The sequence below is a fragment of the Hordeum vulgare genome, chromosome 4H (genome assembly GCF_904849725.1).
Source record: "Hordeum vulgare subsp. vulgare chromosome 4H, MorexV3_pseudomolecules_assembly, whole genome shotgun sequence".
In the NCBI taxonomy this organism is placed as follows: Eukaryota; Viridiplantae; Streptophyta; class Magnoliopsida; order Poales; family Poaceae; genus Hordeum; species Hordeum vulgare.
In genome coordinates this window covers 296,038,337-296,110,425 of record NC_058521.1, presented here as the reverse complement: position 1 = coordinate 296,110,425, position 72,089 = coordinate 296,038,337, and the positions used below count along the sequence as shown (strand labels likewise).

The following is a 72,089-nucleotide window of genomic DNA, read 5'->3' as shown; positions in this document are numbered from 1 at the left end:
CCATATACCATCAGGCGACGGACGCCGAGTGCGATGGCCATACGCAGTCCATAAAGGAGAGCTTCATACTCTGCCTCATTGTTGAAGGAATCAAAGTGTATCTGCAGCACATATTTGAGTTTGTCACCCTTTGGCGATACGATCACAACGCCAGCGCCGGAGCCATTCAACATCTTGGACCCATCGAAGAACATTGTCCAATGAGCCGAGTAGATGTGGGTCGGTTGCTGTTGTTCTACCCATTCTGCTATGAAGTCAGCCAGAGCTTGAGACTTAATAGCTTTCTTGGCCTCGAACTTGATATCGCAGTACAACATCTCCATTGCCCACTTCGCCACTCGGCCTGATGCGTCTCGATTGTGGAGGATTTCCGACAACGGAGCATCAGAAACGACAGACACCGAGTGGTCTTGGAAGTAATGTGCCACCTTCTTCGCAATCATGTAAATCCCATAGATGAGTTTTTGATAGTGGGGATACCTCTGCTTGGAAGGAGTCAAGACTTCGGAGACGTAATACACTGGCTGCTGAACTTTGTATGCTTTGCCTTCTTCTTCTCGTTCGACTGTAAGAACAGTACTGACGACTTGATTTGTAGCCGCGATATACAGAAGAAGGGGCTCTTTACTGAGCGGAGCAGTAAGAACCGGCTGGGTGGAAAATAGGACTTTGAGGTCGTCGAATGCGACTTGAGCTTCGTCTGTCCACTCGAAAATATCTGATTTCTTCATGAGTCGGTATAGAGGAAGTGCTTTCTTGCCGAGTCGACTGATGAACCTGCTCAAAGACGCTAGGCAACCTGTGAGCCGTTGAACATCGTGTATTCTGACCAGCCTCTCCATTCGGACGATGGTCCCGATCTTTTCGGGGTTGACATCGATCCCTCGTTCGGAAATGAAGAAACCGAGTAACTTTCCGCTGGGAACGCCGAATGAACATTTGGCGGGGTTGAGCTTGATATCGTACCTACGAAGGTTGGCGAATGTTTCTGCCAAGTCAGTCAGCAGGTCAGAACCTTTGCGTGACTTGACTACGATATCATCCATATACGCCTCCACATTCCGACCGATCTGGTCGAGGAGACATTTTTGGATCATGCGCATAAAGGTAGCTCGTGCATTCTTCAAATCGAATGGCATAGTGATGTAGCAGAAACACCCGAATGGGGTGATGAAGGCTGTTTTTAATTCATCGGGGCCATACAGACGGATCTGATGATAGCCCGAGTAGGGATCAAGAAATGACAAACGCTCGCAACCCGCAGTCGAATCAACGATTTGATCGATGCGGGGGAGCGGAAAATGATCTTTCGGGCAGACCTTATTGAGGTGCTTGAAGTCGATGCACATTCGGAGCGACTTATCCTTCTTGGGCACCATGACAACATTGGCGAGCCACTCGGAGTGGTGAACCTCGCGAATGAAGTTGGCTGCCAACAGCTTGGCCACCTCTTCTCCGATTGCCTTCCTCTTATGCGCGGCGGACCGACGTAGGCATTCTCGGACAGGCCGAGCGGTGGGATCCACATGCAGTCGGTGCTCAGCCAACTCCCTGGGTACACCTGGCATGTCAGAGGGTTTCCATGCGAAGATGTCCCAGTTCTCACGGAGGAATTGGGTGAGCTCGGCTTCCTATTTAGGATCGAGGGTGGTGGAGATGTTCGTCGGGGCAGCAGTGGCGTCCGTCGGGTGGATGCTGACCTTCTTCATCTCTCCCGCCGACTGGAATGCAGACTCCGAAGCTGGCTTCTTCGAACGCATCAAGTCAGCGGGGTCGACTGTTTTCTTGTACTCGTCGAGCTCGAGGACGGCCATCTGTTGGTCGGCGATTCTTGATCCCTGCTGCAGACACTCTTCGGCCCGCTGTCGATTGCCTGTGATGGTGATCACACCCTTTGTGCCTGGCATCTTCAGCTTCAGGTATACGTAACATGGACGGGCCATGAAACGTGCATACGCTGGGCGGCCCAGAATTGCGTGGTAAGCGCTCTAGAAGTCGACCACTTCGAACGTCAGCTTTTCCTTGCGGAAGTTCTTGTCGGAGCCGAAAACGACGTCCAACGCGATCTGGCCGAGTGACTTGGCCTTTCGTCCAGGGACGACTCCATGGAACTGCATGCTGCTCTCGCTGAGTTTGGACATCGGAATGCCCATCCCCTTGAGAGTGTCGGCATACATGATGTTCAAGCCACTGCCGCCGTCCATGAGGACTTTGCGTAGTCGGACTCCTTCCACCACCGGGTCGACGACCAGAGCCTGTCTTCCTGGGGTGGATACGTGTGCTGGATGATCTGACTGGTCAAAGGTGATCGCAGTCTGGGACCATTTGAGGAACTTGGGGCTGGTAGGGGTGGCCATGCTCACCTCCCTGTTCACCAGCTTCAGTCGACTCTTGCTCTCGACGTCAGCGAAAATCATCAGTGTTGCATGGACTTGGGGGAACGGACCCTCCTTATCCTCCTCGTCCTGTTCATTGTTCTTCTCACTCGCTTGCCCTTCGCTGAACCCTTGGGTCAGGAGACGGCACTGTCGAGTGGTATGCTTCGCATATATGGGGTTGCCCTCTTCATCCATCTTCGTATGAACCGGACATGGCTGGTCCAGGATGGGGTTATTGAACTGCTTCTTCTTGGGGGTGAACTGAGCCTTCCCTTTGCCCTTGAACTTGGCATTGGTTACGGCTGCAGCTTCTGCCTGCGGAGTAGACGGAGCTTTCTACTTCTGCTTCCGAGTGTTGCCCCCATCTCCATCGGCGACTTTTTTGTGCTTGCCGCTTCGGATGCGGTCCTCTTCTTCACCATTTGCATAGCGTGTTGCTATCTCCATCATCTTGCTCGTGGAGATGTCGCATGTTTAGCCAAACTTCAGGTACAGATCCCTGTACCGCACGCCTGCCTTGAAGGTGCAGACTGCTTGATGCTCCGTGACGTTCTCCACCGTGTGGTAGAGAGTTGTCCAACGCTGAATGAAATCTCGCAGGGGCTCATTCTGCTTCTGGACGCAGTGCTCGAGCTCCACGAGGCCAGTAGGGCGCTTGCACGTCCCTTCGAAGGTCCTCATGAACACTCGGGCCAGATCTGCCCAGCTGTAGATGCTTGAGGGGGCCAACTGGTTCAGCCACGCTCGCGCCGAGCCGTCGAGCATCAGAGGGAGGTGCTTCATGGCGACATGGTCGTCTGCTCCTCCGATCTGGACTGCCACTCGGTAATCATCCAGCCACGTTTCTGGCTTGGACTCTCCTGTAAACTTGCTAATTCCCGTCGCCAATCGGAAGTTGGGAGGGATGTCGGCCGAACGTATGGCTCGACTGAAACACTCGGGACCAGAAACGATGGTCCTGCTTCCACTCGGACGTTCAATATCGTAACCATCGCGGTGGGCTCGGCCCCTGTCGACCCTCTGCTGGGCGATATGCCCTCTCGCGTCGGGCCTTGGGTCGTAACTGCCGCCGATTGAACGCCAATCATCATGATGTCGGGGCCGTAGGGCCCACCCCGCGGAGGGGTGCGTGAACGGCGACGATCTTCGGGATTTATGGAACGACTGCCTCCTCTGTGTCGCTGATGAGAGACATGGCTATGAACTGACCGTGCGTATTCGCATGAACAGAACTATTGTAGATCCTGTTGTGCGACTGGGAGACCGCCGAATTTTGCTGCTGCGCCGTGTGCAACAGGGCGCGGATTTGCTCGATCCCCCTGCCAGCCTCTGAATCAGTCGGCTGAAGGGAATCACCTATCTTGGCAGCCGCGGCCAAGTTGAGGAGGGGTGTGCGGAACAACTCCACGTTGCTCCGCCGAGTGTGCCGACTGGCAGAACGGCGAGGCGGACGACGCGCGCCGGACGTTTCACCGATCTCATGCTCGTTCCGGCCAGCTTGACAGGGATCTTCATGGGAATTGGGCATATGTACTTCTGCTATAGGCCCGCGACCCGCGTACTCGGAAGGAAACTCAGTCGGAACCTAGCCCGAGCGCTGGGACGGCGGGGCAACCACAACTGACTCTAGAACCGCCACTTGTGAAGACGCGTTCTGGCGCGCCTGGGCGTGTTGCACCCAACGCTGGAGCCGTGGACGGCGGGACCGCTTGTTGCGGCGCGTGACGACGGTGTAGGTCGACACCGGAGCCGGCTGCTGGAGAAGAAGAATGCCGCGGGCGCCGGCACGGAAGTGCGTAGCCCCGCGGCGGGGGAGCTCCTCGACGTCGAGAGGGGCGTCCCGAAGCCATGCCGAATCGTTGACGATGAAGGAGAGAGTGCCGAAGAGGATCTCGCGACCCATGCTCGAATCTCCACCGGACGACATGACGAAGTGATGTAGTCGCAAACTCGCCGGAAGTCGCTTAGACGCCTACCCCACAGTGGGCGCCAACTGTCGTGGGTATAAGCCTAACAGTAGATGTGTAGGGTACGAAAGGGATGGGCAGAGCCTTAGCTACGGCGAGGTTGTATGAGTTCAGGCCCCTCTACGGTGGAGGTAATAGCCCTACGTCTTAGTGCTCAGGGAGCTTGTTGTTGAGTGGAATATCGAATACAGTGAATTGCTAACCCCTGCACCAGAGGGGGAGGGTGGCTTATATAGAGTGCGCTGCCCTCCACAACGGTTCGGTGCACAAGGGTGGAGTAGTGGCGAATAAATGTCTACGTTACAGGTAACGTACGTCTTAAATGCTAATTAAGGCATATGGAAACGTATGACCGTTTCCCTCCAGGGGGGTTACGATGCACAGAGTGGAATTGAGTCGGTTAGTTTGATAAACTCCGAATGCTAATCTCCGACTGGATGGTCGAGGATCTGTTACCGAATGGATGAATGGAACTCCTTAGTTCAGTCGGAACTGACTAAGGGCCTTGTCCCTTGTGAGGCGTAGTCCTTGGGTTGGACCTTTAGGGCAGGACTATGACCCTACCCTAGGACTATAACCCCATTATTCACTTTAAATAGGGCACCGTCTAAATCCGTTGAGACGACACCGTATGAACTATGGTTTGGCAAGAAACCTAAGTTGTCGTTTCTTAAAGTTTGGGGCTGCGATGCTTATGTGAAGAAACTTCAACCAGAAAAGCTCGAACCCAAAGCGGAGAAATGCGTATTCATAGGATACCCTAAGGAAACTATTGGGTATACCTTCTATCTTAGATCCGAAGGTAAAACCTTTGTTGCCAAGAACGGATCCTACTACGAAGAGACTTTCTCTCCCATAGGGAAGCTGAAATCAGTCCGAATCATGTTAGCAATTGCCGCCTTTTATGATTATGAAATTTGGCAAATGGACGTCAAAACAGCGTTCCTTAACGGGAACCTTAAGGAAGAGTTGTATATGATGCAACCAGAAGGTTTTGACGACCCTAAGGGTGCTAACAAAGTGTGCAAGCTCTAGCGCTCCATCTATGGGCTGGTGCAAGCATCTCGGAGTTGGAACATTCGCTTTAATGAGGTGATTAAAGCGTTTGGGTTCATACAGGTTTACGGAGAAGCCTGTCTGGTCAAGAAAGTGAGTGGGAGCTCTGTAGCTTTCCTCATACTGTATGTGGATGACATATTATTGATAGGGAATAATATAGAGATGTTGGAGAGCATAAAGTCATATTTGAACAAGAGTTTTTCAATGAAGGACCTTGGAGAAGCTGCATACATATTAGGCATCAAGATCTATAGAGATAGATCGAGGCGCCTCATAGGTCTTTCGCAAAGTACATATATTGACGAGATATTGAAGAAGTTCAATATGGAAAACTCAAAGAAAGGGTTCTTGCCAGTTTTGCAAGGTATGAGATTGAGTAAGACTCAGTCACCGACCACGGCAGCAGATACAGAGAAGATGAGTACTATCCCCTATGCTTCAGCCGTAGGGTCTCTAATGTATGCCATGTTGTGTACCAGAACTGATATAAACCTTGCCATAAGTTTGGTAGGGAGATACCAAAGTGATCCCGGTATGGAACACTGGACAGCGGTCAAGAATATCCTTAAGTACCTGAAGAGGACTAAGGAGATGTTTCTCGTTTATGGAGGTGACGAAGAGCTCGTCGTAAAGGGTTACATCGACGCTAGCTTCGACTCAGATCCGGATGACTCTAAGTCACCGGATACGTATATGTTTTGAATGGTGGGGCAGTGAGCTGGTGCAGCAGCAAGCAAAAATTCATGGCAGCATCTACATGTGAAGCGGAGTACATAGCTGGTTCAGAAGCGGCTCATGAAGGAATTTGGATGAAGGAGCTCATCACCGACCTTGGAGTGGTTCCAAGCGTGTCGGGTCCAATGACGCTTTTCTGTGATAACACTGGGGGCCATTGCCATAGCCAAGGAGCCCATGTTTCACTGGAAGACCAAGCACATCAAACGCCGCTACAACTCCATCCAGGACCATGTCCAGAGTGCAATAATAGAGATTTGTAAAGTACATATGGATCTGAATGTCGCAGACCCGTTGACTAAACCTCTTCCACGAGCAAAACATGATCAACACCATAATGCTATGGGTGTTCGATACATCAAAATGTAACTAGATTATTGACTCTAGTGCAAGTGGGAGACTGTTGGAAATATGCCATAGAGGCAATAATAAAATGGTTATTGTCACATTTCCTTGTTCATGATAATCGTCTATTGTTCATGCTATAATTGTATTAACAGGAAACGGTAATACATGTGTGAATAAATAGATCACAATGTGTCCCTAGCAAGCCTCTAGTTGGCTAGCTCGTTAGTCAACAGATGACCATGGTTTCCTGGTCATGGGCATTAGATGTCATTGATAACGGGATCACATCATTGGGAGAATGATGTGATGGACAAGACCCAATCCTAAGCATAGCACTAGATCGTATTGTTCGTATCCTAAAGCTTTTCTAATGTCAAGTGTCTTTTCCTTCGACCGTGAGATGGTGCAACTCCCGGATACCGTAGGAGTGCTTTGGGTGTATCAAACGTCACAACATAACTGGGTGACTATAAAGGTGCACTACGGGTACCTCTAAAAGTGTCTGTTGGGTTGGTACGAATCGAGATCGGGATTTGTCACTCCGTGTGACGGAGAGGTATCTCTGGGCCCACTCGGTAGAACATCATCATGAGCTCAATGTGACTAAAGAGTTAGTCACACGATGACGTGCTACAGAACGAGTAAAGAGACTTACCGGTAACGAGATTGAACAAGGTATAGGTATACCGACGATCGAATCTCGGGCAAGTTCTATACCGGCAGACAAAGGGAATTGTATACGGGATTTATTGAATCCCAGACATAGTGGTTCATCCGATGAGATCATTGTGGAGCAAGTGGGAGCCACCATGGGTATCCAGACCCCGCTGATGGTTATTGGCCGGAGAGGTGTCTCGGTCATGTCTGCCTGTCTCCTGAACCCGTAGGGTCTACACACTTAAGGTTCAATGACGCTAGGGTTATAGGGAATTGTTATACGAGGTTACCGAAAGTTGTTCGGAGTCCCGGATGAGATCTCGGACGTAATGAGGAGCTCCGGAATGGTCCGGAGGTAAAGATTGATATATAGGATGGCTGGTTTTGGACACCGGAAATGTTTCGGGCGTCACCGGTAATGTACCGGGACCACCGGGACCATCGGAAATGGTTCCGGGGGTCCACCGCGAGGGGCCACCAGCCCCAAGAGATAGAATGGGCCAAAAGAGGGAGGGCAACCAGCCCAAAGTGGGCTGGTGCGCCTCCCACAAGGAGGCCCAGGGCGCACGAGGTGGAGAGGGGGGGAAACCCTAGGCGCTGGTGGGCCTAAGGCCCACCTGGGGTGTGCCACCCCCTCCCCCTGCCCTGGCCGCCGCACCTCCCATCTGGGGGGCTGCCGCACCACCTAGGGTGGGAACCCTAGGGGTGGAACCCCCCTCCCCTTCTCCTATATATACCGGGGGTTTTGGGGCTGTTTTGCACACAGTTTTCCCTCTCCCTCGGCACAGCCCTGCCCCCCTTCTTCCTCCTCTCCCACGGTGCTGGGCGAAGCCCTGCCGGGAGACCTCGTCTCTCCATCGACACCACACCGTCGTGCTACCGGAGATCTTCCCCAACCTCTCCCTCCTCCTTGCTGGATCAAGGTGCGGGAGACGTCACCTGGCTGCACGTGTGTTGAACGTGGAGGTGCCGTGGTTCGGCACTAGATCGGAATCACATCGCGATCTGAATCGCCGCGAGTACGACTCCATCAACCGCATTCTAGCAACGCTTCCGCTTAGCGATCTTCAAAGGTATGAAGATGCACTCACCCCTCTCTCGTTTCTGGTCTCTCCATAGGAAGATCTGAATATGCATAGGAATTTTTTTGAATTTATGCTACGTTACCCAAGAGTGATGGCATGGCAATTCACCTCACGCAAACACTACACATTAAATGAAGCTCGATATGCAACGAGTTGCATATCGATGAAACTCCACATTTAATTATTTAATTCTCTCGCGATTATTTACGCGGCAATATTAAATTGTTGTTAACATGGCAAGGGGTGAAACGATGATCCTACATGTCCTCCTAGTCGGTTAACATGCGGAACATAGAACGGAGCTACGACATGAGAAACATGCAACACAAGATATATATGCCATGTATGCATCATGCATGCGAGTTCATCAACACCACGGCAAGAGGAGAAAGAAACATGTGTCGCCACGGCGAGCGAGAGGGAACCATGGCGGCAAAACGGAAACGATGCCACGGCAACGTTCCTATCCCGATAACTCGTTGAGATATCGTGCCAACGTATAGGAAGCGTGTGCGGGAACGCTAAATAAAGATGGGGTGATCCCGCTACCGGGTTCCCATGTGTCGGGGGCACAACAAAAGAAGAACACGTGCAACGGACAACAACTATAGGCGCAAACATGCGGTTACATCTCATACAACACATGCACACGGTCACGACAACGTCCCATCGGTATACCTTCGAAGCGTGCATATCGGAGCGGTTCGGTTCGTAGCGGACGTCATGGAAGTCGTGGTCGTCATGGTACTCGGGTCTCGTCGACGGTAGTCGTTCGCTCGGCGTCGGTACACGGTCTTCACATCAATAGTCGAACACGGGTCTTCGGCGTCGTCGAGGAAGTAGTAGTACACGACGATCTTGTCGGTGACCCACGACGGCGGGGATGGTGCGCGCGGCGACGGCAGGCGACAGCACAAACAAACAACTAACTAGCAGCAGCTACCACTAGCAACTAACAATAGCAACACACACGACAGCTACTAATAGCAACTGACAACCTAGCCTATCAACTACAGCTAGCAGCAAAGCAAGCTAGCAGCCGGCTACAGCAAGAGCAACAACAATACGCAGCACAAGCTACATCTAGCCTCGGCTAGCAGCAAGCAGAGCAGGCAGCGATCAAGCAACAGCTAGCTAGCTGGCATCAAGGCATGACACGGCATGGTGACAGGCAGCGGCTAACAGCAAGCGCAGGCAAGCACACAAGGGCAACGGCACAAGCAGCACGAACAGCAACATGAAAAGGCAAAACGGGGGCAGGCGAGCTCGAGGCAGCGCGGCACCGGCGAGCGGACAACGGCCAGCGAGGTTGAGGGTGGCCGCGGCACGGGACGACCATGGCGGGGCAGCACCGGCACACGCGAGCATCCCGACAACTCTCTGCAGCAGCAACATCACAATAGGCGCAGGGCGGCGCGGGGGCCACGGCGGTGAGCTCGGCCTGTTGTAGGCGAGCTCAATGGCGACGGGAGGCGCGGGGGATGACCACGCAGAGGAGGAGGCTGGCGGGGTGAGCAGCGCGCTAGAGACCTGCACGCGGACAACTGCAGGGCACGGGAAACTGCACGCGGCGACCAGGATGCCTCGGCACGGGGCGGCTCGGCCTGGGGCAAGCCGGCGGCACGCGGGGAGAGCGGCACCGGCGGGCAGCTGCGGCAGAGCCAACGGCGGTGCGCGGGGGTGGAAGAGGCGGCGCGCGGTGGGGGGGAAGCTGCTGGCGGCGTGGGCAGGGGCTGGCGAACCGTGGCCATGGGGATCGGGGAGGCCATGGCGGGGCGAGGGGAAACAAAGGGAGGAGGTGCACGGGGGGGGACGAGGGGATCGGCTGGAGGGCACTAGGGCAGGAGAGGGGAGGCCTTGGGCCTTGGCCGGCTGGGCCTTGGGTCTTGGGTCCTCCTTTCTCTTTTGGTTTTTTCCCCTTTTAAAAAAAACAGGAAACTTAAACAAAAAGAAAAAGGTTTAAACACAATAAAAAATAAAGGCTTTTGACTTCTTGAAACAAAAATTATGCCCCAACTATAAAATAGATTGGGCACTTTTTAAACGAATAAAAATAAAACCTTTTGAAGAAATAAATAAACCCTTTTCCTACAAAAGAATAAAATCAAACCCCTTTTATTTAAAGAATAAAATAAAAGCCCTTTTAACAAATAAGAAGAGACTCTAGTTTTGAAAATAAACAAAAGAAAAAAATTAAAGAAAACCCAAGGGGTTACCCCCACAGTTAATAAAAGGATTTTTAAGAGAAGACGAATTTATTTTGAAGGGGTTAAAACTGAAATCTTTAGCAAAACCACAAAAAGGAAATAAGAGGGGAGAAAGGGTTTAGGTCCACGGTGCAACAGGGTTTTGAGGTGGCTCTTACGCACCCACTCTCATCACTCCAAAACAACGCCACTCACAAAGCACTAACACCCAACAACACGGCAACAAGCAACACCAACAAATAACACAGTTGACATGATGCCATGCATGATGCCACGATGTAAACTAGATGATGATGCCACAAAATAAAATAACCACACGACGGAAACGGAGATAAAGGGGAATCTTCTGGGGCGTCGGCATCGGGTTTTCACATGACATCACCATGATAGGTCTTCGTGTGCGTAGGAAAATTTTTGTTTTCCATGCAGCGTTCCCCAACACTATCGAACCCCTAGCGGACCAAAAAACACGACGACAAACTGATGCAATCGGGGAAATAGAAGACCCGAGATCTTACTTGTGGTGCGGAGCGTTGTTGAGATGCCTTAATATGTCGTTGCACGCGCCTGTGTTGTTCGCCCTCACTTGGGCTTCACCATACGTGAAGCTCGCAATCAGGAAGAGCGTCACATTAATAATTTGGGTTGGGGGACGCGGTAGATAAGGGGAAGAAATGAGCAAGACTGAAATCTCTACCTAATAATAAAGCAAATAGTGCTTCCGGTCGTCCGCCATAAAATTGCCCCCGAAGTTCCCCCCACCATTCCACGACAAGTTAAATAAACGATTCGCTTTTACCTTCTCAAGTTTCCGTGTGTTGTCAGTTATTAAAATAAGGTCCATGTTAAATAGTAACACGCATGCAATTAGAGCCGTGGTGTGGACCTATCCTCCTCCCACCATAGACCATAGTTCGAGTCCTATCGTCCCTCCTTTTCTGCTTCTCCTCTTTTTCTGCTTTGTTTCTCTGAATTTTGGTTTGTGCGAGATAAAATTGAGTCGCCCACGTGTCGTTTATTTGATGAGCTACACAATGTTACACACGAAAGAGCAAACTCGATGACACCAAAGTTGGAAAATCGATGGTACCGACTAGCACTAAAGGTGTGAACTTCTGAATCTCGGTGAGACCGAAATATACAACTCGGTGGCACCGAAAATGTGACTAACGGTCAGATGGCCAAACTCGGTGCCACCGATACTCAAACTCGGAAATTCTGATTTTGTGTATCTTGGCAACAGAATGTTGGTCACCCAAACTCGGTAGCACCGATGCAGTTTTGGTTGCACCGATTTGGTGGGAATGGCTAGGGTTCAGTATGAGGTTCAAACTCGGTGGGTCCGATTTGGGAATGTTGGTGACACCTAATTGGTGAATGTGGAACTTGACAAAGTGGATATGTGGGAAAAATGACTGAGTGTTTTGGTGGCTAACTTTGAGCATTTGAGCAATCAGTTCATTTTACTACCTCATCCCCTTTTAATAGTATTGGCTTTCCTATGGACTCAAAAGTGATTTCTCACAAATATAAAATGAGTCTTCTGGCTTGAAGCTTGAGCCAATATTATTCCTTTCTTGCGTCCATGGGTATCTCCACATAAACCTTAAGCCATAGCTCTCCATGGTCTAATCGTGAAATATCTAGGTAAAAGTGTTAGTCCAAGAGACAATGTATGTTGTCATGAATTATCAAAATCACCAAGGGAGCATATGTGCTTTCAATCTCCCCCTTTTTGATAATTGATGACAACATACAATCAAAGCTTCAAATAAAGATACTCATAAGGATATGACAGCTTTGAAGGAAATATGACTAGTACAAGCTCCCCCTTAATGTGTGAAATCCCTTTAAAGGATAGTTGCTTTGGAATGCATGGGCACACACAAGGTAGAAGGACAAGACAAGTCACAGGAATCTTGGCTATATGCATCAAACATATGTGAATGAAAGACTTCCATGTTTAAGACTCCTTCTTGCAAACAATATGTGCAAGAAACAAGAGGTCACCATCAACAAGGATATGATGCATATACTTACCTTGAGGATCTTGGGTGTCTTGATATAGGAGTACACTTGGGAAAACAAATGTCAGATAACACAAGAGTACCATGTTGTAAAGATGCAAAGAAATTCAAAAGTACCATGAAATTGAAGACATAGTTAAGACAGGATTTGATGAAAGAATATGTCTCCAAGGAACAAGAACTTTTTTCTCCCCTAAAAATGAGCATGTAAAGTTTCCTCTCCCCGTTAATCATGGCATGTAGATATTGGGAGTAGGTAGGGAAAATAAGTCCAAACCAATAAAGCCAATTAAAACGTTATTTATCTCTCTCCCCCTTAATGTGTAGGGTTTGATACAAATATCTCCCCTTAGTGTTGTTGCTCCCTCTTTTGTATAAGCTTCTTGATAGTATTTCTCCCGTATAAATAGGTTCACTGAATGGAAGCTTTGATGATATTTCTCCCCCTTTGGCACAATTACCAGAAAGAAGGGTCAGAGGGTAAGGGCTCATTGAGAGGGAAAAAGAGGATCATGGATACTTCTCTCTTGTGTAAGGGTTCCTAGAATTTGTCTTTTCTCCCCCTTTGATATTTTGTAGGGTTCATTGAATGTTCTCCCCTTAGGTATGAATAAGAGTTCCTTGAATGATATCCCCCTAAGTTAGGGATCCTACAGGATTCTCACTCTTATATTGCATGGGATCAGTGAGATTTTTATCCCCATAGAGAAGTTGTCTCCCCCTAAGACAATAGTCTGAAAGAAATTATCAGAGCAACAAAGTCAGAAAGATCAGAGTCACCGAGGCATAATGATTCAGTAGAACCGAGATTGATATTTAGGCCTCTTGGAAAAATCGATTGGACCGAGTTTCCCAATTGAGTGAAACCGAGTTGCAATGATAGTCAACTCTTTAACAGAAAATAGGCTCATTGAAAGAATTGTTTCAAAAGGTCAAGATTCCAAAAGAATGATAATTCCAACTAAGACAGTTAAACAAAAGTAAGAAGAATAAGAGACGATTTTTTTATTAATACACACATATAGATGAGAGTGGAATAGTTCTAAGAATGTGAAAGATCAAATGTGAACCATACGATATTCTCCATCTAGATGTGGGGGGTGACTAGGTCACCTATATTAGAGTATTTGACTTGAGGAGTCAAGCAAGTATGCTTGGTCATAGGTCATACTCATCGTTAAGCGCGAAATGGGGTTGCCATTTTTTGATTAAGAATTTTAATGTCTTCATATCGCTTGAGTTGTTGTACACCATAAATTGGTGTAGAGCTTTATCAAGGATATGAGTACATACCTTCGAATGATGTTGATGACGTGGCATGTAGGTGAACTTGTTGTGGATGCTCAATGTTGATGACGATCATATTGAGTTGGGAGCTATCCATGAAGTTTTTGTTCACTTTTCACCTACAATGGTTAGTCATGCAAGGAAGAACATAATATATCCAATTGACATGAGTGAAAATCATTATCATAGTATTGTCAAGGATATGATTTGTTGTCTTATTACTTCATCTTCGAAGAAAAGGTTGTTGATACTTGGCTATGTCAAGATTGCTTTTGATGAGAGTTAGTTTGCAATCTTGTGGAGTGTATTTCTTCCAAGTACCTACAAAGGGTTAGATGCAATACAAGGGAGCATAGTTTCCAAGACATAAGATAGTCATATCAATGGCATCAAGGAATAGTCAGTCAAGCTCATGCCCTTGCATGCATCCGAGTGAGTCTAGCTCAAGTTTGAAGAATCAATCATGTTCAACTCACTCCTCAAATGACAGAACACTTTCTCATCAAGTGGTTTGGTGAAAATATCAGCCAGTTGTTTGTCAGTACGAACATGCCTGAGATCGGTACCTCCTTTGGCAACATGATCATGGATGAAATGATGTCGCACTTGGATGTGCTTGGTTCTAGAATGTTGCACATGATTATATGCAATCTTAATAGCACTTTCATTGTCACACAACAATGGGACTTTTCTAACATGAATGCCATAATCCTTAAGCATTTGAGACATCCATAGTAATTGAGCACAACATGATCCAGTGGCAATGTATTCATCTTTAGCATTTGATAAGGATACCAAGTTTTGTTTCTTGGATGTCCAAGAGACAAGAGATCTCCCAAGAAATTGACATGTACCCGAGGTGTATTTTCTATCAACCTTGTCTCCAGCATAGTCCGAGTCGGAATAGCCAACAAGATCAAAGGAAGATCCCTTGGGATACCATATGCCAAAGTTTAGTGTATGTATAAGGTATCTCACTATCCTTTTCACAGCCAATAGATAACACTCTTTAGGTGCTGCTTGATAGCGGGCACACATGCAAACACTTAGCATGATATCAGGATGAGAGTCACATAGATATAACAATGATCCAATCATTGATCGATAAAGCTTTTGATCAACGGGTGCATCATCCTTATTGAGGTCAAGATGTCCACTAATGGGCATGGGCGTTCTCATAACTTTGAATTCTTGCATGTTGAACTTCCTAATCAAATCCTTGGTGTACTTGGTTTGAGAGATGAACGTACCTTCTCTCAATTGTTTGATTTGCAATCCAAGGAAGAACTTCAATTCACTCATCATGGACATATCGTACTTCTCTAACATCAGCTTTCCAAACTTTTCACTAAAATGGGGGTTAGTAGAGCCAAAGATAATATCATCCACATATATTTGACAAACAAATAGTTCGCCATTTACTCTTTTAGTGAATAAGGTTGCATCATTTTTGCCAATCTCAAAACCCTTTTCATTGAGAAACTTCGTTAGGCATTTGTCCAAGCTCTAGGTGCTTGTTTAAGACCACATAAATCTTTACGAAGTTTTTAAACATGATCAGGTTTCTTAGGGTCCACAAAACCAGGAGGTTGTTTAACACAAACTTCCTTTTCAATTTCTCCATTGAGAAAGGCACTTTTAATATCCATTTGGTAGAGAGTTATTCATGTTGATTGGCATAAGCTAGAAGAATACGAATGGCTTCAAGTCTAGCAACAGGAGCATAAGTCTCACCATAGTCCATACCTTAGACTTGCGTGTATCCTTGGGCTACAAGACATGCTTTGTTGCGTACAACTTGTCCGTATTCATCTTGCTTGTTCCGAAACACCCATCTTGTACCAATGATATCCTGCTCGCCTTCTGGTTTTTCAACAAGTGTCCATACTTGGTTCCTCTCAAAGTTGTGTAGATCTTCATGCATGGCATTCACCCAATATGGATCTTGGAGAGATTCTTCTACCTTCAAGCGTTCAATGCTATATATGAAAGAATAATGCTCACAAAAGTTAGCTAGTCGAGTTTTAGAGCGAGTGATTCTCCCGTTGTTTATGTCGTTGTAGATTTGTTTCAGCGGATGATCTCTGTCCACTCTTGCTCTAACTATTGACAGCTTCTTCTTGTTGGATGGAGGAGCTTCTTATTCTCCATCGTCATCTTGAGCATTGTCGTTGTCGTCATCTTCTCCTTGAGGTGGTGGTGAGGAAGGTTGAGGTGGATGATCAAGATGTTTCTCTTCCTCTTCTTCATCATGTCGTGCATCGCGTGTGGATGCTTCCATGTCATTTTGCGGTTTGCCTTGATCCGAAGTAGGAGCTTCCACTTGAGTTGATGAAGTGCTTTCCTTCACCTCCATGGGACGAATCTTGCCAATGGACAAATCTTTGATAGCTTCCGAAGGTTCCTTATCTCCTATATCAATTGGCAATTGTTTGACTTGCAAACTGTTAGTTTCATCAAACTTCACATCTACCGTCTCTTCAACTTTTCGAGTGAAGTTGTTGTAGACACGGTAAGCGTGAGAGTTTGATCTGTAACCAATAAGGAAACTTTCATAAGATTTAGGTGCAAATTTATATCGACGGTGCTTATCAAGAATATAGCACTTAGAGCCTAATACTCAAAAGTATCCAACTTGGGGTTTGTTACCGGTGAGTAGCTCGTATGCCGTTTTACCGAGAAGCTTGTGCAAGTAGAGTTGGTTTATGGCATGGAAAGCTATTTCCACGGCTTCTGCCCAAAAGTGTCTTGGAGTCTTGTGCTCGTCAAGCATCGTTCTCGCCATCTCTATGAGCGTTCGGTTCTTCCTCTCAACAACTCCATAATGTTGAGGTGTGTATGTCGCCGAGAACTCATGTAAGATACCTTCTTCATCAAGAAAAGTATCCACATTCATGTTCTTGAACTCCGTTCCGTTGTCACTCCAAACCTTCTTGATCTTCACTTCAAACTGGTTTTGAGCTTTTCAAGCAAAGTTCTTAAAGATCATTTGTACCCTTGACTTATCATTCAGAAATAACACCCACGTAAATCTGGAAAAATCATTGCTACGGCAACAAAAGTCCTTCCCCGACAACGCGAGGAATTCTTCTTGCTACTTCTCTTGTTTGTGTCGGTTTTTCCCTCGAAGAGGAAAGGGTGATGCAGCACAGGAGCAGTAAGTCTTTCCCTCAGTTTGAGAACCAAGGTATCAATCCAGTAGGAGAATCTCGTCAAGTCCAGAGTACCTGCACAAACACAAAAGAGCTTGCACCCAACGCTTTAAAGGGGTTGTCAATCCCTTCAAGATTGATTGCAAAGTGAGATCTGAAGGCGGAAAGTGCAACGAAGAAAAAGTGTAAGGCTGAAAATATGGTGTGGAGTAGACCCCGGGGCCATAGTGTTCACTAGAGGCTTCTCTCAAAATAGCAAATATCACGGTGGGTGAACAAATTACTGTCGATCAATCGATAGAACCGCGCAAAGTCATGACGATATCTAAGGCAATGATCATACATATAGGCATCACGTCCGAGACAAGTAGACCGATACTTTCTGCATCTACTACTATTACTCCACACATCGACCGCTATCCAGCATGCATCTAGTGTATTGAGTTCATGATGAACAGAGTAACGCCTTAAGCAAGATGACATGATGTAGAGGGATAATCTCAAACCAATGATGAAAACCCCATCTTTTTACCCTTGATGGCAACAACATGATGCGTGCCTCGCTACCCCTTCTGTCACTGGGTGAGGTCACTGCACGGTATGAACCCAAAACCAAGCACTTCTCCCATTGCAAGAATCATAGATCTAGTTGGCCAAACAAAACACATACCTCAAAGAGAATTACAAGGATATGAAATCATGCATAAGAGAGATCATAAGAAACTCAAATAAGATTCATAGATAATCTGATCATAAATCCACAATTCATCGGATCTCGACAAACACACCGCAAAAGAAGATTACATTGGATAGATCTCCATGAAGATCATGGAGAACTTTGTATTGAAGATCCAAGAGAGAGAGAGAAAAAGCCATCTAGTTACTAGCTATGGACCCGTAGGTCTATGGTGAACTACTCACGCATCATCGGAGAGGTCATGGTGTTGATGAAGAAGCCCTTTGTATCCGAATCCCCCCTCCGGCAGGGCACCAGAATGAGCCCCAGATGGGATCTTGCGGAGACAGAAGCTTGCGGCGGCGGAAAAGTACTTTCGATGATCTCCTGATTTTTATGGATATTTAGGGAATATATAGGCGCAAAACCTAGGGCAAAGGAGCCTTAGGGAGCCCACAATCCAGGGGGCCGCGGGCCCCCCTGGCCGCGCCATGAGGGCTTGTGGGGTCCGTGGTGGCCCCCTGCCCTGATTCTCCGGCTCCCCGATCTTTTTCTGTTCCGGAAAAAATCTTTTTGGCAGTTTCATTCCGTTTGGACTCCGTTCAAAATCCTCCTCTGAAAGGGGTCAAAAACATGGAAAAAACAGGAACTGGCTCTTGGCACTGAGTTAATAAGTTAGTCCCAAAAAATATATAAAAGTCATGCAAAACATCCAAAGTTTGACAAGATAATAGCATGAAACCATCAAAAATTATAGATATGTTGAAAACGTATCAAGCATCCCCAAGCTTAACTCGTGCTCGTCCTCGAGTAGGGAAGTGATAAAGAATGAATTTTTGATGTGGAATGCTACCTAGCATAGTTGTCCTTTTCAACTTCTTTCACGTGACATGAATGTTCAGATCCGTAAGATTCGAAACAATTATTTGCTATTGACATGAAAACAATATTACTTCAAGCAAACTAGCAAAGTAATCATGAACTTTCAAAATAACAAGGCCAATGAAAGTTATCCCTACAAAATCATATAGTCTGGCTATGCTCCATCATCCTCACACAACTAATGTAAATCATGCACAACCCCGGTATTGGCCAAGTAATTGTTTTCACACTCTTACTTTCTCAAACTTTTTATAACTATCGCGCAATACATGAGCGCGAGCCATGGATATAACACTATAGGTGGAATAGAGTGTGGTGGTGGTTGTGAGACAAAAAGGAGGAGATGGTCACATTGACTCGGCGTATCAAAGGGCTATGGAGATGCCCATCAATAGATATCAATGTGAATGAGTAGGGATTGCCATACAAGAGATGCACTAGAGCTATAAGTATGTGAAGGCTCAAAAGGAGAACTAGTGGGTGTGCATCCAACTTGCTTGCTCACGAAGACCTAGGGCAATTTTGAGGAATCCCATCATTGGAATATACAAGCCAAGTTATATAATGAAGGTTCCCACTAGTATATGGTAGTGACATAGCAAGAAGCTCTCAATCATGAAGAACATGGTGCTATTATGAAGCACAAGTGTGGAAAAAGATAGTAGCATTGTCCCTTCTCTCTTTTCTCTTTTTTTTATTTGGGCACTTGGGCCTCTTTTTTTCTCTTTTTTTCCCTTTTTTTTATTTGGGCTCTTTGGCCTCTTTTTTTTTTTCTCACATGGGGCAATGCTCTAATAATGATGATCATCACACTTTTATTTACTCACAGCTCAAAGCTCAAAGTGATGATGACTCTATAGGAAATGACTCCGGTAGTGTACCGGGATGTGCAACGATCTAGCATGGCGTATGACATTGAAAACATCTCGCTAGCTATCTTACGATCATGCAATGGCAATATGAGAGTGACGACACAAGTCATGAGACGGAACGGTGGGAGTTGCATGGCAATATATCTCGGAATGGCTATGAAAATGCCATAGTAGGTAGGTATGGTGGCTGTTTTGAGGAAGGCATATGGTGGGTTTGTGCACCAGCGAGAATTGCGCGGCACTAAAGAGGCTAGCAAAGGTGGAAGGTGAAAGTGCATCTATACCATGGACTCACATTAGTCATGAAGAACTCACATACTTGTTGCGAAAGTTTTTATTAGTAATCGAAACAAAGTGTTGAACGCATACTCCTAGGGGAAGGGTTGGTAGGTGTTAACCATCACGCGATCCCGACCTCAACACAAAGGATGACAATCAATAGATCAATTATGCTCCGACTTCCTAACATAGCGGTTCACCATACGTGCATGCTACGGGAATCACTAACTTCAACACAAGTATTTCTAGATTCACAACACCCTACTAACATAGCTCTTAATATTACCAAATCCACGTCTCAAAACTAATTGAGAGGAATCAAAACTTCTCTTTCTACTCAATGCACATGAAGATGGAGGTTTTTGTATCCTCTTTGGGTACCTATCACCTTTGGGACTACTTTTCATAGCATGAGACAACTACCAAGTCACGCACCACCGTGCTCTAAAAGATCTAAGTGAAGCACATAGAGCAAAATTATCTAGCTCAAAAGATATAAGTGAAGCACTATGAGCATTCTAGCAAAATCACGACGAGTGCATGTCTCTCTCTCTCAAAAAGGTGTGCAACAAGGATGATTGACACAAAAAAAGAGACTCCTACGATACAAGACGCTCCAAGCAAAACACATATCATGTGGTGAATAAAAATATAGCTCCAAGTAATGTTACCGATGGATTGAAGACGAAAGAGGGGATGCCTTCCCAGGGCATCCCCAAGTTTAGGCTTTTTGGTGTCCTTGAATTTGGCTTGGGATGCCTTGGGCATCCCCAAGCTTGAGATCTTTCCACTCCTTATCTCTTTGTCCATGAGAACATTACCCAAAACCTGAAAACTTCACAACACAAAACTTAAACAAAAACTCGTGATAACATTAGCACAAGAAAACAAACTACCACCTTTTTTTGGTACTGTAGCAAACTTGAATTCTATCTATATTGGTGTTGGGCTACTGTATTCTTACTTTTCCATGGCTAGTACCCCCCCCCCCCGATACTAACCATAGTTTCATCAAAACAAGCAACCAACTCAACAAAAACAGAATCTGTCAAAAACAGACCAGTTTGTAGCAATCTGTATACTTCGTATACTCCTGGTACCTCAAAAATTATGAACAATTACGAATGCCTGGGCAAAAGGCATATCAACCAGCAGCAAAAAGAATCAACCCAAAAGCTCTTTGTGAATAAAAATGAAAAAACATCTCGTGAGCGAAAAGTTTCTGTCTTTTTCGAGGAGGATCAAACAACCATCACCAAGACTAGTCATAAAGGTTTTGCTTGGCTCAAACACAAAAAGAAACAAAAAAAACACAATCACAACAGAATTATGATGGTGTTGACGCAATAAAACAGAAAGAAAAGATAAATTCATTGGGTTGCCTCCCAACAAGCGCTATTGTTTAACGCCCTTAGCTAGGCATAAAAGCGATAGAATCACGTATTGTCGTCTTTGGTGCTCAAACCATAAGTAGCGTGATCACTTATCATCTTAAGGTTTTCATCTTTCTTGCTAGATGATTCACCACTATTTTTGGGAACAAAAACAGACTTGGTGACCTTATTGTGGGCAAAGTTTGGATTATTCTGCACAGCGGCAAAAGCGGAACCCAAGTTGGTTATAACATCCTCTAGTTTGCCAATCCTAGCGGAATCATGACCTAGTTTTTCGTTAACTGTGGGTTCCTTCTCCTTTAAATTTTTCAAAACCATTCCCACCTTGGATCCGTACTGAGTGATTCGATTGTGGATCTTTTTATCCAAATTCTCAATGAGTTCTATCATAGCAACTTTATTTTCAATGACGTCCAGCCTACGCATCACATGTTCCAGAGTTAAGGTAGTTCCATTAACCATGAGTGGGGGTGAGCCTACCAAATTTATTACAGCTCCGTAAGAATCAACGGTATGGCTACCCAAGAAATTTCCACCTACGATGGTGTCAAGAATATACCTATTCCAAGGAGAAACACCCACATAAAAACTGCGAAGCAGGACGATAGTGGATTGCTTATGAGTAGATCTACCCTGAGCATTGCAAATCCTATACCAAGCGTCCTTTAAGTTTTATTCCTCAATTTGTTTGAAATTGAGAGCTTCGCTCTCGGGAGTATCGTTCGAAGTGGTGGATCTAGCCATGAGGACAGGTAGACTATCCCACACAGACGAACAGAAAGCAAGCAAGAGAAAAAGGCGAACGGAAAGGCAAATTGAAAAGGCAAATTGTGAAGTGGGGGAGAGGAAAACGAGAGGCTATTGGCAAACAAAGTAAATGCAAGAGATGAGTTTGCGACACCTACTTGATGAGTTCTTGACTTGATCCTCCCCAGCAACGGCGCCAGAAATTCTTCTGCTACGGCAACAAAAGTCCTTCCCCGGCAACGCCAGGAATTCTTCTTGCTACTTCTCTTGTTTCGCGTCGGTTTTTCCCTTGAAGAGGAAAGGGTGATGCAGCACAGGAGCATTAAGTATTTCCCTCAGTTTGAGAACCAAGGTATCAATCCAGTAGGAGAATCTCGTCAAGTCCCGAGTACCTGCGCAAACACAAAAGAGCTTGCACCCAACGCTTTAAAGGGGTTGTCAATCCCTTCAAGATTGGTTGCAAAATGAGATCTAAAGGCGGAAAGTGCAACGAAGAAAAAGTGTATGGCTGAAAATATGGTGTGGAGTAGACCCGGGGGCCATAATGTTCACTAGAGGCTTCTCTCAAAATAGCAAATATCATGGTGGGTGAACAAATTACTGTCGAGCAATTGATAGAACCGCGCAAAGTCACGACGATATCTAAGGCAATGATCATACATATAGGCATCACGTCCGAGACAAGTAGACCGATACTTTCTGCATCTACTACTATTACTCCACACATCGACCGCTATCCAGCATGCATCTAGTGTATTGAGTTCATGATGAACAGAGTAACGCCTTAAGCAAGATGACATGATGTAGAGGGATAATCTCAAACCAATGATGAAAACCCCATCTTTTTACCTTGATGGCAACAACACGATGCGTGCCTCGCTACCCCTTCTGTCACTGGGTGAGGTCACCGCACGGTATGAACCCAAAACCAAGCACTTCTCCCATTGCAAGAATCATAGATCTAGTTGGGCAAACAAAACCCACAACTCGAAGAGAATTACAAGGATATAAAATCATGCATAAGAGAGATCAGAAGAAACTCAAATAAGATTCATAGATAATCTGATCATTGCCGCTACTGCTGTCACTATTGCTAGTGGTGCTACTGTTGCTCTGTTGCTACTGTTGTTACTTTGCTGCTACTGGTTACTGTTGCTACTGCTGCTATCACCCTACTTTGCTACTGATACTTGCCTGTAGATAATAAGTCTTTCAGGTGTGGTTGAATTGACAACTCAGCTGCTAATACTTGAGAATATTCTTTCGCTTCCCCTTGAGTCGAATCAATAAATTTGGGTTGAATACTCTATCCTCGAAAACTGTTGTGATCCCCTATACTTGTGGGTTATCAAGGCTCCACCCACAGAGGGTCCACAAAGAAGAAGCCTTGTCTATCCCACCACGACTTCCGTCCACGGAGGACTAGACTTACTCACGGTAGGTCTTCACGAAGTAGGCGATCTCCTTGCCCTTACAAACATCTTGGTTCAACTCCACAACACATAGTAGGAGGCTCCCAAGCGACACCTAACCAATCTAGGAGGCACCACCCTCCAAAAGGTAATATATGTGGTAGATCAATGAACTCCTTGCTCTTGTGCTTCTAAAGATAGTCTCCTCAACACAAAACACTATCTCACATAATATGCATGGGTAGGAGAGGTTGATTTGGTGGAAAGCAGTTTGGGGAGGCTAGAGATCAAGTTTCAAATGATTGGATTGGAATATCTTGGTCTCAACACATGAGTAGGTGGTTCTCTCTCAGAAAATGGATCTGGAAATGAAGTGCGTGTTCTGAGTGCTTCTCCCATGAATGAGAGGTGGGTGAAGGGGTATATATAGGCAGCAACCAAAATCCAACCGTTAAACACAAAAGAGCAAACTCGGTGACACCGAAGTTGGAAACTCGGTGGTACCAACTAGCACTAAAGGTGTGAATTTCTGATTCTCGGTGAGACCGATATATACAACTCGGTGGCACCGAAAAGGTGACTAATGGTCAGATGGCCAAACTCGATGGCACCGATACTCAAACTCGGAAATTTCAGTTTTATGTATCTTGGCAGCAGAGTGTTGGTCACCGAAACTCGGTAGCATCGATGCAGTTTCGGTTGCACCGATTTGGTGGGAATGGCGGGGGTTCCGTCTGAGGTTCAAACTCGATGGGTCCGATGTGGAAATGTTGGTGACACCAAATTTGTGAATGTGGAACTTGACAGAGTGGACATGTGAGAAAAATGATTGAGTGTTTTGTTGGCTAACTTTGAGCATTTGAGCAATCAGTTCATTTTACTACCTCGCCCCCTTTTAATAGTATTAGCTTTCCTATGGACTCAAAAGTGATTTCTCACAAATATAAAATGAAGAGTCTTCTAGCTTGAAGCTTGAGCCAATATTATCCCTTTCTTGCATCTAGGGGTATCTCCACATAAACCTTAAGCCATAGCTCTCTATGGACTAATCCTGAAATATCTAGGTAAAAGTGTTAGTCCAAGAGACAATGTATGTTGTCATGAATTCTCAAAATCACCAAGGGAGCATATATAATTTCAATCTTTTAAATCATAACTCTAAATTAGACATATTATATATGAAAACCGTTCAGAAAAACTTATAGATTTAAAATATGATATTACCTTTCATGTTAATGATTTCTAAATTATGTTTATGATGCACCTTTGATTAATATATTTTTATATGATGTATTTTAAAAATACATTTTTATACGATGCATGGTAATGATCTTTCTTTTGCTTTGACAGATTCAAATGCTTAAAAAATCACATCTTTTAATTCAACTCTAAATTAGACATATTATATATGAAAATCATTCAGAAAATGTATAGATTAAAAATATGATATTATCCCGCATGTTAGTGATTTCAAAATTATGTTTAGGATCGCATCTTTGATTAATATATTTTTATATGATGTATTTAAAAATACGTATTATATCCATCCATTTAAATTGACTAGATAGAATAGTTTGACGCTCTCATAAAATCTATTATTGACATGATAGGGAATGTATATGCTAAAGGTTGCAACAAACACATAATCGTCCTCTTTTAGGTAGAGACTAGCAAACGTGCCCATGCAACAAACACATAATTTTTTATTACTAGGTAGAGACTAGCAAACGTGCCCGTACGTTGCAATAGGAGAAAAAAAGCAACCCTTATACACATTCGATGACATCGCTTATTCGAATATGATAAGTGGTGTTATGCAAAGACATAAAAATGAAATCATTTTTGTAGTATTAAATTGACTAGATAGAATAGTTTGACGCTCTCATAAAATCTATTATTGGCTCGATAGGAAATGTATATGCTAAAGGTTGCAACAAACACATAATCATCCTCTCCATTTCATTCAGTGCATAAAAACCAGCTCATATATGATGATGTACACTAAACTACTGATACGAGTTTTATGTAAACCAATGGCTCAATGATGGTTTTTTATATCATTTGAAATCGTGCTTATGAAGATTTTTAAGAATATCAAGGCTATATGCGACCTTGAGTATTCGTTATGCATGTCCTTACGGATCGATTGTTTTCAATGAAGAAACCAAATATGTGATCTTATGCGCATGATATTATTGAATACTAAATTGTATTTTCCTACTTGTGACCTAATATCCTATTTATTACGCATTATTGACGAGGAACGTGAGCAAAGAATTGAATTGATATAGAAACCTAGGTATATACTCCCTCCGTTCCTAAATATAAGGTGTATTAATTTTTTAAAAAGTCAAACCTTGTTTATGTTTGACCAACTTTACATCAAAATATATAATAATTTACATTACTAAATATATAAAACATAAAAATATATTTCATGACGAATCCAGTGATAATGATTTGGTACTCTAGACCTTGATATGTTTGTCTACAAACTTGATCAAAATTAGAGAAGTTTGATTTATTTTTAAATAACTAGCAAAAGAGCCCGTGCGTTGCAACAGAAGAGAAAATAACACACGCTCTTAACGCAATATATTTTCATATGGCATCATATTTGTGTTGTCGACGATGACTTTAGTGCTCACACAACGAAAACGCGTTTGAATGTACAGTCACTAGGAATAAGATAAAAAATATGTTGTTTTTCCCCACGAGGTTTTTCAAAGGTGAGCATGTGTAGTTAACGATGTTTTCCTTTCTCTCAATTTAGTTTTAATTTAATGAATGTTTATTGCAATTCGTATCGTCGTCGGAAAGAGAGAAAAAAGACTGTACACTACAGATTAAGTTTGCACCAAAAATAATATTTAAAAAATATTCAACAGCTAAAAATAACATCCTATTTAGATTCTACATATTTTTTAATCAAATTTCATATATAACATGTTAAAATTGGAGTTACGGTTTTAAAAATATGGATAATTTTGTTTTAGATAAAATTTGGATTGATTAAGTGAAAAGTTAGTTTTTTTTTATTAAAATACGGAGGACGGGTTGATTACCTGAAACATCAGGGGGTTTTCTGAACAATGCAAAAAACGATTCGTTTTCTGATTTAAATCCGGACCGTGGGTTGATTTCAGGAAATGTCGGGGGCTTTTTTTGTAAAAGTGGCACAACAAAACGTTTTCAACACATAAAAAAGGACTACGGGTTGATTAACTGAAAATGAAGGGACTTTTTCGCAAAAATGCCACGACGGATTTATTATTAGAAAAGATACACCTTATATTTAGGAACGGAGGGAGTATTTCTGACTAATAAACTGACAGGTCACACCTTAATACACTTAAAAAATGATCTCATTCTTATATCTTTACGTAACACCATTTATCGTCTTCGATTTAGCGATGTCATTGTGTACGCGGGAGGGGGGAGGCACACCTGTCAGCAAGTCGGTCTGATCGTGCCGCGTGCGACGTCCAGAGACGTTTGGTCTGTCGCGATCGGATGGAGGCTTGAGTTCGATTCAAATCAGCCAATTGGAAAATAAACGTTTTCCTGTACACGAAATCGGCGACGGCAAAACCAGCGCTACAGATTCCCGAGGAGCCCCTTGTGGGCCCTCCGCGACTTCCTCGTCACCCAGCCCTAGTTGTCACCCTCACGCCCCACATGCGAAAAACAAACCACAAAATTGAAGAAATATTACCGTACAGAAAATATAGAAATAGAAATTAACTCCCTCCCATATTCTCTTTCTCCCCGTTCGTCTCTCTTCCTCTCCTCTGCGGATTCGCGAACCAAAAATTCGATCTTCTGGCCCCATCCCGATCGGTTTCTCCCACCGCCGTTGACACGGCACCGCAGCTAAACGGTCTCCCGATTGAATTGCGCAGCGCGCCGTCTCGTGCCGTGTGGCCCCGGCGTCGCCGGCGCCAATGCCCGGCGAGAGCAGCGCTGCCGCCCCGGCCCCGCCGCCTCGACGCAACATGGGTGCGGGGCACGGCATATTGTGGTGATATCACACTTTGTTTTCTCGTAGGCGGCACCTGATTGATCTTGGTTCTCTTAGAGGCCCTTTTGCGGATTCTGATGAAATTTTTGCCATGGCCCTGGTGGTGCTAGTTCTAATCAGTTTTGTAGCCTTGAGGTATAGCCCCCGGCAATATTATTAATTCAGTATCTTCCTTGCATTTTTTGGGGTTAAATTAAGGCTGAAGTTGCGGTTGCTCTAAAATTGTTAGGTTCCACTCGCAGATTACTCTATTACATGGGAATCAAGGTATGATACAAAGGAGTTGGGGGAGGAAGGAGGAAGGAATACAGAAGGTAGGGGAAGGAGGAAGCAGCCGTGCCGTTTGCTGATCCAATCCCGGATAGTCCACTCGTTTGCCCTTCCTCACCGTAAGTAGTCGTCTCTTGCTTTAGGCCGATGCAGCAGTATTTGGGTCGCTGACATCCCTCCCTTCTTGAAACCCGGCTTGACCCCAAGCCGATTCCACTAACAACCCCCCGGATCCCATGGCACTCGATGTTTATGGACTCTCTTGGAGTAACTGTGGTAACTGTAGCCATGGCAGACTTCAAAGTTATAGTAGAAGTAGTTGTGGCTGATGGAGGTCCCCATTAAGAAGTTATTGACATAACTGGTCGACGAAATCTTGCTTGGCGAAGGCGTATATGGGGATGATAAGCCTCCCTTCTTGAAAAGGCCTTTGGTCACAGCCGGTAGTGCACCATCGATGCCATGAAGAAGCTCCATGATTAGATCGTGCCTTCAGGCGTAGTATCAGAACACCACTCACCTTCTTTGCGGTGAGCATATCACCCTCGTCAACAGATACTGAAGTACTTGAACAATAGTTCCCCACTGCAATTGTAGTTATGAGGCCCCAAATTTTTTCTACAATCTGTAGCATTTTTGTATGTCTTGTGCAAAGTTCCAATCCACCAGCCTTCAAGTTATTTGTATTTTTCCATAGCTGACTAGTGAAATATGCACCCATCACCTGCTTAACATCCCTCGAGGGCGAGTGCCAGTGAGTTCTTGCAATTATCAGTTGGCATGGCCGTCCGGTAAACAGACCGTAGCTAAACACTGATAATTCTTCAGAATCAGACCTTGCACAGTTTGCGCACATCATCAGAAGTTGCATTTGAGGGAGCCGCTTGAATGTGTTGACGACAAAGCCTGGGCATGATGCCATAGTAATAGCATGTATTCTTGCTGAACCATCAATGGTACTAGCAATGGTATGACAAGAAAAGCAAAGCAACATCAATGTATTTGCTGAATTTTTCAGAGTAAGAAGAACCTTCTCATAACAACAATTGCTCAGCCCGGCGGTAACAAAAAGATTAAGCTTCCACGCAGGCTTTGGTTGTAGCTTCAGCAAAGAGAGAAGAATAAATTGCGATCTTCTGAACTTCACAAGCAGCCCTGATTGTAACTTTACAATTTTTGTTCGACTAGGTGGACGCCACAGCTCATAAGCAGACTCCTCAATTATCGCTTGTATGGAATGACCATACTCCTCATGTTTGCGTGTGTCCGCATCAGTTCCAGGGAATGACCAGTGCTGCTCATCCAATCAAGAATCAGAATTGACCAGCTTGTGGTCAGTGGGAGTGGATTTACAATAGGAAGTCTCCTGTAGTATGTGCAGCAAGAGCTCGGATATGCTCTGAACGCCAATGTTATGGCCCAGCTGCTGAGAAGGTGGGCTGATCAGAGCATTTGTTGATGTACTGAAGTTCACCTTCTGCTGGTCACGAGTTGCAAGGAGGAAACAACAGCAAGAGGAATTTTGTTTATGATCGCCCTTTGAATTCCGATGCTCGTCAGCAATGCCAATTTTGGTGGAAACTGTTGAAGGTGTAGAGTCAAGCTCCTGCTCTGATTAAGAAACATTTGGCACCCTCAAATGGTAACTAGAAGCAAGCTCCAATAAGTCACCACTCCTGGTCTCATCTAGAGTGAATGGATTCTTCGTAGAAGACACTTTATAATTTGTAGGAACCTTAGTGGCATTCTCTCTTTTGCAGACGTCCTCTTGTTGTTCAGTCTCGCCTCCCATGAAAAATCTAGTGCATTGTCCTTGACTAGAACGCCTTCACTATAGTTATTTTCAGCAGTGGGCTTGAGCATGTCGTCGACATTAGTAGCAGCAAGATCCTCCGGATAACCGGGTACAGATCTATAAACTGGCAGCTGAACATCTGAAGTATCTTGAGCAGATGTTGCTGGCAACTGGCATCTATCGAACAATGGCCATGGATCCTTATAACTGACTCTCACTAGAAGAAACATTTTAAACACATGTCGCTGGTCGGCCTCATGTGATAAAAGACCGTGATACAGTGACTCCCTTGCAGCCTCAGGTTTGTTAACAGATACACTCAAAATGGGAATGACAAGGTCAAAAAGTCCAGCATAAGCAGGATGCAACAGCCAGAAGGGCCATAGTTGCAACCATGTATCATCTGGTAGATATTGCCAGAACTTTACTACTTGCAAACAATTGAAAGCTTCTACCCTTGAAATAAGCTGACAACAAGTAACTGGACAGGGCTCCTCGGGACATCCTACATCTGGCTCACACTTGAATGATGGCCACGGCCTAGGCCTGAACAAGTGATTGATCTCCACTTGTACATGGGGTGGCCATGGTCGCTGCTCGATCCCTAGCCATCCTGGTGGCAAGCATCTGGTTATGCTCTTTGCCACATGGTGAGCACCATAGTTCAGGGCGGACAGAGGATTCATCCAGTTGCTTGCAGGGACGGGGCATTCTGCCGAGCACCTGGTCGGCGTCAGTGCAACCATGTCAGGGACGAAGATGACGGCGTAATTGTCCAACTCGCTCGTTGCTGGTGACAAGGTGTTGAAGGAGGGCAGCGGTGAGGTGTCCAGTTCCTGCATGCTGGCCTTGGGGTCGATGTTGGTGTTGGTCACCACGGGAGGAACAACCTCCTTGTTGAGAGAGAAGGTGTCGGTGCTGATGGTGGCCGGTGCCCACGTGGGTGTGAGCTGCTCGATCTCCTTGTCGTTTATGTCGATGCCGGGCTCGGGGCGCACGGTTGTGGTGGCGTCCTGGACCTCATCGACGTGGGTGACGGCGACAACTTGGGTCGAGCATTCCGTCGAACAGGTGAGTGGCAACATATTAATGGAGGCAGGGACGCGCCAGGGATGAGCTCGAAGGTCGCCTGGGCCTTGGTGGTGGAGGAAGAGGTATCGGGGATGACCGTCACGACGGTGCCGTTGACGGTGAGGCCGCCAGCAGAGGCCATGACCGCGGAGCGCGCCGGCTGTGAGGTCGAAGCTCCTGTGCTGTGCCTGGAGAGCAGTGCGTATTGACCAGTCACGGGCGTGTCCGTGGACGTTTGGGGGCGGATTTTGCTAGGTTCGGCTGTAGATGCTCTTAGATAGTTCTCCCTGTAAGATCTTTCTTAGCGAAAGGCTGGATTTATTTTATTAATTTAATATAAAATAGGCTTACACAAAGTGTCTAGAATAAATGCCGGCGCTACACTGCCGTCTGGACTCCCACAATAAACATTACAGCCGGACTTAACCAATACACGAATGAACTCACTCTCTACAGGATTGAATGTGTCTTTGTAGCATAATCTACATGTTATACAAAACATGACTTTTCGACGACCAATTTCTACTGCACTTTATATGCATGACCTAACAAAATTATAATATTTTCAATTTTTTTATCACCAAGTTCAAATAGTTTGACTGCATGCGTTCTTGGACAAAGCTCTTTTCTTTGTCAGGGATTATGTCATATTGAGTGTATTCCTGATTACGTTTATTCTTTTGCAGCAGATGAGGATACAACTATGAGGATTTCTTCAAGGTGGTACCATTGCAGCGACCCATGGAGGCCTCTGATAGAACTTTTGCTGATGTAGTTAAGCTTTTGACATCATGGCTGCCTCGACGGTCGAAACCGGACAATGTCTCCAGGGACTTCTGGATGCCTGATCACAGTTGCCGAGTGTGTTATGACTGTGATGCACAGTTCACCATATTCAACCGCAGGCACCATTGTCGTCGTTGTGGGCGCATATTCTGTGGTAAGTGCACAGGGAATTCTGTCCCAGTTCCAAGTGGCCCTGATAAAAGCAATGATGAGGGGGACAGGATTCGTGTCTGCAACTTTTGCTTTAAGCAATGGGAGCAAGAGCAAATTGCTGCTGTCAAACAGATACTGCCGGTGCTCAGCCCTTCCCTGTCTGAGGCGAGCCTGTTCAGTACAAAGTCAACTATCACCATTAATAGTGTTAGCATACCAGCTGCATCGTACTCTACTGGAAATTATCAGCATATGGCTCGTGCTTCCAACATTGGTCCTCCCCCTCCCAAATTTTCCCAAGACAAAGTTTCCCACAGTATGCAAGACAGCCATGTGCCTGAGATAAGTATGTCCACTATTTCAAACAGAGATGACTCTACCCTAATGCAGTTTGGCTATTACACAAACAGGTATTCTGAATAAGACCTCATCTTATAACATTACCCAGTTAAATTGTAGTGTAGTATGGTTTGTTTTCCTTAAATACCCCGCTATATCATATTATGCAGTATGTTTTTCTTAATTACTATCAGTGTAGCTTCAGAAAAGGATAAAATTTGTTTACTGAAGATTTAAGATGAAATTGTATTGATTTTCTTGTGTGGCACTTGACTAATTAACAAGTTATGTTGCTTGAAAAACTCCTGCCACATCATGTGATGTCATATTCTTCTTCAGGAGTGACGACGAAGATGAAGAGTTTGGTGCTTACTGCTCTGACAGTCAGGTGCAACATAAACAGCATAATAACCAATACTTCCGCTCAGATGAGTTTGATGAGTTTGATGCATCGTACAAAACAACAATATCAAAGACCATTGGAGTAAATGTAATTCCAAAAGAGTTATCACCTTGTGCTGTTGACCATGGATTCACCAGTACATTGCCAGTCACCAAAGTGGAGGATGAACCAGAACTTGATAATAGTTCAGACTGCGGGGCTGCATCCTCCATTTATGCTCTGGAAACTGCAGATACAAATTCAGTGGATTTTGAGATGAATGATTATTTTTGGATTCCTCCGGAACCAGAAGATAAAGAAGATGAGCTAGAAACTGATTTGTTTGATGACGACGATGACGATGACGAGCCTGTATCTGATGGTGGACGGTGTTACCTTCAATCATCAAGTAGCTTCGGTAGTGGAGAATTTCGAAGTAGAGACCGCTCAACTGAAGAACACAAGAAAGTAATGAAGAATGTTGTTGACGGACATTTCAGGGCTTTGATTTCTCAGTTGTTGCAGGTGGAGAATATCACATTAGAGGAAGGTGATGACATGGGTTGGTTGGAGATTGTTACTTCGGTATCATGGGAAGCTGCAAACTTCCTCAGACCAGACACAAGCCAAGGTGGTGGCATGGATCCTGGTGGATATGTCAAAGTTAAGTGTTTAGCAAGTGGACACCGTAGTGAAAGGTAAGATATCTCTTGTTGTTTATACATTAGACTCAAAGTAGCTACAACTGAGATCCTGGTTGACACTTCATGAAGCTTTATCTATAAATATCCCCCCTCCCCCCTTTATGGGGTCTGCATTCAATAAATGGTGATCCTGTGCATCCCGTTAATAGCATTGGGCAGTGTTGACTTTGATGCTACATCGAGACATAACAGTTCGAATATTATCTGAAACATGTCCTCCATTTTCTTTCAGCACTGTTGTGAAAGGAGTAGTCTGTAAGAAGAATGTCGCACATAGGCGCATGACTTCCAGAATAGAAAAACCTCGCCTTCTTCTACTTGCTGGAGCTCTTGAGTATCATCGAGTTACGAATCAGCTGTCAAGTATTGACACATTGCTCCAGCAGGTTCACGAACCTTTTCGTGCTTCTTGTTATGCAATCTTTAGCTTGCATTGACCTTACATGTATTGTTCTATGATATACAGGAAACAGATCACCTTAAAATGGCGGTCGCGAAGATTGTAGCTCAAAAACCTAATCTACTTTTGGTCGAGAATACTGTTTCTCGCTATGCTCAAGATTTGCTTCTAGAAAAGAACATATCACTAGTTCTAAATATTAAGCAATCCCTATTGCAGCGTATAGCTCGTTGCACAGGTGCTCAGATAGTTCCTTCCATTGATCTCTTACCATCTCAGAAACTTGGTTATTGTGAGTTGTTTCATGTAGACAAACATATTGAACATTCCGTGACTTCGGGTAATAAGACTAAGAAAACGCTGAAGAACATGATGTTTTTTGAAGGATGCGCAAAGCCATTAGGTTGCACTGTAAGTGATATAACTATTTCCTGTTGTTTTTTCGTGGACAGTTGAGCTCCAAAAATGCATGTACTATTTTATTTACAGAAAGAGACATAGGGCTACTTAGGATTAGGTTGATCGTAAGTCGTAACAATAACTTGTTTGCTTATCACCATTGCTTGTGAATGTATTGCAAACCAAATAGTGTCACAACATTAACATTTTTTTCTCTAAAAAAAGATAGTCCTATTTGAGATGGTGGCTTTCAGAACATTTTATTTTAATTTTTTCAGCAAGATGCATAATATCTTCCTGAAAATATCATTTCACCCTTTGTGACCTGCAGGTTCTGTTGAAAGGCGGTAGCATGGATGAGCTAAAGAAAATTAAGCATGTGGTCCAGTATGGCATATTTGCAGCATATCACTTGGCCTTAGAAACATCTTTCCTTGCAGATGAAGGTGCCACTCTGCCAGAATTTCCCTTGAGGTCTCCACTGACTGTAACCTTACCAGATAAGCGATCTACTGTAGACAACTCTATTTCGATGGTGCCAGGTTTCACAATTAATATTTCCAACAGCCGACAGGCAACTGATAGTTTTGAGCACCTGGGCACAGACAATGTTATATCAACTGACCCAGGTGGAACAGCTGTGGTTGAACCACCAGTAGACAGTGATTGCCTTACTTCTCAAAAGGCCAACTCTCATTCATTTGGACCATCGTGTACCAGTGGTTGTAGTTTTAACAGCAGGAATGGTGATAAATTAGAGGTGACTGCAACTGCAGATTCTGTATCCATGTCTTCAATCACGACACATGATGTACCCACGGATCCTTCACATATATATTCTACTGTAGGAAAAAAGTGTGTGTATTCTGGTGATTACCATGCTGATTATTCAACCAGTTCAGATGGTAAGACAGTGAGAGCAGATTCAATCAACACAAATAATCATCAGAGCACGTCTCAAGTCAGCACAAATATTACTAATTATTCTAATCTCAAGGAGCCATTAGAGGGTTCAAATGCTTTGCCTAATGTGAGAATCGTCAATGCTAATAATTTGTTGGCAGTGCAACCAATGTCTAGTCCTGCAGTGCAAAATCAAGAAACCAGTCAAGGAAATGATATCACATCAAATAAGACAGAAATTGTGCCTTCTGACCATCAGAGCATCTTAGTCTCTTTGTCCATACGTTGTGTATGGAAAAGATCTATTTGTGAGCGTTCCCAGTTGTTACGCATCAAGTATTATGGTAACTTTGACAAGCCTCTAGGAAGATTTTTGCGTGACTACCTGTTTGATCAGGTTTTCTCCCCTTCCTTCTCGTTTCCTGTATGTGTAATTTCATTAACTTCTTCGTTTCTATTCTTCACATGTCTCACAGTAGTTACAATGATTTATACAGGGCTATCAGTGCCGATCCTGTGATAAGCCACCTGAAGCTCATGTCCATTGCTACACTCATCGCCAGGGGAGTTTAACAATATCAGTTAGAAAACTTACAGATGTTGTTTTACCAGGAGAACGGGATGGAAAAATTTGGATGTGGCACAGGTGTCTAAAGTGCCCCTGGAGTGATGGATTTCCACCAGCTACTCATAGGATTGTCATGTCTGATGCTGCTTGGGGTTTGTCACTTGGTAAATTTTTGGAGCTTAGCTTCTCAAATCATGCAGCTGCAAGTAGGGTAGCCAGTTGTGGTCATTCTCTCCATAGGGACTGCCTTCGATTCTATGGGTAAGCTGTGTTCAGATGATTGCCTTTCCAGACTGAATTAATCTCAGTTTACTTTCCTAGTCAGTAGGCACCACGGAAGACTGGCCATGAATCTCATATTAAATTATAACAGATTGGGCATCTTGGTTTCTGATAATCTGCTTCTCTATATAGGTTCGGAAAAATGGTGGCTTGCTTCCGATATGCACCTATTAATGTTCATTCCGTCCATGTACCACCTCATAAACTTTATTTTACTCACCAGCCTTTGGACTGGATACAGAAAGAAGTAAACGAGGTATGTATCGTATAGCAATAGTAGGCTTGGTTTGCATAAAAATTGTGTCTGTTTCTGCCTTTCTCAAACATATTGAAGTTATTTCTCCATTTTTAATAGTTTGCTATCATAGAACTGTTCGGTTTTCACCTCAATGGCTAACATTTGATCAAATTTGACAGGTTATTGACCGGGCAAAGGTTCTGTTTGATGAAGTATCACGTACTTTACACCTGATCTCTGAGAAAAAGGCTCACAGCAGTTCTCTCAATGTGGAATGTACCAATTACATTGCTGAACTTGAAGGCATGTTTCGGAAGGAAAAGTTAGAATTTGAGGTGCGCTGCCTTTTGATACCACATTCTTGTAACATATCCATTAAAATAGAGCATAATTGTAATTTCAACACATGAAAAAATCACACCACTAGACAGCTCCAACGTCATGGACAGATGGCTTGAACTATACCACATGCACATACAAGGTTGAGAAAATCTAGCATCTGTCGATGTACAACTCAGCAAAATATAGCAGTGACCATTAAAGCCCCAACTCATTTTGCTTTGTAGAGAACAAGACCCGACTCATTTGTTTCCAACTTTCATGTGCGTAGAATGCAATATGAATCTTTTGGGTAATGGTATATTTATGACTAGTAAGTTTGTGCACATTGTTGAAGTATGTTTGGATTACACAACCATCTCCATCAGTTTGGACTTTTGCTTCTACTGGTTGGTGCATGAAACTTAATATGGTATCACAGCTAAGAAATCTTGGGTTTAGGGTCTACAAATTTGAAACTTTAATTTAAATATTAAGGTGCCCAAATATTAATATGAATCTTCCAGAGCCAAGTATATGAAACTTTCAATGTGGATTTACTCACGTGAGTGTGAGTGCTTTTGTAATTTGAATTAAAAACATTACTCAATTACTCACCATCTTTCTGTCCACGTTTAGGTCTTATCCATATTATGTTTCATACACCAACATTTAGAACTGATGGAGAAGGTTAGGTAAATCCACATATACTTAAAACACTCACACTCACGTGTGTCTCGATAATGCCTACATGTGATAGAGGGCAAACAATTTTTATTTGAATTGTGAAAGTCGAGACTTGAATCCAAGACCTCTTGGCTTTTTTATCATATCAATAGCTTTTATGCACCAACCAGTTGAACCAAAGGATGGAACTGATGGAGAAGGTTAGGCAATCCACATATACTTCAACACAGATTAGGTAGGGGACAGATCTAGTGATAACAAACACAAAGACAAAGGTGCTACCATGTCAGCCTTCTTGGTTTGAACATGAAATCAACTAGAAAGTTCCAGAACTTCTGTGTAAGTGGTCCTTGAAATGATTTAAGCGCCATAAAAGATACCATTCCATTCCTCTAGTGCTGGTTGTATGCACTTTTATGAGGTCAGTTGATTGATTTCTAATTCTACTAATTAGGGATGTCTGAATAAAGTTTTGAAAAAGGAAGTGCCGAAATGTCAACCAGACATTCTCGAGATTAATAGGCTGAGGAGACAGTTACTCTTCCATTCATACTTGTGGGATCAAAGGCTGTTATTTGCTGCAAGATCAGATAGGAATCGTTATGAACTATCTAACACCAGGCAAGGTGATAAGGAGACAATCCATTCCGTGGATAGTGTTGCTGATCCAAATGTCAGAGAACAGCTTCAAAGTGAAAATAGTGGCAGTGTGGCTGCTAATAAAGATGTTAAATATGCTGAAAATCTCCAGGTAAGCATTTGTGGGCAGAATTGCAGCGGAGTTGATCCAAGTAATAGTTATTGTAATCTTGACCAGCGAATACCCACAAGTGAGTCGGATTTCCTCCAAAGAAATATCCAAACACCTTTGTACACCAGCGTCAGTGTGAATGGGGATTCAGTTCCTTTTGAGCCTGATCTTGTTGCTCGACGCACCCTTTCAGAAGGGCAATTTCCCAGTTTATTGGATGTGTCAAATGCATTGGATGCAAAATGGACTGGTGAGAATGATCCTGTTACTAGCAAGATAACATTGCCAGATTCTACGGCATCGTCAGAGGACTCAGAAGAACATATCAGCGATACTACACCTTCGTATGCCTCTGTATTGCTGAACAAGCTAGGGGATAGTGCAGAGGACCATTCCAATTGGATAGGAATGCCTTTTTTACAATTGTACCGTTCTCTTAACAAGAAGTGGAGTCGTTCAAAAAGGTTTGATGCGCTCATTGAATATACACCTGTTTATATTTCTTTCTTAAGGGCAGTGGAGCGACAGATTGGGCCCAAATTTCTCTTTCCTATAGGGATCAATGACACTGTTATTGGAGTATACGATGATGAACCTACTAGCATCATCTCGTATGCACTTGCCTCTCATGAATACCATCTTCAGCTGTCAGATGAGCTCGAAAGAGAAGCAACAGATAATTCACCCCCACTTTGTGATTCAAGAAGTGTATCCTTAACTGAATCAGTGGATGAAACTACTTCTGAACTTCTAAGAAGTGTTGTGTCAACAGACGACAATATTGTCTCCATTCCAGGAAGCAAGAACCCATCCACTTCGGATCCACTTGTATATGGTAAAGTAACTCACATAAAGGTTAATTTTGGAGATGAAGGTCCTCTAGAACAAGTGAAGTACACAGTAATTTGTTACTATGCGAAACAATTCGATGCATTGAGGAGAATATGCTGTCCATCAGAGCGTGACTTTGTCAGGTCACTAAGTCGTTGCAAGAAATGGGGTGCTCAAGGAGGCAAGAGTAATGTTTTCTTTGCAAAATCACTGGATGACAGGTTCATAATTAAACAGGTTACCAAAACGGAATTGGAATCTTTCATGAAATTTGCTCCAGATTATTTTAAATATCTGTCCGAGTCAATTGGCACTGGCAGTCCTACTTGCATTGCAAAAATTCTTGGTATTTATCAGGTAGTTTCAATTACTGTTTTCTGCATGAATTCCTGTGTGCCTTTTGCATGGACTGAACAATAAAATTTATTTGCTCTGCCTTTCGTATATAATTTTCTGATGGTCATATTACCATAGTTTAGTTGACTTCATTTTGTTGAGGATTGCTTATATTGGAAAACCCTATATCTGATTGTTATTTTTCCGGATGGAACTGAATATTCCATTTATATTAGTAGTCTTTTCTGGAGAACTATTAGTGAGTGAATGTAATGGAGGGAACTAGCCCTCCTTCTATACTGGTGTTATTTTCGTAGTCATGTTTTCCCAACTTTGGGTGGTTATGTTATGACCGGCGTGCATTATAGCCGGAGGAGGCCCACAGGTGCAGGCAGTTAGGCCCAAGGGCGCAGGCAGTTACGGGCCTGGCCCAACTTAGCGTTATTTTCATTAGCACCTAAGGGATTATATATACCCATGTAAAGACTCATTTGGAGATTAAGAAGTAGCAATCATAATTGCTCGACTTCTGCCGGGAACCCTAAACCCTAGCCGCCCCTGCAGCTCTTCTCTCTCGTGCGATCACGGCGCCCCAGCGTCGTCGGCCGCGCCTCCAGCCTCGCCAACCCTCCTTCCACCCCTATAACCTAAGGCCACACCCTGGTAGGAGCCCTGCTCCTATCAGGTTAACCATGTAGAAAATGAACCTCCATATTTTGCATTATGCTTCGCTAACATTCTGCTCAAAAAATAGCAGCCGAAGCTATATTTCTCTTTGCAAAGTCACAACCTCGTTTTGGGTTTTTTGAGTCGGAAATTTTGATTTGTATGTGTAATCTTCAGAAGTGTTTATGTCTAGACCTCTTCCTCAATATTATCTTTTGGGAATGAATAGGTTAAGAGCCTGAAAGGCGGAAAGGAGGTGAGAATGGATGTTCTGGCCATGGAAAATCTTTTATTTGAACGTCGTGTGACAAGATTATATGATTTGAAGGGCTCAACGAGATCACGGTATAACCCTGATTCAAATGGTAGCGATAAAGTACTTCTTGACGAGAACTTGCTTGAAGCGATGCCTACTTCCCCTATTTTTGTCGGGAATAAGGCAAAGCGACTTCTGGAGAGAGCTGTTTGGAATGATACTGCATTCCTTGCTGTAAGTACAACTTATTTGCATACTTGATTGTCATATATTGTGTCCCTTTGTATATAATATACTCCCTCCGTCCCAAAATAACTGTCTCAAGCTTAGTACAAATTTGTACTATAGCTAGTACAAAGTTGAGACACTTATTTTGGGACGGAGGGAGTAGTATATAGTCCATCCTTATTTGGTACTCCCTCTGTTTTTATTCACTTCACATATTAGCTTTAACAAAGTTGTTAAAAAACAATCTTAATTTTGACAGTAAATCATATATAGAACAACAACAACAAAGCCTTTAGTCCAAATAAATTGGGGTAGGCTAGAGGTGAAACCCATAAAATCTTGCGACCAACTCATGGTTCTGGCACATGGATAGCAAGCTTTCACTCGCCCATGTCCATGGCTAGTTCTTTGGTGATACTCCAATCCTTTAGATCTCTTTTTACAGACTCCTTCCGTGTCAAGTTCGGTCTACCCCGACATCTTTTGACATTATCAGCACGCTTTAGCTGTCCGCTATGTATTGGAGCTTCTGGAGGCCTGCGTTGAATATGCTCAAACTATCTCAGACGATGTTGGACAAGCTTCTCTTCAATCGTCGCTACCCAACTCTATCTCGCATATCATTCCTGACTCGGTCCTTCCTTGTGTGGCCACACATCCATCTCAACATGCGCATCTCCGCCACACCTAACTGTAGCACATGCTGTCTTTTAGTCGGCCGATACTTAGCGCCATACAACATTGCGGGTCGAACCGCCGTCCTATAGAACTTGCCTTTTAGCTTTTGTGGCACTCTTTTGTCACAGAGAATGCCAGAAGCTTGGCGCTACTTCATACATCTGGCTTTAATTTGATGGTTCACATCTTCATCGATATCCCCATCCTTCTGCAGCATTGACCCCAAATATCGAAAGGTGTCCTTCTGAGGCACCACTTGCCCATCAAGGCTAATCTCCTCCTCCTCCTTGTGTCTATTAGTACTGAAACCGCACCTCATGTACTCAGTTTTAGTTCTACTAAGTCTAAAACCTTTCGATTCCAAGGTTTGTCCCCATAGCTCTTAACTTCCTATTGACTCTCGTCCGACTATCATCGACTAGCACCACATCGTCCGCAAAGAGCATAGACCATGGGATATCATCTTGTATATCCCTTGTGACCTCATTCATCACCAGTGCAAAAAGATAAGGGCTTAAAGCTGACCCCTGGTGCACCCTATTTTAATCGGGAAGTCATCAGTGTCACCATCACCTGTTCGAACACTTGTCACAACATTATCGTACATGTCCTTGATGAGGGTAATGTATTTTGCCGGGACTTTGGGTTTCTCCAAGGCCCACCACATGACATTCCGCGGTATCTTATCATAAGCCTTCTCAAGTCAATGAACACCACATGCAGGTCCTTCTTTTGCTCCCTGTATCTTTCCATAAGTTGTCGTACCAAGAAAATGGCTTCCATGGTCGATCTCCCAGGCATGAAACCAAACTGATTTTTGGCCACACTTGTCATTCTTCTTAAGCGGTGCTCAATGACTCTCTCCCGTAGCTTCATTGTATGGCTTATCAACTCAATTCCATGGTAATTAGTACAACTTTGAACATCGCCTTGTTCTTGAAGATTGGTACTAGTATACTCCTTCTCCATTCTTTTGGCATCTTCTTTGCGTGAAAAATGAGGTTGAAAAGCTTGGTTAGCCATACTACCGCTATGTCCCGAGTCCTCTCCACACCTCAACGGGGATACAATCAGGGCCTATCGCCTTGCCTCCTTTTATCCTTTTTAAAGCCTCCTTGACTTCCGACTCTTGGATTTGCCGCACAAAACGTCTGCTAGTATCATCAAAGGAATAGTGCAGTTCAATGGTAGAGCTCTCACTTTCACCAATGAATTTCTTGTCAAAGTATTCCCGCCATCTTATAGATGTCCTTTCTCCTTCCTTCGTGTCTAACCGCTGGTCGAGGTCCTCATATGCCCGACTTAATGCTTCACTTATAGCTCGCTTTGCGGCCTTCTTTGCCATATTGTACTTCTCTATGTTGTTCGCACTCCTATCTAGGTATAGGCGTCTGAAACGATCTTTCTTCTCCTTAATTGCCTTCTGGACATCATAGTTCCACCATCAGGTATCTTTAGCTTGGCTTCTACTTCCCATGGACATCTTCTCCTTCTTGATTCCTTATGCAATAGTCAAAGCCCCCATGCACCCCTTCAAAGCCTGTATTTGATGTGCCCACGTGGCCAATGAGATCTCCTATGAAGAGCCTCTTGCCAATGTGTACACTCCTAACCATGTTCTCCAGGCCTTCCCAAAACTCTCTCTTGGCGTTCTCATTGTGGCCTACTTGCGAGGCATATGCGTTGATAACAACAACAAAGCCTTTAGTCCCATTCAAGTTGCGGTAGGCTAGAGGTGAAACCCATCAGGTCTCGCGACCAACTCATGGTTCTGACACATGGATAGCAAGCGTCCACGCATCCCTGTCCATGGCTAGATACGGTATCAAGGTCAAGGTCATCTTGCCTGTGATGTCCTCAGCTTGGAACTGCTCTTGATCTTCCTGCACGTACTCTCCAGAATCCACGCACTCGCTCTCCGATCCCGATGCTACCCAAGATAAAATAACAGTCAATGAACACCAACACAACATTATGCAACAAGCAACATGATGCATGAGTGAAGAAGGAAGCATGCATCACTATTCTAGTCATTTTCATATGCATTAGTTGAGTTAATAGAATTCTGGACAGAACAAGTTATTTTGATATGCATGAAGATGGCACGATCATGTGCATCACGAGAAAACGATGCAAAAACATATAAAGAACGTAGAGAACGGAGTTACGGTTCTACCGAAAACTACGAAACAAGATATGGAGACCTACGGTTCAAATCAGCCCCAAACACACTCCAATGCCACTCCCCTAGTGTTACCAGGTTGCCACATGATCAAACAACCAAATATAAGTGGGGTGGTGCATGGAAACACACCACACCATCAACAATGCCCACACAAGCTTTTTTTTCGAGAAAGCGCAAATGACATTTGCATTTTTAACATTGAAAAGGCAGAGTTTGGGTTACATGTCCTCCTAGAGGTACTAATTACAAAGTAGAAACGAGAGAAATTAGTGAGCACTACTCTAAGGCCACGAGCGCCAGTTTTGACCCAGTGGCCTCCTCCTTGATGTTGTTGAGCAGCTGTAGCGAAGAAGGCCGAGCCCCTTCAAAGGCGCAAGCATTGCGGTGCTTCCAGATCATCCAAGGCTCGAGGAGGGTGGCGGACGCGAGGCCCTTGTGCAGCGGCTTTGGCGTATTCTGCTTGGCCTGCAGCCACCAGTCCATTAGTGAGGCCTCATGGTTCGGTGGGGTGGCTGTCATCCTGAGCCAGGCGAGGATCTCATGCCAAGTTTGGCGAGCAAAGGGGCATTCAAGCATTAGGTGGCACATCGTTTCTGGTGCTTGATCATAGAGCAGGCATCGGGGGTGGTGCTGCATTCCGTGGCGCGCGAGACGCTCTGCAGTCCAGCATCGGTCCTGGCAGGCAAGCCAATGGAAGAATTTGACCTTTGGGGGAGCCCCATTCTTCCATATAAGCTTCCATGAGAAGCACGTTGTGGAGCCCTGGAATGTTGCTAGATAAGCAGATTGTGCGGTGTAGATGCCGTTCGTCGTCCACCTCCAAGTTAGCTTGTCTGGCTCGGTTGAGAGCGTGACTTGCTGGGCAAGCTGCCATAGCTGCAACTATTGGCCTATCTCGTGGACGCCTAGAACTCCAAGAATGTCTCTGGCCCAAGAGTTGCCAAGGAGGCCCTCAGCCACTGTCCTGATCTTGCGCCGTCTTTTTGGTATGCATGCGTACAGCTGGGGCATGAGTTCGCAGACGGACTTGCCATTCAGCCACCGGTCCTCCCAGAAGCGGGCAGAGCTGCCATTGCCGACGGTCATGAAGATGGAGGCAAAGAAGAGCGCGCGTTCCTCAGAGGAGGACTGCAAGTCCAGGCCATGCCAGGCGCGCTCCGGGTATGTGCGGGAGAACCAGAGCCATCAAAGGCGAAGGGCAAGTCCGGCGCGTTCCAGGTCCTGTACGCCAAGACCACCGTGCTGTAAGGGTCGGCAGACGCGGCGCCAGTTAACATGGCATTGGCCGCCATTGGCCGCACGTCGACCAGCCCACAGGAAGCCGCGCTCGATTTTTTCAATCTGACGAAGCGTCTTTCTCGGCGGCGCGTACGCTAGGAGCTGGTGCACGGGGATGGCTCCCAGGACGGATTTGACAAGAGCAAGATGCCCAGGCTTATTCATCAGCCCCGCCTTCCAAGTTGGCAGGCGATTGGCGATCCTATCCACAAGGGGCTGAAGCTGGGCGCCCGAGGGGCGCCTGATAGTGAGGGCGATCCCGAGGTAGGTGATCGGGAGCTGGGTGATGGGGCATCCCAGGTTGGCAATGGCGACAGTAGCTGTGTCGTAGTCGCAGTGCAGCAGCGTTGCCGTGCTTTTGGTGTAATTCACCATCAGACCAGAGGCCGTGCCGAACAGCTGCAGGATCTCCCGCACGGCCATGGTGTCGCTAGTCGAACAGTGGCAGAAGAGCACAACGTCGTCAGCATATAGCGACGCCGTGGGGATCGACCTCGCAGGGTGCAACCTTGCCAGAACACCAACTTCAATAGCCCTCCGAATTAGTCGTCCGAGTGTGTCGACGGCGAGGACGAACAACTGCGGAGAGAGGGGGTCCCCTTGACGGAGCCCTCGACGGTGCCATATAGGGGGGCCTGGCTCGCCGTTCATTAGGACTCGCGTGCTCGCCGATGAAAGGAGGATGGCTATCCACTCCAAGAATCTGCTGCCAAATCCATATCCCCGCAGGACCTCAAACAAGAAAGGCCAAGACAGAGAATCGAATGCGCGCGCCGGGTCCAACTTGAGCAGGATCCTCGGGGCGCCAAGCTGGTGTAACAGCCTCGCAGAATGCTTGACGAGGATGAAATTGTCGTGGAGGCTTCGACCAGTGATAAATGCATTCTGACTCTTACTGACCAGTCCATCAAGTTTAGGGGCGAGGCGCAGCGAGAGGACCTTGGTGAAGATCTTGGCCACAAGATGAATCACGCTAATAGGCCGATAATCATTGAGTGTACTGGCATCAGCTCGCTTGGGCAACAGGGAGAGCAGCGCTTGGTTCAGGCTAGCAAAGCCCCTGCCTCGCATCTCAAATAACTATTGGAAGACGTCGACGAAGTCTTGTCGAACCGTGCTCCAACAGGCCCGCAGAAACTCTGCGGTGAAGCCGTCCGGCCCTGGCGCCTTACGCGCAGGCAGGCGCTTAATCGCCGCCCAGATCTCGTCGGCGCTGAAAGGCGAGTCTAGGTCATCCAGGTCTGTGGGCACGATCAGCTCCGACAGCTCCAGAGTGTGCTCGCGGTCGATGGCGGTGCCCGGGAGGGCATCGTAGTGCTCGTAAGCTGCCTGGGCGAGACCTCCCTGCTCGGTGATCAAGTGGCCCTCCACGACGAGCCCGAAGATCCTAGTCTTCTGCCGGCGATAAGAGCACTGTCGATGGAAGAAGGCGGTATTGGCATCGCCGTCCTTCAGGTATGCCAAGCGAGCACGCTGGCGTGCCAACGTGCGCTCCATTGAGGCGAGCCCCAGATATGAGATTTTGAGCTGCTTACGGAGCCACTCCTCATGGGGTGACAGCAGCCTGTCCTCTTGCGCCTTGTCAAATCGTGAGATAAGCTCACGAGAGATGGCGAGCTTGCTTCTAATGTTCCCGACAGATCGGGAGCTCCAACTAGTCAGCAGCCGTGCCGTGGCCTGGAGCCGTAGCATCAATCGGTGGAATGGGTCAACATGGGTGACCGAATTCCAGGCTAAGGCGACCGTCTCGTTGAAACCGTCGAGCCGCAACCAGAGATCCTCGAAGCGGAAGCGATGTTGAGCGGCAGGCACAGGGGAATAGTCCAGCAGCAGCGGGCTGTGATCAGAAACGACCGAAGCCAGGCAACGAAGGTGGCAGGCTGCATGCGCTTCCTCCCAGTCCGAGGTGCATAAGACTCTGTCGAGGTGCACGAGGGTAGGGGGAGACTGCTCGCTCGACCAAGTGTAGCGGCGCCCTTTTAGATATACTTCCTTCAGCGCGAGCTCATTGATCACCCGTCGAAACCTGCCCATCATGCGCCGATGGAGATGGCCGTTATTTTTGTCCTCGTCGCGGTAGATCAGATTAAAGTCTTCGCAATGCATCCATGGCCCAAGGCAGCCGGCGTGGATATCGCGGAGTTCCTGGAGGAACGCAACCTTGGCCGCCTCATCCTGCGGACCATATACCACCATCATCCACCATGGCGTGTCCGTGCTTAGAGTCACCTTAGCGGTGATCGCGTTCGCAGAGAACGTTGGGTCTGTGATGCTCACAGACCGGCTCTTCCAAGCGAGGAGGATGCCTCCGCGCGTACCTAATGCCGGTAGGTAGACGTAATCATCAAACTCAGACCCCAGCGTGTCGAGAAGCACCGACGAGCAGATCAAATCCATTTTTGTTTCCTGGAAGCAAAAACTGGTCGCACCGGTGGTCTCGATCAGCGATCTAACAACGTAACGTCGAACGCGAGAGTTTAAGCCGCGGACGTTCCAAATTACAATCCTAGGGCCGTGATCCATAAACAACGGAATCGACGGCCGAAGATTGCAGCGCGGAGGCTAAGTCTCGCCGGCGACGACAGTGGTCGCGGGAGCGCTCGTCAGGTGGCAAAGTCCCTCAGGTAGCTTTCGGTCGATCAGCGCGGCCATGGCCGCGAGCACGTCGAGCGGGATGGGCGCGGCGAAGATGCCGTCATATGCGCGCATCTCCGCGGCTGTGATCCGTTGGTCGATGCCAATGATCCCGAGCGTGCGCAGGACCTGCACCTGCGCCCTCCGTTCGGCAGTGGGCGGCGCCGCTCCGGGGGATTTAGCAGTGGAGGCAGAGCGGCCACGGCGAGGGACGGAGAAGCTCAGGGGATGGCGGGGGTGCCTCTTCCCTGGCGCAGGGAGAGAGGCAGCAATTTGCTTCGTGGCGGCAGCAAGGAAATCCTCGAGGGTCCAGTGTACGTCAGCAGTATTACGTTCCCTGGGGCAACGAAAGGTAACCGGCGGCGAGGCGAAGCGGTTGGGGGCCGTGCGAATGGCAGCACAATCGTCGATGGGCCCCCTAGCAGTAAGCTGAGGAGGGGGCGACGAGGGCGAAGGCAAAATCTGGTCCTGCACCGGTCCAACAGCTTGGTTGGGCCTTGGCGGTGAAGTGGCGGGCTGCTGGGCCGACACGTGAGGAGTAGCATCTTGCAGGGCTGGGGGAGGCGGCAAAATAATGGCGGGAGAATCGCTTCGCGCGCCCTCCCCCTCCTTGGTCCTCGCGGTCCCCGGGGACCGGCCCTCAGAAGGCTCCAAATCGGTGGCAGACGGTGACACGGCCAAAGCTTCGCTTTGTCCCGACCGGACTGTGCCGTTGGCCGGTGAGGACGGACCCGCCAGCTGCGAGTCTGGCACCTCGCTGTCAGAGCCGACAGGGGCCAGATCCCGACGAGGCCTGGGGCTGCGCAGGCCACAGTTGGGCCCCCCAGCACCGTCATCCCGAGCAGAAGGCGACACCGGATTCAAATTCGGGGTGGCATTCGGGCCGATCGCAGCCAATGCCAAGCTGCCAGCTGGCGCGCATCGCAGCGAATCTGAACCTGCTGGCCCTACATCCCCGTTTGCTGTAGTCGTGGGGGGAGGACCGTCTACAGGAGTTCGCTTTTCTTTCCTTTTTGCCTTTCCTCTTTTGGCATCCCAACGGAAGTGGCGGGCCCCATCCCGGCCAGGCCATGGCAGCATGCCCACGAGGGGATGACGACACCATCCGCATGCGGAGGTCGATCCTTGGCCTGCCATCCTAGGGAATCAATGGCAGTGCCATCAGCGCGGCCCGAGGGTGGCGCGTCGGCGCGACGGTGCTTGTGGCCACGGCGGCGGGAGCGGCCAGGGTCTTGGCCGGCGTCCGGAGCGCCGCCGTTGCCATCCCTGTCGCGGCCGGCGGCGCTCGCAGCATGGGCATGGGTGTGGTCTATCTCAATGCGCGTGAGGGAGATGGTGATGGGGTACGTCAGGATGCGGACAGTCGGGGCGGAGGAGCCAACGCTGGGGAGCAGCTTAACGACCTCCAGTGCAACGGCGCGCCGGATGGCATCAGGATCATGCGTGCGCCCAGCAAGCCGGAACACGTCGAGGTCGGCGAGGGACCGAGTACGAGGATGGAGCCGCTCGATCCAAACCGTCGTGCCGAGGATATGCTCTGTTGTGGCCACATTCCAAGCATGGGCAGGGATGCCGCGGAGCTCGAGCTCGACACGGTATTCGAACCCACCCAAGCTGGCATGTGCGAGCTTGCACCACGGGCGCAACGACAGGGTGAATCTTGGGCCATAGACGAGATGATCGCCGTTCATGCGGTCCTTGCAGGCTCTGGAGCCGAAGATGATGATGAAGTCCTCGGGCTGGTGCGCGTGGATGGTGAAGTTCCCGACCTCGAAGTGGAAGGTGCGGTGGAGCAGGTCAGCGACCTCGTCGGCGGACACTTTCGGCCTGGTGCTCGTGATGGTGATCACCATCGCCCGGGCCAGCACTTCCTCTGCTTCTTCCATCTCAACGGTGCGCGCGAGGATGACCCGCGCTGGAACAACGGCAGGCACCTGGGCAGCCGGAGCTCGGAGCAGAGGCGGTGCTGGGGGGACGGTGGGAGCAGGGCCAGCCGCAGAGTCATCCTGGCTGCGGGCGCTTGAGGGAGCGCGACCCATTCGCCGGTGGTAATTCTCGCAGCCGCGGGAGTCGTGGCCGGAGATGAGGCACTTCCGGCAGCGGATGTCGCTCTTGCAGTCCCGGACCCGGTGGCCATGATCCAGGCAGCGGAAGCAGAGCCCAGCGATTGCCTCAGGGGAGGGACTGCGCGGGCGCTGCAGCGCGGGCTCCGGCTCGGGCGCACGGCGGGGCGGAGGCGGTTCTTGCGAAGGGGCTGCTGGAAGCCGTCAGCATCCACCACGTCGACGCCAGCAACGCGGTGCACCTCGGAGCGGGGGCCGATGCGGGCCTTGTCGGCAGCCGCGGCGCCGCCACCACTGGGCCGGAGGCAGAGGGCGCGGGGGCGGTGCTCCGGGAGGCAGACGCGGGGACGACGCACAGGGCGGCCGGCGGCGTGCGAGCTACCTCGATGTAGGAGCGCGCCGACGAATCACTATCGGAGCCGGACCAACGGCCGTCGCCGAAGGAGACGCGGTCCCCTGACATGGCGCGCAACGGAGGGTGGGGAAGGGGCTGGGGAGGAGGGCCACTGGCGTGGATTCGACGGCGGCGAGGCTGGTGGAGGGTTGGGTCAGGCTAGGGAAGCGGGAGGGAGAGGGAGAGCCATCGCAAAGGCTGCCTCGGCCTTTTATATATATATTACCTTGACTCTATTATTTCGCTAATTCGTTACCGAATCTGCCCACACAAGCTTCAAATCAACAAAAACATGCAATCTGTTTTTAACAGCATCATAACAGTTTGTCTACAACATTTAAAGTAGCTATAGCCATCCAAATGATCCAAACAAGATATGAGGCAAAAGCCATTCAAAAGCTCTACCACCCTGAACAAGAAGTTAATACAAAGGAGTCACACATGCGCAGATCTACAGGCACTAACTTGGACAAAATATTACAGATTCTGGGACTTAGTGAAAATCTCAGATTTTCACCAGCTGCTTATGCTCTTAAGCATTTTGGCAGCCTCCAAAATGATATCTACAGGAAGTGAATAAGCATGAAATTTAACAGGGAGCTCGACAAACACAAAAGCTCAGAAACTTTAGTTTGTTGCATGGGCTGATTCCCAACACATGAGCTTTTGCAACCAAGACAACAGGGAAAGAAAATAACATCAGATTCTCAGATTTTCACAAAGCTGTCAGTTTCAGCCAAGTGTCAACTTTGACAAGACACAGTAAGTGCATACAAATTCCTATGAACAAAACAAAGATCCCATGCTGTAGAGGGGTTCACCCACTACTACCACATCAAGGATTCATCCTCATGGGGTCAAGGCACCACCTAATACAAAGCACTAAACATAGCATCATGACAGGAAAATGACAGTTTATGAAGTTGCTCTAAAGTGAAATCTGATTGCAGCAATGGATTCCTTGGAAGATTCTACCCCAAAATCATATATAATACATGGGTACTTGCATGTAACATCTAGGCACAAAGCTAGCTCGAAAATCACACCTAGAATCCAATATGGCATATAGGAACAATATCACATGTAGATATAGCACAAGTAGCAACATCTACACCTACACATGTACACACACAAGCCCATACACCACTACATCACTCCATAGTGGCAAGCATGAGGGGTTAGCCCTCATGCACAAGTGCATATGTGCACCCATGCCCACACACACACATGCATGAGCACATACACACACTACAAAAGGTGCAACATGAGGGGCTAGGCCCTCTTGCACATGTGCATGTGCAACCACATGCACACACACACTCACATATATGCACACACTCACTCATGTGTGCACACAAACACACACTAGTGCACACACCTCTCATGCACACACACATGCACTCATGTGCTCACACACATACATGGCAGTAAAAGAAATACATCACCTATTTTCTTGTAAGAACAAAACAGCCCCAAAAAATGCAGCAAAAGAAAAGGTAGAGGGAAAAAAATAACCCAAAGGGCAAAACAAAAATGGGGGCCCTGGGCACCACCCATCGGCTACCACCCTGCTAGAACTCTGTTAGTGCTCTAGTAGGAGCAACAGAGCAGGTAAGCTAGCTCTGACGACGCTACACACTGAAATAAAATGAAACAACAAAAAGGGGGGTCTACGGGGATTCAGACCCCGACCTGTGGCGACAAGCCCACACGCTATACCAGTCGGGCTACGAACAGACGCTTGACAGGGAGGGGGGAGTTGCTCTTTTGAGCAGACCCCTCGATGCTACGTGCAACTATGCTGACCGAAACAGAGGCGGCCGCCGGCGAGCACACGGGGGCTCATCGGCGGGGCTGGTCATTGGCGAGGGATGCGGACAGCACGGGGAATCCATTCCCGAAGCCAGCGCGGGAAAAGGCCCTACCTTGCGCTACTACTACTGCGAGGAACTACCGCGGCAGCTTCTGCTCGAGCTCCTACGACACAACTCCGGCAGGCATCTACTCGAGCTCTACACCTACGCTGACAGAGAGGGAGGAGCGGGGGAGAGCGGAGCGCAGCTCACTTAGGTTCTAGGCGATGAACCGACGCAGGAGAGGAGGGAGGGCGACGAGCCGGAGCAGAGGAGATCGCCGGCAGCAGGGGAAGTAGTCGACGTCGTGGACGTCGTGGAAGGAGCCGTCGCCGTCCGGTTGCTGCACGAACGGAACCTCCACGGCCACCGCGTCCCTCCTGGTGCTGACGAAGAGGCGGAGGAGCACGATCTGCTGCCTGCTGCGAGCTCACCGGAGCCCTTCCATGGCGTCGGCGTCGAAGGGCTCCTTGACGGCGCGAGGGCGAGAGGAGGGAGGAAATGGGTTGCTAGGGTTGCGAGGGGGGCGCGTGACTGCTGAAATAGCCTCGGGAGGCACGCTTGGAGCCGCAAGATCGAAGGGGAAAAGAAGGATCGGCGGTGGAGCTTCGGTCGTACACAGTGACGACAGCTCGAGGAGGGAGACGGACGTCTCACGGGCCTTGCGCGAGGAGGGAGGAGAGAATGGGCTAGGGAGAAGGAGGGAGCCAGCCCACCTGGCGCCAGATAACAGAAATATAAAACAAAAGGGCTTCCTATTTTAAAATAACACCCTCAAACAAAAACGCACACAACCACACACGGGTTTAAAGAAAACAAAATAAAAATACTTAGGGCATAAGGGAATTATGCCCTATTTAAATAAAATATGAAACAGATTTTTGGAGCAACTAAATTAAATTCCAAACAGAATTTAATATGCTGTTTTTATAAATAAAACCCCATATGGCTTAGGTTTTAAAACCCCAAGTCAATGCCCCTCAATCACAAGATAACACACTAAAAGATCAACATTTTAAAAACAGGTTTCTGACAAGTTAATTCCTGAGCACAACTAATAATGGAGAAGGGGTTTTGAAACCTTGTTTGAAAGTAACATAGTTTGAAATCATAGCTTGGTAAACACCACATCATCACAACACACCACAAGCCTAGCTAGCAACAACAACAAGAATGAAATAAAGCAAAAGAAACGATGATGCCATGATTCAAAGGTGATGACATGAAATGACCACATGAAATGATAACTCATATAGCATTGAAATCATGGTTCCAAATAGGAAAGGTTCCAAATATGGCAAGGGTTACATCTGGGGCATTACAATGGGAGTCTCAACAATGCACTCATCAGTAAGAGCAACATGAGCAAGAAGATTCTGGATATATTTTTCCTGAGGAAAAAAAAGCCATCAAAGGTAGAAGAAACCTCGATCCCAAGAAAGTAGCAAAGAGGGCCAAGATCAGACATAAGAAACCGCTAACTAAGACGGGCCTTCACAAAGGCAATATACTTGGGGTCGTCTCCAGGGATGATCATGTCATCGATATATAGAAGAGGAAGAGTCTGACCACAAGCTGAAATATGGACAAACAACGCTGGATCATGAGCACCCACTGAAAAACCAGCGACAATCATCATAGAGGCAAAACGCTCAAACTAGGCGCGAGGGGCTTGCATGTAAACCTCCTCAGCAACTCATCATGGAGAGAGCGACGAAGACGACAGACCATGGCATCAGGAACAGGATACCCAGGTGGTCGCTTGCATGTAAACCTTCTCACGTAGCTCACCATTAAGAAATGCATTCTTAACATCAAGGTGAGGTACAGACCAGTGGCGAGCAAAGGCCACGACAAGAAGTCTACGAACAATGGTCATATGGGCCACATGAGCAAAAGTCTCAACGTAATCATGACCTTGTGTCACGCCCAAGATGCGACCCTATCCTCAATTTGGCACGAGGGCCTCGTCAGGGATAGAAGCGCATCTCGTCGTGTCGCAAGAATGGATACCGTTACAAGTGCCTGTACTGAAAAGAAGAGATATATAAAGAGTTGGCTTACACTCGCCACAAGCTACATCAGAGTCACATCAGTACATTACATAATCATCAAGAGTAAGAGCAGGGTCCGACTACGGACGAAAACAAACGAGAAAATGAAACGACGTCCATCCTTGCTATCCCAGGCTGCCGGCCTGGAACCATCCTAGATCGATGATGAAGAAGAAGAAGAAGCAACTCCAAATGAACAATCAACGCGCTCGCGTCAAGTGACCTTTTCCTGTACCTGCAACTGGTGTTGTAGTAATCTGTGAGCCACAGGGGACTCAGCAATCTCATTTCCAAAGGTATCAAGACTAGCAAAGCTTAACGGGTGAGGTATGGTTAAGTGGTGAGGTTGCAGCAACGGCTAATCATATATTTGGTGGCTAACTTACGAGTACAAGAAGTAAGAGAGGGAAGATCTACGCATAACGGACGTGACTAATGTTGATCAAATAAATGATCCTGAACACCTACCTACGTCAGACATAACCCCACCGTGTCCTCGATCGGAGAAGGACTCACGAAAGAGACAGTCACGGTTACGCACACAGTTGGCAAGTTTTATTTAAGTTAACTTCAAGTTATCTAGAACCAGTGTTAAACAAAGCTTCCACGTTGCCACATAACCGCGGACACGGCTTTCCGAAAGATTTAACCCTGCAGGGGTGCTCCAACTAGTCCATCACAAATTACCACAAGCCGCATAGAAATCCTCAATCACGAAGCTCGCGATCTCGTCGGATTCCCTAATGGAAAACCTCAACTCTGAGATTACCCAAAGCATCACCGGAATCCCGATGCACAAGATATCTCGTCAAAGGTAAAACTAATCCAGCAAGGCCGCCCGATGTGTCGACGATCCCGATAGGAGTCGCGTACCTCGTTCTCAGGACACGGCGGATAAGCACAACGTACGGTGGCCTGATAGAAATCTCCCGAGTTGCCCCGGGTTGGCCCCGCAAACGGCTCTAGTTTGGACCAACACTCATGAGGAGCACTGGCCCGGGGGTTGATTAAAATAGTCCGCGGGTGCCGGCGGGTCCCTATGCAATTTTATTAGGTGATTAGGCAAATGTAGTACCAATGTTGGGCCTTGCCAGACCAGCTTTAATCTAAAACGAATTATCAAGGGGGTCCCCATAACAACCCCGATCGTGTTAGGAGCGCTCAAATATGGAACATAACACCGGTAGCCGGTAACTAAAAGGGGCAAAGGTGGAACAAAACGCCAGGCTAGAAAGGCCGAGCCTTCCACCTTTTACCAAGTATATAGGTGCATTAAATTAAATAGCATTTAATATGATGATATAACAAGGAACCCATGCTTTCACATGGAAGCAAAGCACCTGCAACTAGCAACGCTAACAACAAGGTTAAGCAAGCAGTAACATAGCCAATCAGTGGTTTGCTAGGTCGAACAGGTTGAAGGTTAACATGGCAATGTTGAGAGGCTGATATTTAACAAGTGGTAGGCAACGAGACATAATCGGTAGCATCGAAATAACTAGCATGGCAATGATAGTAGTGGTATCTGGGGAAATGATCATCTTGCCTGAGATCCCGCTTAGAAGGAGAATGCCTCCATGAAGCAAACGAACCGACGTAGTCGAACGGGTCCTCACATCCGACACGCTTGCGGAACTCTATCGAGACGGGGAAAACCGGAAACAAGAATCAACACACGATATTCACCACGGCAAATGCACAACATAATGCACCACCTAATATGATGCATGATCAGTTCAATGATGCAAGGGATGGCTTGGCAGTTCACCTCACGCAAACTCTACACATTAAGTGAAGCTCGATATGCAACGGGTTGCCTATCGACGAAACTCCACATTTAATTAATAATTAACTCCCGATGATTTACACGACAATATTAAATTGTTGTTAACATGGCAAGGGTGAAGCGGTGGTCCTACATGGCATCCTAGTCGGTTAACACGTGAAACATAGACGGAGCTACGTTCAAGAGACAGGCACAACAGGAAGCACTAACTAAAATGGTGCATGGATGCTCAAACCCTAACTATGCTCTTACTCCAACCTACAAAGGTAATCAAGTGCCACCTCGTCACAAGTGACACTTCCGCGGAACTGTTCAGAACTGGAAACTAGTGTCTCCATTGGATTCCTTGGGTTCTCCTACCCCAAAACCATATATAACACTGCTATATAAGCGTGCGGAAAAACACCAAAAACAGCAAAGGAAAAACTACACATGATCAACTACTCTAGTAACATTAACAGGGGATGTTCTTGATATGCCAGACTTGGCATATTCCTCTTCTGGAATATTCCAGATTTGGAAATACATCACAAAACTAAACGAAACAAAAAAAATCATATAAGCATCAGGGGTCCCACTGGTCATACTCACTAGGGCCCCTAGTGGGTTTATGCAAGTGGGTCGTGCCCCCACAACACACACACACCTACTGCACCACACACACAAGCGCTGTGCTCACACACACACCTAAAAGAAAATAAAAATGGGGGCAGGGGGAATCGAGCCCTGAACCTGGGGTACCCTATGCACAACACCACACCACTATGCTACTGCAGCGCAGCTGTCCACAGATGGAAACTTAACCTAGATAAACTAACTCTACTGCTACTACAACAGGAAATAAAAAAAAAGAAATAAACAAAAGGGCGCCGACAGGATTTGATCCCGGGACCTCAGCTTGCTAGGTTGCTGGTTGACCAGCTGGGCTAGATGGAATACTTGTGGAAAAAGAGAATACGCTGCTACAGTAACAAGCAACACGCCGACCCTGAACCAAAAAAAAACAAACCACACAGCAAGAACAACAGGTTGTCAGGATTCGAACCCGAGATTCAATGATTCACGCGTAGATCGGCTACCAGCTAGGCTAGCAACCAGTTGTGACCGAAAACAACGCCGATGCTTTCTATTAAGCGCACGTTCGGACTTCTACAGGAAACGGAAAACGCAGGCACAACCTGCAGTGACGGGCGCGATGCGGGGCTTCAGTTCGTCAGCGACGAGCACAGGGGAGCGCGTGCGAATGGAGGGGCGGCTCCGAACGTCGGGGATGGGGCGCTAGGTCGCGGATCCATCCGCAAGGCACCGGATCCAAAGGGAGTTGGGGTGGAGGTCCCATGGCAGGGTGCTCCATCGACGCCATGAGCGAACCTGAAGCTCCTGTCCATCAGAGAAGACATGGAGAGTGGGGAAGGTTAGAGAGAGAGAGGAAGGAGGGCAAGAATAAAGGAGAGGGCGCTATGAGGCCGGCCTGTCAGCAGGGTTGATGACGGGGAGGCGCTGCTGGAATCGTGGCTCACCGGCCAACGGTGGCGCCAGCTCCTGACTGGAACAACAAGGGGCGGTGGAGCTTGGACGTTGGGCACGAAGCAGAGGACTCGGGCCGCATCGGGAAGCCAGCGACGGTCACCATGGCTACAGAAGCTTGGGACGGGGCTCTCCCGTAGAGATGTTGTTGCCTGAAGAAAGAAAGAAAAAGACAGGGGTAGATTCAGAGAAGAAATAGGGAGGGAAGAAGAAGGGGAACGGGGCGTGGGGTCACGACCTTCTCAGCCAGCAGGACGGTGCAACGGCTCCGACAGGGGAGCTCCTTCCCCGCGCTGGTAGTAGCTGCTGCTGAGACGGGGCGAGGCCGGGTCATGGCAGGGGTTGGTCACCGACGTGTATGGGCGTAGAGGCACAGCTAGTCAGGGGGCTCCGGCAGATGGAGGCACAGGGGAGACGGGACCTGGGAGGCTCGCTGCTGCTACTGCACGCGACGCCTGCGGGGAAGCGGCGGCTGCAGGCGAGCGCTCTGTTGGGTGCGAACGCGCAACGAGGAGGAGGGGGGGTTGGTCGGGAGGAGATCCCGAGGGAGATGGTGGCGGCGGCGCTGCGGGAATTGGGGAGGGAATGGATGGGACAAGGATCCTAGATTGTGGGGGTTAGGCTAGCTTTAGGTCTAGGGTTGGTCTAAATCTACCTAGTGGTAGGTTTTACGGGCATCTGGACCTCTTGATTTAGATCGGGTGGACGAGATAATTAGGATAGGGAGCCCAATGGACAAACCGAAGACGATTTGTAGCAAAACCGGGTTGATCTGGACCCAACGGTCACGACCGCCGGCTTCCGGGTTTAGGGAGGGTTTCGGGCTAGGTTGCACGTAGGGTCGAAGCACTGAGCAGAGGGGTTAGGCGGAGATGAGAGGGAAAACGAGCGGCGCGACAACGCGATTTAAAACACCGGGACACGTTCGATGAATAACCGAAGACGGTGCCGCTACGGACGACCGTTCGGGTACCAGACGGTCTCCGATTGCGACGAAACTTGACACGCGGCCTACCTATATTACAATACGACCGCACGTCAAATATCAACCCAATCAGAGAAGGTTTTATGCACACTTTAAAAACAGGGTTTCGACGGTGCCGCGGACGTGTGCGTGTGCGGTCGGACTCAGAACGGACAACGACGGGGACCGGCAACTACTAACGGATGCAAGTTTTGAAAACGGGCGGCAACGGGATGCCGATGCAATGCTGATGATGTGCATGATGCAATGATGATGCGACAAATAAAAATAGACACACGACGAAAACGGAAAGAGAGGGGAATCTTCTGGAACGTCGGCATCGGGCTGTCACACCTTGCTCCCGCTTAAAGCCACGAGCCACAAGAGGAGCTTTGTAACGCTCAAGAGAACCATCAGAACGAGTCTTAACCTTGTAGACCCGCTTACAAGTGATGGGACGCACACGGGCAGGAAGAGCAACAAGATCCCACGTACCGGTGCACTCAACAACAGCAAGCTCCTCTGCCATCGCAAACTGCCATTTGAGATGAACAACAACTTCACGATAAGAAGTCGGCTGAAGAAAAACAACACCAACGGTTGGAAAACCAAGACGATCGACATGCGGACGGAGACGCAAGCCATAAGTATGCTGAGACGAGGAGGACAACACATTAGTAGACGCATCCACAGTACGTGAACGACGAGTATAATACTGAGAAAAAGATGGAAGAATGCGAGAAGGAATCACTGAGGTAGTCTCGGGGGATGGAGATGAAGAAGTCATCAGGGATGAAGGTGCATAATCTGGTGACATGCGAGGTGAGGGAACCATGGGAGATGGTGACGGCGGATTTGCAACAGTCGGAGGAGTTGGGTAGTAGGACGGGCAAGCAAGGGATCAACGGGAGTGATAGGTGTGCCAGGAAAAGTGAGGAAAGATCCAGGAAAGTCACTGAAAAGGTCGAGGAAGATGGATGCGGGTAGAAGGGAGGAGACTCATCAAAAGTCACATCCCGAGAAATATGCATCTGACGACCGACAAGATCCCAACAACGATATCATCATCGCACGAGCCATCTCAAGAAGGTGACGATGCTTGTGCTCAGCCACGCCATTCTGAGCATGAGCACCAAGATAAGAAAACAGAGCAAAAGTACCCTGCTCAACAAGAACTCCACGCAACATCTTGGAGATATACTCTCCAGCAGAGTCGGCACGAAACACACGAATAGGCGTAGAGAACTGAGTGTGAATCATCGCAGCAAAACGTTATAGATAGATAAGACCTCACTACGAGAAGACATGAAATATATCCAGGTGTGGCGAGAGAAATCATCTATAAAGATAATATAGTAGTGATGACCCGCTTTCGAGGCAAAGGGGGCTGGACCCCGGACATTAGAGTGAACAAGGTTGAAAGGACGCTGAGATACAGTGTCGCTATGAGGATAAGGTACCTGGACCTGTTTACCAAGCCGACAACCTTGGCACTCTAAAGACACACCGCCGGAGACGGATCCAAGAAGACCACGTTGAACTAAGGATGAGAGACGAGAGTGTCGGTGCACTAAAGACCGGGGTCTCCAGTACCCCGGACTAGTGCGCGGACACAGGCAGCCCCTCTGCAGCGGCAAGGCACGTCACTGGAGCTTAGGGCAGAAGCAAGACTCAAAAGCTGCCAAGTCGCTTGTTGGGAAAGAAGAAGAGACCCGGCAGGAGCTCCCTGCCGGGGAGATAGACATTGCCACGACGAGACCCTTCCGCCAAGGAAGAAGGACTGAGCCCCTGCCGGGGAGATAGACATTGCCACGACGAGACCCTCCCGCCAAGGAAGAAGGACTGAGCCCCGGCAAGCCATCTTTGCCGGGAAGATCGACAAGGCCTCGGCAGGCCATCGCCTCCCTGTTGAGAGGAACAAGAAGATCCCCGGCAAGGTAACCCTGCCGGGAAGGAAGAGAAGGCCCGAGGAGAGGCGCGGGCCCAGGGCGCCCTCACGACCTGTTGACGCCTCCACCGACGAACACGCCACCGCCGACGCATGGACCATGCGTCCGCCCGCACGCTAGCGCAACACCCCGAAGTTGCCACATGTGGGTACGTGTCCAACCCCCCTTGACGAGGTCAGGGAAGTCTGTCAAAGCATTTAATACACCGCAGTAACACAGTGACCGTCGGTCGGCGTTGTTCCACTCGTGAACCCAACGTTCACCCACTGAGCCACTATAGTGACCCCTTCGCCTATAAAAGGAGGCCCAAGGCTCAGTAGTAGTGGCTTTTGACTTTTTGACCAATCGAAAGGCTGTAAGAGGGACAGATCTACAGTAACCTAAAACGAATAACTGAACACATGCAGGAGTAGGGTTTTACGCACCACGCGGCCCGAACCTGGGTAAAAAAGACCTTGCCGGGCCCTGACTGTTGGTTCTGCTCTTGCCGCGACCCCTCTCCCCGCCAAACCAGCAAAAGGGGACCGTTGGTTCACCGACATCTTTGGCGCGCTAGGTAGGGGGATCGTCGGAAGCAGGCCGGCGTCAGCGCCGCCCCGATCCGACAAGCCGCTCAACGTCTTCACGGATCTTAGTTCGCCGCAGCATCTTCCCTGAGTGGGAGGAGGCAGTGGCTGCTCTGCGCGCGCAGGAGCTCATAGTGCCTCCATAGGTGCTATGCGAGCGCGGGTGGAAGGAGCGGAAGCCCCAAGCTCTGCATCGCCCGGCTGACACACCTCCTTGGAACGCTCACGCTGCTGTCGTGGGCGTGACAGGGGGCTTCGGCCTGGCCTCCGACGCTTACTCCGACCGTCGCACATCTCCGGAGTGCTGCATGGTCGTCAAGGACGCGTCCGAGCTCCCGAACCGCCCTTTACACGCAGCGCCACCCTCGCCCTTCCACTGCACGTGGCGGCCCTCGCGCCAGAAGGTCATGGTCAGTGCGTCGAAGTCCCAAAGGATGGGACCTAGGGTCCGCTAGTAGTCGACGCCGAGGATGAAGTTGAAGCAGCCCAAGTCGATGCCCACGCACGTGATGGCGAAGTGCTCGTCGCCGATGACGACGGGAACATGCCTCGCAATCCCCTGGCAGTGAAGACGGTCACCGTTAGCCACGGTAACCCGGAGCTGCTCCCCGCCGTCGGATGGAGTGCCAGACGACGCACGGTAGACCCGGGCAGGAAGTTATGTGTAGAGCCCGTATCCAGGAGAGCTAGGAGGTGCTCCCATTGATCGTCACCGGCAACAACATAGTCTTCTCCGCTCGTATACCTGCGAGGGCATGGAGGGAGACCACGAGGGCGGTTGCCACAGCACTAGCGGCCTCCTCGGCGAGCTCGGGGCCGGCTGTGTCCTCCTCCAGGTAGAAGAGGCGCGGGCAGACGTGGCTCGGAACGTAGGGCTCGTCGCAGTTGTAGCATAACCCTTGGCGGCGACGCTCAAGTTGCTCGACCGGGGTCAGCCGACGGAACGGTCGCGCCGCGGACGTGGCGGGGGACGCCGCGGTCGTCGGGGCTGGTCGGCCTGGCACGGGAACCGCTGCCCGAGGGGGTGGGCGAGGGGCCCGGGCTGGTGATGCCTGCTGCATGGCCACCGCAGGGCGCTCGGACACACGGGCGTAGTACATGGCCGTTTGGAGGTCCTGCGGCCCGCGCATCTCGACGTCCACGCGGATGTGGTCGGGGAAGCCGCTGACAAAGAGCTCGGCCCTTTGGAGAGCCGAGACGCCGAGGGCGTGGCAGGCCAGCGTCCGGAAGCGCTCGGCAAAATCCTGCACCGAGGAGAGGAACGGAAGGCGTCCAAGTTCCGCCAGCCGGCTTCGTGGACGGGTGGCCCGAACAGTAGGAGGCATGGATCGGGGAAGCGTTCCCATGGTGGCATCCCGCCCTCATCCTGTTCGAGGGCGTAGTGAGGGACAGATCCAGGATTTGTACATGGGGGGGGGGGGGCGAAAGAGATAACATCACACGCATAATATACACAATATCAATTTTGATATAAAATCATAGTGTATATTCTGTAATAGCACAAGTAATAATTTATGCATCAGAAAATAACACATGCTTCGTAACTGACAGTGTAAATTTAGCTCTACGATTACCTTAGCCAGTTGAATTCAGATTTTCAATGCAAATTGTTCAAACCTGAAGCAAATGGCTTGAAAACAGCAATATGTTCTATTCTTTCTATTTTTTGTGTAAAAAAAGCTAAATAAAAGTAAAATACAAATTAGAACTCTATCTATCATCAACTAAACACATGCAACTACAACTGTTGCTAATTAATGCATTATGGATTACTGTATCAGACTATATTTATTAAGTTGATGTCAAAAAATATTAATATTTTTATACCGCGAGAAACGATGTATTACCTCCAACGAAGATGGTGTGTGTGCGCTTGCGGCTAGCAGGCAACAGAGATCAACGGCGGCCATGGCAGTATCACCATTTGGTCGAGTTTGAACGTAGGGGAGATACAACAATCACAAACAATAGCGGTTCCTGTGTGTGGCTGATGGCAACAAACGGGAGAGTTTGTGATCAAGTCGTGTGAGCTTGGTGTTAATCTCTGTAGTTCTTGAATTACACATTCTACTGTTTGAAAGACAACCTAATCTAATGCTGAATATGAAAAGCTAACCTGCTTCACTCGTTTAGTTACTTATCCGTGCGGCTGGCCGGCCAGAAAGCGTCGTTGGATCGACGCAACGACGATTTCATGTCCTCTTCCCTTCTCGGCAGGAGATTTTTCGATGGAAGACCTAGCAAACAGCCGGCGGTTGTAGCTTGATCGCTGGAGCACTCACGTTGGGAACAAATACCTAAACTATGCGTACAACTTCCTAGCTTGGCCCCTTTTCATTGTGGGCTATTACCTCTTCCTGGGATTTGGGCCTTTTGGCAGCAATAGTTTGTATACCATTACATGGGCCCTGGCTATGGGAGGTGCACGGGGGGCAAAGCAGGTCACAGACAGTTGCCTAAGAAGAAAAATTGGCGACCAACTGATCGCTATTAAGGTAGGACGCGATCGTTAGGGGGGGGTCTCGCCCCCCTCGTTCCCCCTTGGATCCGTCCCTGAGCGTAGTACCACGTCTGCGTGGCGCCACGGAGGTGGTACGAGTCGATCCAAGTGTGGTTGCACGCGAGCGTGCGTTGCCCCCTGAAGAATTGGTCGCACTGGTTGAGCCAATTCAGGGGGTCCCCAGAGCCGTCGTAGGTGGCGAACTCCAACTTGGAGAAGCGCGGCGGTTGATGGCCGTAGCCCACGGTCATCGGTGTCTCATCTGCGTGGAGCAGCAAAGATGACGGAGTCGGGAACAGGGGCTCGTCCATGCTGGCATAGGGACCCGCAGTACCGGAGGATCCCGCGAGCGGCCCAGCCAGGTGCGTCGCGGCTCGTAGCGGGAAGGATGGCTGACCCGAGCCTGCCGTGTAGGCCGGCTCGGCGAGCCAAGCGGGCACCGGCGACGGCGAAGAGGGGAACCGCACCTCCTGGATGGGCGCCCCCAGAGTCGGCGACGGCCCACTCTGCGTCGAGGTCGCCCCCTGGTGCGACGCAGCCGAGAGGGGCGGTGGTGGCGCCATGTTGGGGGAAGAAGGCGGCGACCGTCTGCGGCTGCGCATAGGGCCTCGCGAGGAAGGAGCGGATGCCCGCAACGGCCTACCCTAGCTCCAGCAGCGCGGCCATCATCTCCGCCGGGGTGAGGTCGGCGAAGGCCAGGCGGGCGCGGGAGGCGGCCCGGTAAAGGCCGACGCGTCTGCTGTGGTGACTAGCGGCGTGGTGGTGGTAGGCAGCGGGAGGCTGGGGGTGGGCGGAGGCGCAAACATGATCGAACCGGAGCTAGTTGATACCAAGTTGATAGGAACGGAATCCCTACCAGGTCTAGGTCACACGTTATAGGGGTGGAAGAGTGGTTGGCATGGCGATGAGCGCGGCCGACGGCACCGGGGCGTCGTGATCGCACGCGAGAGAGAAGGAGCTGGGGCAGTTAGGGTTTAGGGCGCCAGCTCCTGTTAGGAGCCGATCAAAATAGATTGATTCCGCTTGATTAAAATGGAGTCCTTTACATGAGTAGATGTAATCTTCCTAGGCTAGCAATTATAATAAACTGGGCTAAGCCCCTAATATGATAAGATAACTGGGACATTTCTCTTTAACGAGGCCTTCTTTGGTTATAATGTAAACCGGTCATAACAGTAGCGGTGGGGACTCTCGTGTGTAACTCGTGCGTATGATCAGACAACGTCTGGTTACTCTCATCTAGGTCACACACATGGGCTTGGGCCCTATACCAACAGTGAAAACGGGCCAGGCCCTCATGCCAGTCAATATCAAGTCATGGTTCTGGCACGTGGATAACTAACTTTCACGCACCCCGATTCATGGCTAGTTCTTTGCTGATATTTCAGTCTTTTAAATCTCTCTTATGAGCATTTTTGGGTAAATCTCTTTTTACAGACTTCCTCCCATGTTAAGTTTGGTCTACGTCGACCTCTCGACATTATCAGCACTTTTAACTGTCCGCTTTGCATTGGCGCTTCTGGGGCCTGCATTACATATGGCCAAACCATCTCAGAATGTGTTAAATATAAACATGTCAAATTATTTGATGTCTTTGGAGAGGCATAACATATGGCCTAACACAGGCACTATGTCAGGTTACAATCAATAATTGGAACAAACAACACAGTTCGTTTTTTATTTTTGTTGGTGCTCTACTTTTTAGGTTTCTAAAAAAAAGTCTTTTAGAGATTTCAATATAAATTACATACGAGCAAAATGAGTGAATCTACACTCTAAAATACGTCTATATACATCTGTATATAGTCTATATTGAAATCTCCAAAATGACTTATATTTAGAAACGGAAGGAGTATTACTCATTCTCAATATTGGTAACTCAAGCCTGCTTGAAATATTTGTTTCTCAACAAGTAATGCCTTCGGAAAGGTGAAAGAGTTATTAACATTAGACAAAACATGAATATCGTAATAACAAATAAAAAAGATGATCTGATATAATGTTTGCTTACAGGTAGTGCCTTGTCTAGGAAGTACCTAGTACGGTAGAATTTCGAATGAGTTAATATGTCATGCTTTTAGGCGCACAATAAGCAAGTGAAATTTCTGATACAATCATTGGTAACTTTGTTGCAGTCAATTGACGTAATGGATTACTCTTTACTTGTTGGTGTTGACGAGAAGAAACACGAACTTGTTATGGGAATCATCGATTTTATGAGGCAATATACGTGGGACAAACATCTAGAGACATGGGTGAAAGCTTCAGGAATATTAGGTGGACCAAAGAATGTATCACCAACTGTAATTTCACCGAAGCAGTACAAAAAGCGTTTCAGGAAAGCTATGTCAGCCTACTTTCTTGTTGTCCCAGATCAATGGTCGCCTGCAGCAATTATCCCTAGCAAGCAAGTGGCTGATAGCGGCCAGGATAGTGATCAGTTCGTCTGCACGGGATCATCATCCACGTTGGACCGTTGAGATGCAGGGAACTACGGTGGAATAACTACTATTCTTTTGATGACGCATATATATTTTGATTTGTTGCAATTTTGCTCATTTTTTTTACTGGCCCTATTTTCCAGCGATTTCGTTATTTTTTCTTTGGAAGATCAAAATGTACAAAATCAAGCCGAAGTTATAGATAGAAAATTAACGAGTGTACAGTGTGTATAAACATTATAGATTTGTCTTAGTTCTTTCCAACTACAATTATTTAGTTATAGAGGAGTATTTTCTACACCCTCCTCCTAGAATTACTTGTCTTACATTTGTCTACATATAGATGTATTTAGACAAATTTATAACAAGTAATTTGGTATAAAGGTAATACGTTTAAGATGTGTTACTGTATCCTTTTAAGTAGTTGTCAAAGCTTTTTTTCAATTTATAAGACTTGTACATATCTCTAGGTTGACAAATAGATCAACATAATATTAATTATATATTATATAAAATCTATCACTAGAGTCGTATATTTTTGGATGGTATTTCTAGACTATACAACTTATCTTATGTTGGTCAAACCTGGTATTTGGATCATCTTTTAAGGATGTCTCCAACGGCTCTGCCACCCACGCTCGTGCGACGTGCAGCCCCGGCGCTCGCAGCCACCGCCGCTGTTGCCGTTGTCGTCCTTGGTCCCTCCCTTGGTCGGCCGCGCGGCCCCTCCCCACGACCCCTCCATGTTTGGATACTCTTCGAGGTCCCTCGTGTACTCGCCATCGTTCACTCTGCCGTGTGTTGCGCCCCCTCCTTGGTCGGCCTGTCCGCGGTGGATCTGAATTTGGATTCGGATGTCCTCCCGCCTGGTGGCCCAACTACGTTCGGCTCCTGCGCCGTCCTGGCGTCCCCCAAGGTTGCGACTGCGTGCCCGACGTGGTGGCCAGGGTCCCTCGTGTGCGTCGCGGTCTGCTGCGGTCGGTAGTAATGGCGCTCTCTGGCCTCCTGGCATGGCCTTTGATGCGTGGGCGCGGGCTGTTGACTGGTTGTTATTCCCGCCTCCGTCCCCGCCTTCAATACGTGTGGCGCATGTGCCCACGACGCGGTGCTTGGATCCCGCGGTGCCCGCTCCCTCGACAGCGCGCCCCGTACGTGTTGCGCCCGCGACGCTGACCGGGCATTCAAGTCGGGCCGTGCCTGCATGCCTTGTTCCCTGTCCGTGTGGATCCGCGGGGCGATGCGTTGACCCGCGACTGTTGGCGCCCTTGCCAGCCTTCAATTCCTCCCTGCTGCTGGCGCCCATGCCAACCTTCAATTCCTCCCTGCTGTTGGCGCCCATGCCAGTCTTCAATTCCTCCTGCTGGCAGGTGGCAAGGCCGCCCCGCTGGTGGCGTAAGCTCCCCTCCTTCACTCCTAGTCCAAGGCGGTTGGGGGCTTCCAGGAGGCATTCAAGTCCGGCGCGTGCTTCTACTGCTGTGCAGCGGATGCAACTAAGGAAGAGACTGCATGGTGTTACCTGCTATTGTTGCCGAGTGTCGTGACCCTATAAGATGCAGCAGATGTGATCACTTGGGACACAAATCTTGGGAGTGCAAACCCAAGCTTGGCGCCAAGCTCCAACCTCCAGACTGCAACGCTGCTTCCCACAGTCGGGATATGTCGTGCTCCTCCTCGCGCCTCCGCTCACCTGATCTCACTGCTATCGATGCCTCCTCCATGAGGCGCTTAGGCGACCCGGAGACTCGTCCTCGTGAGCGATTCACCACCTTCGTCGCCACTCCGGCCATGGACTATCAGGCCTCCCTGCTCTTTGACAACGCAATCATCCTCTGGTGTAACGTCCAAGATGCGATCATATCCTTATTTTGGCACGAGGATCTCGACATGGATAGAAGTGTATCTCGTCGTTTCGCAAGAATATATATCGTTACAAGTACATGTACAGAATAGATGAGTATATGGAATTGACTTACACTCGCCACAAGCTACATCAGAGTCACATCAATACAACAACATAATCAGTCATCATAAAGAAGGGCAGGGTCCGACTACGGACGAAAAACAAACGATAAAAGAACGACGTCCATCCTTGCTGTCCCAGGCTGCCGGACTGGAGCCCATCCTAGATCGATGAAGAAGAAGAAGAATAAACTCCAAATAGAACGATCATTGCGCTCACGTCAAAGTATCGCTTTACTTATACCTGCAACTGTTGTTGTAGTAATCTTGAGCCACAAGGACTCAACAATCTCATTTCTAAAGGTATCAAGACTAGCAAAGCTTAATGGGTGAGGTATGGTTAAGTGATGAGGCTGCATCAAGCGACTAAGCATTTATTTAAGGTGGCTAACTTACGAGTACCCGAATAAGAGGGGGTTGATCTATGAATAATCGGACATGAGCTAATGATGATCAAATGAATGACCCTGAACACCTACTTACGTCAGACATAACCCCGTCGTGTCCTTAGTCGGAGAAGGAGCTCACAAAAGAGACGGTCACGGTTACGCACACAGTTGGCAAGTTTTAATTAAGTTTACTTCAAGTTATCGAGAACCGGATGTTAAACAAAGTTTCCAAGTTTGCCACATAACCGCGGGCCCGACTTTCCGAAAGATTTAGCACTACAGGGGTGCTCCAACTAGTCCATCACAAAGTACAACAAGCCGCATATAAAGCCTCGATCACGAAACTCGTGATCCTCTCGGGTTCCTTAGTGGAAAAACTCAACTGTGAGATAACCCAAAGCATCACCGGAATCCCGATGCACATGATATTCCGTTTAAGGTAAAACTAATCCAGCAAGGCCGCCCGACGTGTCGACGAACCCGATAGGAGCCACGTATCTCGTTTTCACGACACGTCCGGATAAGCTAGTGTACATGGGGTGATAGAGATCGCCTGAGTTGCCCAGGGGTGGCCCGCAGAGTGCTCTAGTTTGGACCAACACTCATGAGGAGCACTGGCCCGGGGGTTGATTAAATTATCTATGGGGTGATCTAACCCTATGCGGTTCATTAGTTAATTAGGAAAATATAGTACCAAAGTTGGGCCTTGCCAGACCACTTTTAATCTAAGACGAATTATCAAGGGGGTCCCCATAACAACCCCGACGGTGTTAGGAGCGTTGAATTATGAAATATAACACCGGTAGCCGAAACTAGGGGGGCAAAGGTGGAACAAAACACCAGGCTATAAAGACCGAGCCTTCCACCTTTTACCAAGTATATTGGTGCATTAATTTAAATAGCTTTAATATGGTGATATAATAAGGAATGCATGTTATCGCATGGAAGGAACTGCACCTGCAACTAGCAACGCTATCAAAAGGTTAAGCAAGCGGTAACACAGCCAGACAGTGGTTTGCTAGGTTGTGAGCAGGTTGAAGGATTCCATGGCAATGTTGGGAGGCTGATATTTAACAGGTTGTAGGCAGCGAGACATAGCAACAGAAAAGAAACAACTAGCATGGCAATGGTAGTAATCGAATCTAGGGAAATGGTCATCTTGCCTGGATCCCCCTTGGAAGAAGAACGATCCGTGAAGCAGACGAATCGACGTAGTCGAACGTATCCTCACATTCCGACGCGGTTCGGAACTCTATCGAGAGGAAACAAACCGACAACAAGAATCAACACACGATATTCACCACAACACATGCGCGATATGATGCACAACCTAATATGATGCATGTCCAGTCAATTATGCAAGACATGGCAATTCACAACAATCAAACACTACACATTAAGTGAAGCTCAATATGCAACGAGTTGCATATTGACGAAACTCCACACTTGAATTACTTAGTTTACTCCCGCTAGGTACACGACAATATTAAATGTTGTTAGACATGGCAAGAGGTCAAGCATGTGATTCTACACGACATACTAGTCGATTAACTCCTAAGAACATAGAACGGAGCTACGGTTGAAAGATACGTTCAACACAGGATATTATGCCATGAATGCAACATGCATGCAATTTTATGAAAACACTTGCGAGAAGGTCATGAAGCATGTGTCGCTATGGAGAACGAAAGGGAACCATGGCGGCAAAACGGAAACGATGCCACGACAACGTTCCGGCCCCGATAACTCGATGAGGTACCGGTGCCAACGAATTTGGAGCATGTGTGTGTCATGCCAAGAGTGATGGGGTGATCCGGGTTACAAGGTTCCCATGTGTCGGGGCACGACAAAAGAGGGACAACGTGCAACGAATAAGCATATATGGTGCAAACATACGATTCATCTCATACGTCACATGCATTCAGTTCATGGGCATCGTCTGAACGGTTAGACCTTTGAAGCATGCGTTTCGGAGCGGATCGAGTCGTTGCAGTCTAGATGTACATGGGTCGTCGTGGACATCGTGGAAGTAGTGGTACACGGGTCTTCGGCGATGGTAGTCGTACGCGGGTTGTAGAGGAACTTGGCGAATCCACGATCTTCGGGGATCGGCGGTAGTGGTACACAAAGCTGGTCATGTTGGTCTCCAAGGAACTCGGTCTGGCAGTGACAAAAAATCGACACCATTCAACCAGTATCTTTGGGCGACATTGTAATGCCCCAAGTGTAAAACCTTCCCTATTTCAAACCTACTTCATGTGGGTCCACCTTGTCATTGATATGAGAGTGTCCTATGCTTGTATGATTTCATGTGTCCCTTATTTTCTTCCTTGCATGCATGCATACCATATTGTTTCATGCCATGTCTTGTCTTGTGATTGCATTGTGATCTCTTGTGTCTGTGGTTACATTGTGATTTCATGTGGCTAGTGGTAATAGTGTTGTGGTGGCACTAGTTTTCAAAAACCCCTTTCTCTCTTTATCTCTAGCTCCTTATTCCAACTATTCCTTTCCTGTTTTAAAAATGTCTAATGTTTAGGGAATATTGTGGGGATGTTGGAGTGATTTATTTGATGTTTTGTTAAGTTGAAATAAGGGTGCAAATAAATCCAAAACAGAAACTAAATTGCTGTTTTGTATTTATTTAAGTTGCTCCATAAATTCCATTTGTATTTTATTTAAAAAGGTTATTTATTTTCATGACCAGGGACATTTTTAGTTTGAATTTATCTCCAACAGATAGCCCTGTGTCTATTTTTCTTTCTTTGGTTTTTCTGTTAATAGGAATTAGTCCAGGAGCTTTCCTCCTCTATCTATCGCACTAGATGGGCCTCCTCCCACCTAGTCGGCCCGCTTCTCTCTCTCTCGCGAGCCCAGCGCACGTCCGTTGTCATCCTCCTCGCTTTCCAGCTCGACAGTGGGTCCCGCTCGTCAGCCTCCCAAGCCGTTCCCCTCTGTTTCACCGAAGAGAGCGTCCTTGGCGTCCGTGCCTTGCTGGGGTTCCTCCTCCGCCGCCCTATCCGAATCGCATCTCCCTCCTCTCTCTGTCGTCGCCGCAAGGTAAGAGATCGGCTCCGCGATGACCGAGCCGTGAAGGTCGTCATCGCCGTCGCTGTGGTCCTGCTTCCTCCTCGTCGAAGGGTCCCGAAGCTCGCAGGCCTCTCGAGGAGTATGTTCCCGCCGTTGGATCGTCGTCTGCGCCCGTGCTTCCTCTTCTTCCCGAAGGCGCATCTTCCACTACTTCCTCTACGGACGTCTTCCTACTCGACCCGTACGTGAGGTAGTGCTCCTCCTCCTTCCTCCCTGTCCCAGATCGAGCGCCATAGCAGTAGAATCGATGCGTGCGTCGCCTCTGTCGCCGGAGCCGCCGCTCGCCGTGGATCCGTCGTCGTAGGACCCCTCGGGCCGTAGTAACGCTAGAAATGGAACCCTGGTTGCCCCAGCAACCTTCCATCTAGGTCCCGCAGCTTGATTTGTAGCACAACGCCGGCGAGCACCTCCCCTATTCTGGCTGATCCTCAGGCAGCAGAAATGCAGAAGGGGTACCTCTTCAGAGTTACTACCCCTTATCTGTTAAGTTCAGTGTTGTAGCCTAGTGGTAGTGCGGTGTTGTTGCCTGTCAGGAGGGCGTGGGTTCGAATCCCCCCTCGGCACCTTTTGTTTTGATTTTATTCGACACAGTGAGCTACAGGGGAACCTTACCCTGTTCGATCCCCTCTCTGTGTCGAACGCAGAGACAATAGTGTGGTGGTTTGGGCTCTATGGTTGGAACCAGAGGCACTGGGGTTCGATCCCAGGCCTGCCCTTTTAATTTTTTCCTTTCTTTCTTTTATTTTTCCTTTGCTATTTGCTTTCTACACCTTGTGCCTAAATAATAGACATGAAGGTGTGCATCTTCTTTTCCTTTCCTGTCTAGTACTTCTAACGGTGTTGGTAACATGTGTGAGTTTGGTGTATGTGAGTATATGTGTGCATGCATGGTAGTATGTATGTGAGTGAGTGGGTATGCTAGCATTGTGTAGTGTGTGTGTAGGTGCACATAGTGTCATGCTTATGTGGAGTAGTGTGATATGTTTGGTGTGCATATATCTTGTGGTGTGTGTGTGCAACACACACATGAGTTTGACTCATGTGGCACAAATAGATGTGTTTGTGATATGGTGCTCCCATCTTGTGTTACATATTTAGAGACTTACCTCTTGTGTTTTGTTCAAGAGCATGTTGTAGTGTGGTGTATTGGAGTAGATGGTGTGTGTGATCACCCCACCTTTGCAAGTCAACTATGCACCTTCATATGAACATATGTGAGTGGGCATGATGTCTTGTGTGTGTGGATAGCTTGGTAGATGATCTTGGATAGTGATGTGCTATGACACACATACATGGGGTCAAAAACCTCATGTCACTTTTGTTGTTGTTGCACATGAGCAAGTAACTATATAGGAGTGGACATAGTGATGTGCACATGAGATGATGCACTATTCACTATGTATGTTTCTAGTAGATTTTCTTTCCTTGTTTGTGGTCACTTGCTCCAAGTAAGTGCATAGATATTATATATGATTTTGGGGTAGAATCTCCCAAGGAATCCATTGGTGAACTTAGTTTTGCCATTGGAACATTTTCTGGAGATGACATATTTCATTTTCTTCTATCTTTAGAGCTTGGTTCCATGAGTTGTCGTGTGCTCTTGTGTTTGATTCTTGGTTGTGGTAGTAGAGGGTGACCCCCTCTACCACACGTTGGTTTCATTTCATGATTAGGAATCCATATGTGCAAGTTGTGCCCAATCAAAGTAGGCATCTGGCTGAAATTCCAGATTAGTGAAAATGTCTGAGAATCTGTTTATATTTTCTTATCCTGTTGATGAGGTTGTGCAGGTCAATGTGTTGTGATCTAGACTTAGCTTTCAACTGGAAAGTTGAAGCTGATATGTTTGTCTAGATCCCTGTAAAATTGCATTCCATTTGGTGTCCTGTTGATATTGTTTTGGTTGCTGTCAAAATGCTTCAGAGCAAAGACAGATAGTGAGAATCTGGAATTTTCACCAAGTCCCTGAAATCTGATATTTTTGGGCAAGTTTGCAGCCTTGTAACTTTCTGTGTTTAATTCCTTTGTGTGTGATTCTTGCTTGTGCTTGTAGTACTCTTGGATAGCTATAGCGACATATATTGTTTGTCATATTTGGGTGGTTGTAGGTGCTTTGCATGTAGCTCACAAAGTGCTATGATGCAGTTTATGGCAGATTGTGTAGTTTTGTCATTTTGATGTTTGTGAGTGCTTAGTTGATGATGTGGTGTTCTCCTTTGCTCCAACCCATC

At 47.5% G+C, this 72,089-nt stretch overlaps 1 protein-coding gene across 7 annotated transcripts; it reads left to right on the top strand.

Annotated features, from left to right (window-relative positions):
- Positions 1 to 26,873: 26,873 nt before the first annotated feature.
- LOC123448528 (1-phosphatidylinositol-3-phosphate 5-kinase FAB1A-like) lies at positions 26,874 to 64,817 on the top strand. Of its 7 annotated transcripts, none has more exons than XM_045125453.1 (13): positions 26,875 to 27,320; positions 27,428 to 27,574; positions 31,008 to 31,670; positions 31,939 to 32,679; positions 32,918 to 33,071; positions 33,152 to 33,496; positions 33,816 to 34,784; positions 34,885 to 35,216; positions 35,370 to 35,493; positions 35,655 to 35,810; positions 36,935 to 38,419; positions 39,294 to 39,554; positions 64,115 to 64,817. In XM_045125453.1, the coding sequence occupies exons 3-13, from the start codon at positions 31,063 to 31,065 to the stop codon at positions 64,457 to 64,459; spliced, it is 5,520 nt and encodes a 1,839-aa protein (XP_044981388.1). In that variant the 5' UTR covers positions 26,875 to 27,320; positions 27,428 to 27,574; positions 31,008 to 31,062; the 3' UTR covers positions 64,460 to 64,817. The 7 variants fall into 7 exon arrangements, with proteins under 7 accessions (XP_044981392.1, XP_044981388.1, XP_044981389.1 ...); XM_045125454.1 differs by having other exon boundaries at positions 27,415 to 27,574; positions 31,011 to 31,670; XM_045125451.1 differs by having other exon boundaries at positions 27,415 to 27,574.
- The last annotated feature ends 7,272 nt before the right edge of the window (positions 64,818 to 72,089 follow it).

Coding starts and splice junctions, on each gene's coding strand:
- LOC123448528 (XM_045125455.1), top strand. CDS start 31,063: ATGGAGGCCTCTGATAGAACTTTTGCTGATGTAGTTAAGCTTTTGACA. Junction 34,785..34,884: donor GTGACTACCTGTTTGATCAG/GTTTTCTCCCCT, acceptor TGATTTATACAG/GGCTATCAGTGCCGATCCTG. Junction 35,811..36,934: donor AGGAAAAGTTAGAATTTGAG/GTGCGCTGCCTT, acceptor TCTACTAATTAG/GGATGTCTGAATAAAGTTTT.